Source organism: Nothobranchius furzeri, chromosome 1 (assembly GCF_043380555.1).
Source record: "Nothobranchius furzeri strain GRZ-AD chromosome 1, NfurGRZ-RIMD1, whole genome shotgun sequence".
Lineage (NCBI taxonomy): Eukaryota > Metazoa > Chordata > Actinopteri > Cyprinodontiformes > Nothobranchiidae > Nothobranchius > Nothobranchius furzeri.
Window position 1 is genome coordinate 98,447,130 of NC_091741.1, and position 71,593 is coordinate 98,518,722.

Below are 71,593 nucleotides of genomic sequence, written 5' to 3' on the forward strand. Positions count from 1 at the left end.
CTTTACCTGCATAGACAGTTTTGTTAGAAAATCAGTTTGGGACAAATGGATCAGACAGAACAAAATGTACTAAATAAATCCTGAATATTTGCAGCATGTGGAATTCTTTGCAGCATGTCTGATTTGTACATCCTCCTCACCAAATTCATCCTCCAGCTTAGCAAAGGCGTCTCTGGCTTCCCTCAGCTCCATCTCATTCAGCACGGACAGAGGAGACAGGAAACCCTGCTGGTTGTAGCTCTGCTGGAGTTCAGCCGTCTTTGTTAGAGCGTCTCACTGCTGAAGCCTCTGAAAGGTTTGGATAACTAATCAGACAAAGAAAAGATTAGTTTTGGAAACATTCATTCAGTCTTTATCTCATAAATGTAACAATAAATCCTGCCATGCCCAGTTTTCCCAACTGGTTTTTGAGAAAAGACCAATAAAACACTCACTACCTCCCTGAATTTAATTATAACGGAAAAGTCACTAAATTGTTTTAAATCTTTCCTGTCATTTAATTATAACACATGCACAAAATAAAAACTGTTGTTTCTTTTAAAAAGAAAACTTGATAAAACTATAGAAATGAGTATTTTCAGGTGCAAATCTAAACTTTTCTTCTAGGCTACAGTGACAGCAGAAAACAGCTGGTTCTGTCCGTACCTGTCTGCTCAGTCTTTTCTCGTGTTCTGAGTCTGGACTCAAACACACGAGGCTCAGATTTTATACTCGCCGGCATCCTCTGGAAACCCCCGCTCTTATGCCAGCTGGAGTCATGTCACATATTTCCAGTAAGACAGAATCGAAGAGGAGAATCCGTGCAGTGATGTATCTATTGTTACAACATTCTGGTGTGTGGAGCCTATTCAAACATTTTTGTTCTCTCAGGTAACGAGAAATCTTTTGTTTTAATCAGCTGTGTTCTTTCCGAGTGTTGACTTCCCGTCCTTTTTCTGTACCAGGAAGCAAGGGGCTTGTACGTTTGCTTTGGTCAGAAGAACTCAGGATGACATCATCAGTAACTTGTCTGAATGATGACAGCACACAGGGCAGAACAATAATCAGATGAGATTATTATCAGATGTTGCTCAGGAGAAAATAAAGTGTTTTTTATGGAGAAGTGAAAATAAAACAAAACAAATGTGAGAAAGACTAAAGTAACTGGGAAATGACTTTCTTCCTTTCCTGTCCAGAGCTTGGGTGTCCTCAAATCTTGGTTTTATGTAAATAAATTATCACTGAATATAAAATAAATGAATAATGATATTTGGTAATAAGAAGGTTAAAAAATGGGGACTTTAAATGAACAATTTCAAATACTAAAATTCAAAAGTGTCTGAAATACAATTTCTAGGCATTGTGATTGACTCTAATTTATCCTGGCAACATCATTTAAATTATATAAAAGGAAAAATTGCAAAACCTTTGGGTCTGTTATATAAAGTGAAAGACAGGCTAAACTATAAGGCCTCACGTTTAATATACTGCTCACTAATACAACCTTACATGTCATATTGTATAGAAATATGGGGTTCAACTTTTAAAACACATATAAATGAAATAAAAACTATACAAAAGAAAACTATTTGAGTTATAAACAAGAGCAATTATCATGCTCATACTGATCCATTGTTTTTAAAATCACAGATTATGAAAATAGAAGATCTAAATTATTATAAAATAATGCAATTTATGTTTAGAGCAAAATTAATGTTTCTGCCAGAAAATATGCAAATGTTTTTTTAAAGAGTGAAAGTAAATATGATTTAAGAGGTTTTTATTTATTTATTTAATTATTTTTTGCATAGCAAAGCTACCCTCTCTGTTGAGGGTAACTCTGAAGTGCCTTTTTTCCCTCTCCCCTTGACTCTATCCTCATTTAAACCCTCTTGATCTATAACGGTAGCGTGACTCGGGTTGTGAATGACCACAGTCACCAATTCTTGTCATATGTGTGCATGTTGTCACACTGTGGTGTGGGTGGCGGCGGACCATGTGTGGTGGAGCTGACCAGGAGGCAGGAATGCGGGCTCAGATAATGTAAAAAATGGATTTAATGGCAGAGGATGCAGCAGAAACAACAAGACAGAGCAATGATCCGACGAGGGACACTTGAAGACGGGAGGTATAAATACACGCAGTGGCGGCTGGCCAGTAGAGGGCGATAGGGCGCCGCCCTCCCAGTTTTTTCGTGTTTTTAATTTTTATTTAAAAAAATAATAAATAAAATTAACAATAATTACATATTCTAAGTTAATTGTGTGTTTTGTAACAAAAATAAATCATATATATATATATATATATATATATATATATATATATATATATATATATATATATATACAGTGTTGGGAACGTTACTTTAAAAAGTAATTAGTTATAGTTACTGATTACTTTGTCAAAAAAGTAACTCAGTTACTAACTGAGTTACAAGATCATAAAAGTAACTAATTACCAACAAAAGTAACTACTTAGTTACTTTTTTCATTAAAGAATGCAAGAATTACTACAATAGTAAAATATAAATGACTAATGACTGGAACATAATACAATGTATGTCCAACTGTTTTATATAAACCTGAATAATTTAAACAAATAAGAACTTAACAGGAGGAACTACTAATAGGAACATTACACTTATCTAGACTATTAAAAGGTCACTGTGTGATATTTAACAAAACCCCAATCAGCTAAAATTTAAAATTGCAAATAGAAACACCTGTAAAGGTTCCCGAGCCTTTAAATCTCAGTCTAGTTAAATTACAGAAATAAATGTAATTTTGCACAGTATTTTAATTTTTCCAGCTTCACATAATTGTGTGTTTTTACTAGCATTTCTGTTGCTGGTAATCTAGTAACGGTTAAATAAATAAATATCCTTTAAAATGACAATAGAAGAGGCACAAGCCTGATGGAGGACTTACATTTACTAACTTGGGTCAGACCCAACCACAGAAGAGCTGAAGCTGGGTGGTAAACACACACAGGTAGTTCTAATAACACCTGAGCTCCATGACGTCTGAGACTGATGCATCAGTGTTACAGCGGGACTAAAGACATGATCAGAAACAGGTTACAGCTGGATGATCTAGGAAGGTAGAAGATCAGGACGTCTGAGCGGTGAACAGGTGAGCAGACCTTCGGGACGTCCCGCTGTCATGCTAAGAAGGGCACGGCTGCAGACCCCCGCAGATTCGCTGCTGCAGCGACAAATCTGGGGGGGTTGGGGGGGTTTGGGGGGTCTGCAGCCGTAGATATTCATCATGTCTTCCTCGTTCTTCACGGGCCGTGACGCACTTGGATGAATACATCTACCTCTTTAGCTCCTGATCAGCTGATGACAGCTTCAACACACCGCGCTGCTTAACGCACGCATTTTCTTATCAGTAACAGAAACGACGTTTTGATAAAAGAAGACGTAATTAATTAGTTTGCTCGTTACAGAACGAAATATTTTTTATTAACGCGGTTATTTTAAACGGAGTTATTCCCGTTGTGTCTACAGAATGCAGCGACTGAGACCGTGAGGGTCTCCGCCCACCCGGTCAAGCATCATCGTGTTTGTAAGTGCGTTACCGACACCTCTCTCTCCCTGTGGCGGTCAGAAAGCCTCACACTGCTGCTCAACGTTCGACAAGCACATAGTAACGCACAACCTTCCGTCCCCAGTAACGGTAACGGCGTTGCAACGGCGGGAAAAGTAATTAATTAGATTATTCCGTTACCTATAAAAGAACGCCGTTAGAAACGCCGTTATACTTAAACGGCGTTACTCCCAACACTGTATATATATATATATATATATATATATATATATATATATTGGTCTCTGCCGGTCTCTGCCGATCTCTGCCGGTCTCTGCCGAGCGGTGGAGGCTGTGTGCTGTTTTTCAATCGCCCAAACAGGACGAGACCAGCTGTCCAATTGCTGACAAGAATATCAAAGGGTAGGAATGGGAATGTATCCAGTCAGCGTCGACGTTGTTTCAGAACGTTTCAGAAGCATGATGGGCGATGGAGCTACCGCCAAAGGTTTCGTTGGTGTTCGGTAGAACTCGGCAGAGTCGTTTTTGGTCGTGACGCAGATGTAACATGGACGCCGCCGGTGACTACAACCAACATGGATACCGGATCTCAGCAGCCACTGAATTCAGTTCAGTCCCTTCTCCAGTATCCGTTCGATAGGAGATCTATGGTGGAAAAACTTAATGTCAAAGAGCTTGGACCAGATCAGCCCGACGTAAAGATAAGACAGCAGGAGAAGGAGAGAGGTAAACTGTACAGACTAGGCTTCTCCCGAAATTGGTACACCAGGAAGGCTTGGCTAGCTGGATGCAATCACGCTAATGCGTTATTTTGCTTTCCGTGTTTGTTATTCAAAACGGCTGGGACAGATAAGGCATGGATGAGTCAGGAGTTACAGACATGAAGCATTTTTCTGAGAAGGTGAAGAAACGCGAGTCATCCCGGGCACACATGGACAACAACACGGTGAAGCTAGCCATGCTAGGCAGCAGAGCTAACGTTGCCATGCAGGGAACAACAGCAGCTGGGTGCAGAGGTAAGCTGTACATTACATTTCTGTGAACAAGACAATCAGAATCAGAAATCCTTGGTTGTTCCACAAACCGGGACATTTGTTTAATAACATGTTTAATGTGCAATAACTGTAAAAACTAATTTCAACACACATACTTATTATACATATTTAATCATGTAAATGTGTATTTCATGTAAATTTGTACATACATCAATCTGATTCCATTTTACTTGTTACACTTCTGCTGCAGCAAACAAATTTCCCAGCTTTTGGGACAGTTAAACATTTCTGATTCTCAATTAGATGTTTTTAATTCAAATGTAAAAACATCTGATTGAGAATCAGAAATGTTTTATTGTCCCAAAAACTGGGAAATATGACATTTGTAAGAGGATACTGATGACATTATTTCCTATGAAAGTGTTTCCTATGTACTTATCTGTTGTTTTTTTTATTTATCTACTTTAAAGAGGATTAAGACTTTCCTGAGGAACACCATGACACAGGATGGGCTGAATGCTCTTGCCATGCTCTCCATGGAAAAAAAGCTTGTCACAAACATTCCTGACTTCAATAAAAAGCTCATCGAGAGCTTTGCCACTCAGGACAGAAGGGCAAAATTTGAGGTATCACACACACACACAAATGCATCCACTTGATCTTTGTATAAAGTTGACCTTGGCACAACACTCCAGAAATATTTAACAGTGTAAATTTCTGGCATTTTGTCTAAGTGGTGTTTACTACCATTACTGTAACAGTGACCTGCTCATAATTTTTCGTGTTCACTCAAATGTTGAAATTAAACAAAATGTTTTTGTTACTTGCCTCTTGCATTGCCTATTTACCATTTATGGTCATGTTATTTTATGTGCAATTTAATGCAATATTTTTCAACCTTGGTCTGCAAGGCAGCGTGCCAATAGTCAGACACACCTGGATTAATCAGTTTGTCCAAATAATGTAATACAGGAAATACAAGAGCTGTGCTTAATTCAGGAAATAGTGAAGTTGTGCACAAAGCTCAGAAAGCACACGTTTGTTTAGAAATAATAAATAGCACAGCCCCACCAAAAATATTTTTCACCAGCCGCCACTGAATACACGGGGAACAATCAGGAACAAATGGGCAGGTTAACAAGGGGCAGGAGAGAGTAGGAGTCAGAGGGAGGTAGGAGCAGATCGTGACATATGTATGTATGTCTGATTTCAGAATTGTCTGTACTGAAACTCTAATTTCCCTCTGGGATTAATAAAGTATTTTTGAATTTGAATTGAATTAGAATTAGTATGTTTGTTTGTTGTACAAACAGCTAAAAAAGGTATAAAAAGGAGATGTATCTCTGTAATGGGAGTAAAATTTTGGAATGACGCTAAAATATAATTGATGTAGAATACCCCCCCGAATGAAGGATGACACTTTACTGATGAAATTTTGGATTTAATGACGATGACCCTCAATTTCACTGTAAGAGCTGGAGATGTGTACAAAAGAAAACATGTAAATTGATCCATACTCTTACATCAATTCAACTGTTATTAACAGTTTACAACAGTTTACAACATACACCATAAATTACAATTTCCTTAGCTTTATAAGATAAATCAATGCATTTGGATCCAACCATTTTATAACAAAAAATATTTAAAACATAAGTACATTAAGATACTAAATTTACCTTGTGCCTCTATCAAGGGGGCTGCTAATAGCAAAATCCATGTTAGATCTCCGTCAAAGCCGCTTTGGCCGTTTTATCGCTGTTAAGCTAGCTTGCATTAACTGTTAGAACAGGAAATAGACCCTTCAAAATAAAAGCATTTCATTCGAACCGGAAGTTAATAAAACGGATTATAAATAAAGGCAAGTTGTGCCAAATTAAAATACAAGCAAAAGAAGATGTCATTTTGGGGTTAGTTACAATTGAAATGAGCAACTTCCCTTTCAGTTTTTAAAATACTTATCAGTAAAAATATTTTTGAAGAGTATTAATTTGATGTTGGTGGATGGGATTGTGTTTTCTTTTTTCTTTTTGGTTATTGGCACATTGAGGGAAACAGAAAAATTGATTTGTAAGTAGGTTAGGCAATTCTATAAGCTTTTGCTTCTGCCTAAACCTGTTCAGTTATGAGATACTAAAAGATGTTTGCACCATTGCCAGATGCTATATTTTTTACTACAACTAGAAATCTACCGCGTCGTGTGGTACAGTCGGGATTTCCTTTTTTTTTCCTGATTGGTCATTTTTGAGCTTCCTAGTCCCGCCCCTCAAGTGATCTTCCAGCTAAAAGAAAAACTCAGCAGACTGGAGACTTTCTCCAAGATGTGTCTGCCACTCTTCAGAGCCATTCAGGATGGTGTCCAAAAGCACTTTGGTGAGATGATGGAAGACCCTGAGCTGACTGCTGCTGCAATCCTTCTTCCAAAGTTCAAGACCACCTGGACTGAGAGGCACGATATCATTGAAGCAGGTAACATTTTATAATTTAATATCATACCTTAATCTGTTTCTTATTCATTTCAATCCTGTCAACATATTTAAAGTTCAATTATACGAGTCTGTCGACACAAATTATAGTATTTGTAAGGCATGTATTACTAAAAACAATTCTTGTTGCATCTTCTATCAAAACTTAATTGCCAGATATATTAAATATGTGTTATGTATTTGTCATTCAACAGGTTTGATCAATATGAGAAGACACCTTGACCAGATGGCAGAGGCTGGGGCGGAGCAAGTCAAGCAACAGTCATCACATCTTACCCTCATCTTTGTTTAAAAGTGCTTTTCAGTCCATCGGTCCCAGCGTGCTCTCTATAATTAATGCTTCTCTGGTCTCTAGTCAGGTCCCTGCTTACTTTAAGAACGCTGTAATCCACCCGCTTCTTAAAAACCGAGTCTCGGCCCCTCTCTCCATAGCAGCTTCAGGCCCATCTCTAAACTTCCGTTCATCTCCAAGATCTTGGAAAAGGTTGTGGCTAAACAACTCACAGCTGCTCTTGATGAACATAACATCTATGATAGCTTCCAGTCAGGTTTTCGTAGAGCTCACTCTACTGAAACAGCTCTTCTTAGGGTCTCTAATGACCTTTACTCACCCACAGTGATGCAGGGAACTGTTCTGTTCTGGTCCTGTTGGACCTGACTGCAGCCTTTGACACTGTTGACCATCACCTGCTACTGGAGAGGCTGAGAGACTGGGTAGGCCTATCAGGATCTGCTGTCATTCAGGGAAAAGTCATGGGCTTGTGACTATAACCTAATTTATGTTACTAGTTTGCAGTGTAACTGCCTTTGTACTTCAAGATGCATATTTGTTCATTTAATTAAAAAAACGGCCACTTTGACATTTATACCCCACTGTCTTTTTTTAACTATTCAGAAGAGCCCGTTCTTGCACATTCAAAAAAGTAACTACGTAACTTTTACTCTGACTACATTTAAAATAGATACTTTTAACTTTTACTTGAGTACATTTTGAGGCAGGTAATTTTACTTGTAATTGAGTAAAATTTCATGAAAGTAATTATACTTGTACTTAAGTACAACATTTTAGTACTCTTTCCACCTCTGCTAACTAACTAACTAACTAACTAACTAACTAACTAACTAACTAACTAACTAGTATAATTTGATTCATTTGATTTAAAACATCTGTAGAACATTTGTAGCGACAGTGGAAGAGGTGTTGAGTGTCCGCCCCATAACCAGAGGGTTGCAGGTTCAACCCCCATCTGTTGCAGCCATTGTGTCTGCTTTCACCTTCAGGCAGCCACAGGAGGGCACTAGGGAGATGCTAATCACAGCTCCCTCTAGGAGCTGCTGTGGCAGGTGTGTTTTCCACACACCTGCACTCCATTTTACCAACTACAACCAGGAGGATAAAAGGAGAGGAGGCCATACCCACCTTCCTAATCTTCATTACTGGCCTCCTCATCTCCTGAGATCCTCCTGAGCTCCTGTTAACCTCCATCATTACCATCATCATCCTCAGCTACTGTGTGTCTCCTGTCCACCCTCCAGCATTATACCATAAGCTGCATCTCATTCTTCTACCCAGACTCCATTCAGAAGTTCCCTACGGTTCACCACCTGCTCTACAGTTACCCATCTCTGGCCCTCACCTACTCTAGCACCACTCCAGCTCCACCTCTTTTATGCTGATGAGCTGTTTATAATAAAGTTAAATACTAAGCATGTATTTAAGAAAATGACTAAATCTAATTGGGACTGAAAATGCAGAAATCACTTGTTTTGCTATTTACAACATTTAGTTTAGTTTTTACAAAAAAACAAGCAAATCTTTGACCCTTTGAACCAGAAAGAATCCTGATATTCCTGGACTAAAACTCCAGCGGGTCATGTCTGACCACCAGGACTCAACGTTATTGTTTCACTGGAACGTGTCAGTGGTTTTGGTTCAGAAAACCCCGCTGAGCAGGAAACACTTACACAAATCCTTTCAAGGCAAAGAAAACATAAAAGGTGATTAAACTCATCACTCGTGTAACCGTATGATGTCACTAAAATAATCATTTGTTGTCAGGTGTTAGTTGTTGTTGTTTAAATAATTTAAAACTGAGTTAGATACAAAAAATGAGTTAAAGATAATTAATAAAATATCTGTAGCCAAATTGTCACGTTCAAGTTTCCTCAAATGTTGCTGAGATACTTCAAAAGAAAATAATACTTTTTCTCTCTCTCTACCTCTGCTGCTCAGTCCTGCAGTATCAGATTGTCTCTTGACGTCTCACATTTCACCTTCTGAGTGCCTTAAGTTTGTCTTTTGTTCATTTCTTTTATTCCTAACGGAGACTCTCTTCTCTTTTGAATTCCAGTCGGGGTTCCTTCAACCTTTCTGTCCACAGTTAGAGGGAAAAAACTGCACGTGAAGAAATCCTTTTCTGTTTTTCTGAGCTTGAACTGGTAGTTAAACACATTGAACATGGCTGTCTAATGACCTATGATTCCTTATATTTTATTGGTAATTTATACATTTATTATTGAAATGTTTGAATCAGGACTGACACAGGTAGCATAGAAACAGTTCTCTCTGTACTAAAACAATAAAACATAAAACTATGTCTCTAAAACAGACCAGCTGCATGGATTTCCTTTTTCTTTTTGAGAAAAGAACCCAGATCCACCACTTGGTGGTGCACTTCACTGATTTAATCTCTTCACTTGGCAGCACTGAAACATCATCCTGAACCAGGGTGCAGCACACGATAAATATATAAACACACCAAAGTCAACCCTTCAAAGTGTGTCAGCACACAGAGGGCCTGTCTGGTTCAGTGAACTCAGCTCAGCTGAAAACCAGGACTTTATACCTGCTTAGAGTCTGCTCCAGCTTTAATATAGGGTGACCACATTTCCACTTCCAAAAAAGAGGACAGGAGATCTGTGCCTACTGATGACATCACACTATAGCAACACCACACAAACCACGTTGGGACCCTTTTTTCCCAGGTGAAGAGCTAAAATTATATCAGATTCTGCCAACAAAATGGCTCTAAAACATTCATGTGTAAATATTTTGCATATTTACTGCAAAATCTAATTTTTCTGCAGCTTAAGTGCTGCAACAATATTTTATTAATAAGAAATTATTATACCTTTTGTTTTACTACAGCATCTGTACGCTTCATGTGCACAGATTATTAAGGATGCTTGTTTCAGCTGTGAGATTAGACGATAGGATCAATGATAAAACAGTTTGTCATGGACTCCATGGAAACTTTCAGAGAATCCACAAATAGAGGCTTTCAGATGCTTTTGTTACTGACAGATGTTTGTGAGTTTAGAAAAGAAACCGATGACAGCGTGTCCGACAATTTTGTTTTTCGTCTGACAATATTAGGAGCTGTCAGTGATGTCTGAGATGCTTTTACAAACACTGTATAACTTCTGGGGAGCCCAGTTATAGGGGTGAGGGGTGTTCTGTTTTGCCTTGGCCCCCCAAAATGCCTTGAAACGGCCCTGGGTTTGTCTGAGTTTTGAAGGTGATCTGAATTTCATCAGATGTATAAATATTACTTGTGTATAACTTATTGTTTTATACAGGTAAAAACGTGTAGTGGAGATAAATCTATCTACATTTTACTTTTCAGCACTTTGCTTTGTTTTCTTGTTTTTATTGAACTATTTCCTGTCCTGTCTGTCTCTCATCTTCCTGCATCTCCTCTAAACTCTCCAGAAAAACTGCTGCCTGGATTCTTACGTTTTCACCTCATCAGTTACTTTTGAACTAAGCAGATCAAAGGGATCTCCTGACCGCAAAGCGTAGTGCGCGTTTCGATGCTGCCTCAGTGAGGTGAAATCACCGCAGCACACGATGAGTGGAGTGTGTCAGGAACGATTAAAAGACAGAATACCAGAGGGTTTAAACTGATGCGAATGATCATGTGTTAATAATAATGTTTTGTTGCGCCACTTTGTGAATGTATCGTGGGCCGGACGCAGCGTGCGCACCAACGATCAGCACTCTGCGTCCTCTCCGCTCAACAGAATCCCGCTACGCTGAGAGTCCATAAATATTGTAATAATGGTAGAAAATGGATCTTTCCCTGAAAGATATAGACCCCATAAGTCGATCCCTGCTCCTGGATGAAAAACAGGACACTTTATTCCATGTAGGAAACCCTGCCGGAAGCCCCGAACAGAGAGTGAAAAGTGGACATGTCCGGGGAAAAGAGGACGTATGGTCACCCTATTTAATACGTCATTCTGTGGAGCTTTTCTGATCTGATGGATCACCACAAAAGCCTGAGAGATGGTGGACAGAATCAGCCCAGACTCACAGTTGAAGTTCAGGGGAAGGGCAGAAACATGGAGACACAATATAAATTGTTATCACATTTTTGGCTGTTTCCCTTTGGTTATTCCTTTAACACAGTATTTTGTAAATGCAAAGGACTTCACATCTTTTTTAGCCCAAGTTTAACTGTTACTTGATGTTTTCTGTCCCTGGTGTGTTCTCAAAAGAAAAATGACTTTCATTCCTGAATCCAGCCATCGAGAGGAAGAAAGTAGCTTCTTTGGAAATATTTGATGGGAAACTTTAAGGCCAGCTCAGCTGATTTTATTTCTACATCCTAACCCTGTGGTCTTTGGGAGCCACGCTGCACCAACAGCTGAGAAAAGCTGTTTATACAAAATGTTTCCACTGATGTTTATGTGGTTATTTATATATGGTTGTTTTCCACTTATGTTTCTCACCGCTACTCCATTAACGAAAGCTGCCAGTGTTGGGGAGAGTCTGATCCCTCTGCGTCCGTACACAGAGCTGATGTGATCCGGAGCATACATGTGCTAAGAACAAACACAGAAACAACCCTACATTCACTCATCTGTTCTGGACATATTTGGGTTGGACCTGACTCAGACTTTCACTTTGCCTCACCTGGCAGAACTGAAGAGCCAGCTCAAACACATCTGTCCTGCTCCCTATCAGTCCGACCCCGATGCTGTCCAGCACCATCCTTTTGCTGCGATGGAGCACAACCGGAGACAAATGCTGAGGCTTTATTTCACTGATGAACTTCCCAAAACTGGCTGTGACCGTATCTTCTGGGGCTGGGTGCTTCTGGACTGCAGGAATGAAAAGATAAAAGTTGTTTAATAAAGGTTATTAATTAAGGTTATTATTATTATTTTTAATCAAAGTCAGCATATCTGTTTACCCTCCACTGCAGTGTTATGCAGTCTTCTGGCAGCCCGCACTGGTCTGATGGTTTTCTTTGGGACAAAACATAAATCAGAACAAAGCATTTCAGTTATTTTTCACATCTCAGGATGACTACAGGCTGATGAGTTCCTGCATTTACTTGTTCACGTCTTTAATCTAATGTTTGTGTTTGAAAGAGCCAGTGTAGAGGTGTAACAGGTGTTTACCAGCATGAGTGTTCTCCTCAACAATTAGCAAGAGTTATTTTATAGTTCCCTGCCTTGGCCGCACTACAAACCTCTACTTTTAGATATTTTTATGACTTCTTTATTTGAAAAGGACTTAAAACCATCACTTTTAGAGTCTGAAAACTGACTAAAAGCATAAATATGTCTGTAATCTTACCTGTAGCGTGGAGAACATGACTTCAAGTTTCTGTCACAATGATCTTGTTTCTTGTTTCTCTTGGATGCAGCAGCTGAGCAGTGAAGGATGCTGATGCTTTTGTGGCTGAAAATCCACCTGCCTTATATAGTCCAGGACTTACAATGACCGGAAACACCAAAGGAGCAGGAAGAACAGGTTCCTTTTGCAATCCTGCATCACATCAGAATGAGGCTTTTCCACCCGGGTCATTATCTGTGGTGTAACGTTCACCATCATCAATAGCCTTGAGGGGGAGGAAGGAGAAAGAAGGAGGAAAAGCCACTTTTGTGTAAAGTGAAAGGCAGTGATGTCACCTGTAAGTATGCTGCTGTGTGACAGAGTGGGGAATTCTCAGTAACTCCTCCTTTACACAAACAGATCATATTTAAGGCAAACCTTCGTCCCTCCTTCAGCACAACTCAGCTTTCCATCAGTCTGAACAACTTCAACAGGTAAAACTTTGTTCTTTCTTTTATTGCCGACAGGAGTAAATATTTTGTTTCTGCATGTCACCCATCAAAGATCCTTAAACCTGTAGCTAGATTATTATATACTCTGCTTTGTAGATTGAATCAGACCTAAATCTGCATAAAGGATGCTCCCTGACAAGAGTTTATTTATAAATATTAAAACTATTATTGCAATATCCTGTAGTTTTTCAACAATATGAAAATAACAGTAATGTTAGGGGTATTATTCTATTGATAAAATTGTTTTCATTTAGAATAAATTCTTCCTCTTCAGAGAGCCTGTTAGAGGAGCGTCGTAATAAATGACTTTTACATTAGTTACATGACAAGAGTGGCTCAGCCTACTTATGACAGGCAAGGACCGTTTTATGTTATATTATGTTATATTATATTATATTATATTATATTATATTATATTATATTATGCTCAATCTTTCATTGGTTCCTTTTAAAATTAATATATTAATGTTGTTGTTGACGATTACCATTTTAGACTTTTATCATAAGTTTGGATTGTCTACAGAAACACCATGGCAGCAGACGGGTTTCCTGCCAGTTTCTACGGAGAACCAGGAGTATTAGGAATGTTAACACTCCAGGCAGCCTATGGATTCACAGCTGGAAGCGTTGCTTTACTGGTCAATAATGCCTTCCTCATGCTGATTGGTAAGGTCTAGTATCTGCTTTCAGCGCTGGAATTCACAGTTTTTATTCATTCATAATTTTGTACTTTTGTTTCTTCTGTTAGCTGCTTATAGGAACGTGGTTCTGTTGTTTCTAACAACAATCATGGAGGTTGTTCTTGTCTGCTTCCTTCTCTCCACCCTGCACAGACTTCCATACCAACTTGAAAGTGAGTTAAAACCGCCTGTTATAAACTTTATGTATTTACGATACTGACTCTCATCAGAACAAATAATGTCTAACATCCAGAAACGATGCATTGCAGTTGCCATGCTTGCATTGGTATCCATCATTTGCTTTTATGGCACCTTGGCTTCACTGATGAACTGCATCTTCTCACAAAGAGTCATCCCAATGGGTCCTCCCATAATAAAGGTAATGACCGAAGTTTAGATTGGCCTACCTTTAAGAATCAGCGTGAATAATTAATAAAAATGTGTGTGTGTTTTGTTTTAGGAAAAAGTGAAACAGGAAGCTTGTGACGAGCCGTCCTGTCCGGTGGCTAGCTCGGGTCTCACCAGCGGTCTGTTGAAGATAGCTCGACTTCTCGAGGACGGGGGTGTGTGTGGTATTCCCACAGATACTGTGTACGCTCTGGCTGCTTCCTGCAAGAATCCTCAGGCGATAGAAAAAATCTACAACATTAAAGTAAGAAGATAGAGGAGGCTTGTTTAACAGCAATATACATTTTCATGAAGTCACCATCTTGTTGAATTGGACCTTTTGCAGGACAGACCTGCAGAGAAGCCTATATGCATTTGCATCTCCAGTGTGGAACAGCTGGTTGCAGCCAGGCCTCCTTTCAGCCCTCTGCTGTGGGAGTTCATGAGGAATGTGTATCCTGGAGGCATCAGCTGCATAGTCAGCAAAGGAGACTGGCTTTACAGACTAGGTCAGCAGTGTAGAGTGTTTGAATGTTGAGTGGCAGAATTCTGTATCAGTTTTCAGTTTTTACGTGAACTTTAACCTCATTTCTGTAGGAGTTGGACCTGCTTATGACCGTGTTGGTACCAGAGACAGCATCATGATCCGTGTCCCAGACCACACCGTGACCTGCCACCTATGTGACATCACTGGACCCCTGGCCATAACATCAGCCAATCCCAGTGGAGAATCAGACAGCACCCACCACAGCATGGTCATTAAGTAAGAGTCTCCTCAAAGAAGTTTAATGAAAACTAACAAACAACACATCTCTAAAACTTTTAGCACCATGCACTAATTACTGTTTCAAACTGCTTCTTTTGCTGCAGTCGCCTGGGACACAAGATCCAAGGAGTACTTTGTGATGGTGACTCGAATGAAGTAGTTGCTTCAACTGTGGTCAACTGCCTGAGGATTGATGAAGGTAAGGGGCCATGATTTCTTCCTACTGGGGCTGTTTAAGGTCAAGTTTCTAACTGAAGCTCTTCTAACCTTCGTTCAGGAGTCATCACCATTGTGAGAGAAGGCTGTGTCCCTGCTATCAAAGTCCAACAGATCTTTGACAGACTGAAGAACTCCATGATTTGAGTGTCTCTTAGCGAAGACTGTCTACCTGGCTGATCACGTTCAAGTCAACTTGTCTAACCCAAGCTGTGCTTTGCTTTTCATACTGACAAACAACAAAAGAGGGAAAAAGAAAACTAAAGATGTGTGTTTATATGGATGTAACTTTTGTGTCTTAGTGGATGCATAGATAGATGGCTAATTCAAAAGTCATCTTAAACTGCATGAACTCCACAATGTTTTGGACTATTTATATATTTATTGTTATATTTATTTTCAAAATATATCAACACAAACAATTTGAATCTGTAAATAAATAGTTATGCTTTTTAATTTATAATGTTTGAACTCATTGTAAAACAGAAAGAATGTCTTTGTGTGGTTTCTGCATTGAAGCTCTCTCATGCATTAATTTATTTGTGCAATAAAAACAACTAAAGTTTATTAAGGCTTGCATCTTTAAATAATTACTAAATGTTTTCTAGATGAATGCATTCTCTCCCTCAATACATCTTTATTCAGATATTCAGATAAAACAATAACAACAATGGTGTTTAAAAGCTTGACATAAATAGATATATTTTTGAACAATTACTAATTAAGCACTTGAAAGCGTCTAGTTATTTGTCAGAGGTCATTAGCAGCTCAAGAACTCTGAAACAATTCAACCATCTAATTTTATTATGAGCTCTTTAAATATGGGGATCCCTTGTTTAATCAATACATTTGCAGTGGTCTCTAGTAGTAATGAAGGCCTTGTAAGTCGTACTCTGGGGAAACAGAGCTCAGGAACAGTTTCAGGAAGTAGAAATGAGCCACATCAGAGTTGAGGATTGGCCTGAAGTAGCTAATGCTAACGGTTAGCTTAGACTGTTGGACAGATTGTCTGCTGTTTCCTGGACCCTAAACCAACAACAGCCTTCCCTGTCGTGAGTCAAGATAGACGAGTCCATGAATGCTACGTGACATTCTCTCTCTCTCTCTCTCTCTCTCTCTCTCTCTCTCTCTCTCTCTCTCTCTCTCTCTCTCTCTCTCTCTCTCTCTCTATATATATATATTTATATATATATATATATATATATATATATATATATATATATATATATATATATATATATATTTATATATATTTATATATATATACAGATGCTGGCCAGTAAATTAGAATATCATCAAAAGGTTGAAAATATTTCAGTAATTCCATTCAAAACGTGAAACTTGTACATTATATTCATGCAATGCACACAGACCAATGTATTTCCGATGTTTATTACAATTAAATTTGATATTTATAGGTGACAACCAATGAAAACATCAAATCTGGTATCTCAGAAAATTAGAATATTCTAAAGGCCAATGAAAAAATGTTTGTTTCTCTAATGTTGGCCAACTGAAAAGAATGAACATGAAAAGAATGTGCATGTATAGCACTCAATACTTAGTCGGGGCTCCTTTTGCCTCAATAACTGCAGTAATGCGGCGTGGCATGGACTCGATCAGTCTGTGGCACTGCTCAGGTGTTATGAGAGCCCAGGCTGCTCTGATAGTCGTCTTCAGCTCCTCTGCATTGTTGGGTCTAGCGTATTGCATCCTCCGCTTCACAATACCCCATAGTTTTTCTATGGGGTTAAGGTCAGGCGAGTTTGCTGGCCAATCAAGGACAGGGATACCATGGTCCTTGAACCAGGTGCTGGTGGTTTTGGCACTGTGTGCAGGTGCCAAGTCCTGTTGAAAGGTGAAGTCTGCATCCCCATAAAGTTGGTCAGCAGCAGGAAGCATGAAGTGCTCTAAAACTTCCTGGTAGACGGCTGCATTGACCCTGGACCTCAGGAAACAGAGTGGGCCAACACCGGCAGATGACATGGCACCCCACACCATCACTGACGGTGGAAACTTTACACTGGACCTCATGCAACGTGGATTCTGTGCTTCTCCGCTCTTCCTCCAGACTCTGGGTCCTTGATTTCCAAAGGAAATGCAGAACTTGCTTTCATCAGAAAACATAACTTTGGACCACTCAGCATCAGTCCAGTCCTTTTTGTCCTTGGCCCAGGCGAGACGCTTCTTGCGCTGTTTCTTGTTCAAGAGTGGCTTGACACACGGAATGCGACACCTGAATCCCATGTCTTTCATGAGTCTCCTCGTGATGGTTCTTGAAGCGCTGACTCCAGCTGCAGTCCACTCTTTGTGGATCTCCCCCACATTTTTGAATGGGTTTGTCGTCACAATTCTCTGCAGGGTGCGGTTATCCCTAGAGCTTGTACACTTTTTTCTACCACATTTTTTCCGTCCCTTCGCCTGTCTGTTAATGTGCTTGGACACAGAGCTCTGCGAACAGCCAGCTTCTTTAGCAATCACCTTTTGTGTCTTGCCCTCCTTGTGCAAGGTGTCAATGATTGTCTTTTGGACAGCTGTTAAGTCAGAAGTCTTCCCCATGATTGTGGTGCCTTCAAAACAAGACTGAGGGACCTTTTAAAGGCCTTTGCAGGTGTTTTGAGTAAATCAGCTGATTAGAGTGGCAGCAGGTGTGTTCTATATTCAGCCTTTTCAGAATATTCTAATTTTTTGAGATACCAAATTTGGAGTTTTCATTAGTTGTCACTTATGAATATCAAATTTAAATGTAATGAACATTGGAAATACATTGGTCTGTGTGCATTGCATGAATATAATGTACATGTTTCACGTTTTGAATGGAATTACTGAAATATTTTCAACCTTTTGATGATATTCTAATTTACTGGCCAGCACCTGTATATATAAATATATATAATCTTTTCTTTTCTTTCTTTGAATATATATATTCACTTCTTTTCCGGCAGTCACAGAGAACAGACGCTTCTCTTTTTGCTCCCTTATCTTTTTTCCCAAGGCTCTTTGTCTTGTCTACCCACAGAGCGCTTCTCTGCACCTCTTCTGAAAACCCCTATTTTTTAGGAATGAATTTGATAAATTGGTCACTCAACGCAATTGATAAGATTTTTTCATTAATGAGAACGGAGCAGGGGGCTCCCACTTGCCCGCAAAGGACACACCCGGCAGGATATATGATGGATTCCTGGAAATAGTGGAAGATCGTATGCCTCTCCCAGCCGTCCATTGAGGATGTCGTAGACTTGTGGATGTTTGGCCTGATGATCACTGGATTACTTCTGATTGGAGTGGAAGGATGTCTGGTTCCCTGGAAATTTGGGAAGACGGGAGCGATTGGAGGGCGACCCGCACCCACGGAGAGCACCGTCCTTGTGGAGACCTCACAGACTGGGATGCTACTTGATGTGAATCGCAAGCTGGACAATGTTCTAGCTGCGATACCGAAGTTAGTGCGCAAAATGGATGTCATCTCGGAGAGGGTCACTGGACGGTGTGGAGATGTTTAAAACCTAAATTGGCTTCACTGGAGGACTTGAATGATCAGTTACAGACTGAAGGCAGAGGGGAAAATTATCTCAGCCTGACCCAAACAAAGTCTTGTTATCCGAATCTGACGCCATGGCAGCCTTGAGATGCCAACAAAAAAAACCCCACGAAGGAATGCAGACAGATGCTGTGAAAACCCGACCTACCCCCCACCACCACCATCTACCACCATCTACTCGACTAGAGTTCGCCTGATTACCAAAGCTCGCTTCTCAGGTGACCCAGTTGGAATAGGCTGTTTAATCTATCTTGTTTCTTAGAAGACTTCTTTCTCTCTTCGATGCCATGACTATTATTGTCCCTAACAGACGTCCATCCATCCATTCATCCACTTTAACATTCACATTTACAATATTATGTACAAACAATTAAATATATTTGTAGTATACATTATCAACCGATACAGGAAATTACTCACTTGTAACTGATGTCTGTACTTTCCTCAGGTACCATAGTCTAGATAAGGAACAGCTGTTTGAAAAGAGACATAATGGTCTGTGAAAATTCCTTGTGGGGAAAATGTGGAATTTCTAGTTTCAGGTTGTTTGTTCTTCTGGCCTCGTGTTGCTGGGTCGTCTCAACCATATCTCAGACATCTCTTGTATTGTTGAATGAGTTGAATCGGCTTTCTGAGGGGGTGGTTGACTTGACAAAGATTTCTATGACAGCATTGTCCCTTGTTCTTCTGAGTCACTTCACAGCAGATGTGAAAAACATCCTGTATCCGTAGGACTTTCCAACCACTGGGAGGAATTGGTGAAACGAGACTCCATATTGAAAGATGATAAACATTTTTTAATAAGACACTGATTGGGTTAGACTTCATTTAAAAAACTTGCCTATGCAGCAAAACTGTTATGTAAGAATGTATTAGTAATCTGAATAGGCAATGTGTGAACTGATTGTGTTTTTCTATTAATTAGGCATTTCTAGATGTATTCAAAAATTATAAATAAAAGTCCCTGGAAGCTTCTTATAATTTTAAAGTTGAAGGGAACATTTCCACATGTTGCAGAGTTTTGAACAAATACTGAACATTACCGGTTGCTGGAGTCTGTTTGTTTAAAGAAAACTTTCGCTGTCACACGGAAAAGACAAAAGGGTTATTTTAACTATGCTTCTCATGTCAGTTCTCTTGTTCGCTCTTCCTTCTTCCACCTCAGGAACATTGCTAAGCTGAGTCCCATTCTGTCCTGCTCTGAACTTGAGACTGTTATCCACACCTTCATCTCCTCGCGCTTAGACTACGGCAACTCTCTTTTCACGTGTCTGAGCAGAACCTCCCTGAACCGTCTACAGGTGGTTCAGAATGCCTGTGCTCGGCTTCTGACCAAGTCCTCCAAGCACACCCACATCACCCCGCTTCTCCTCCAGCATCAACAGCTACCAGTCAACTTCAGGGTTCATTTCAAGATCCTAGGTCGTGTCTATAGGGCCTTACATGGACAAGCACCATCTTACATTGGTGATCTTCTCAGTCCCTACACCCCCAGCAGGTCCCTGAGGTCCAGTGATCAAAGCCTACTGGTTGTGCAGTGGAACAAGCTAAACACCAAAGGTGACAGATAATTTGCTGCTGTGGTCCCCAGACTCTGGAACTCTCTCCCTTTGAGCTTGAGATCAGTGGACTCAGTGGTCTCCTTGAAAAAGCAACTGAAAACTCACCTGTTCAGGGAGGTTTTGGTGTGACCTTCACCACCCTCTCCTTGTTCTGCTCTTTCTACCTATTCCACCTTCATCAGTATCCACTGATTTCCCTCTTTCTTTTTTACTCTCTCTCTCTGTCTTTACACTTTTTAATCAAAATTGTCTATTATTTGCTCATTTTAAATATACCTATAATAATTTTCTAAATTCTTTTTATATTTTACATTTTTTTTTGTTTTTTGAAGCGCCTCGTGATTTTTATCTTGAGAGGCGCTATAGAAAAGATCTTTTCTTCTTCTTTACTCATTCAGTAGAAAGACTGCAGGACAGTTTCACCTAAAACACTTTTAACTACTTAATATTTAATCTGTTATTGCAACTGGTAACTTAACAAGGAAAAGCGTTTCCAGGCTGAGGGATATTTGTTAGCAACTTCCTGTTGGAGGCTGACGTAAAACAAATCTTGTAAATGGAAATGCTCCTGTAATTATAGATCCTCTCAAAGTTTCAGTCAAAGACCAAACAGAATGAGAAAAGTGTTTCACACGTGTGTTAGCTAATGGTTTCCAAGAGGAGGAAAGTCTTTGTCAGTTCCGTAGATCTACTGAAAGGGAACCAGTTTTATTTTTCTGCAGCTGGTTTCCGAATGACACCGGTACTTGTGGGAAAGTGTTTACTGAAAACCGTAGGATTTCTGAAGTAGCAGTAAAAGAGCTGTGTTTGAGAACAGGGCCAGCCAGAAATCTCAGGGAGTCATTAAAACTTTATCATATTTGTATAAGTGGTGACACATCATACATCAAAGCACAGTAAAAAATGACCATGAAATTTACATAAAAAATGGTGTAAATACACAACAGAAAAGTACTGTAATCTGAAAAACACATTTTCTGTTGTAATCACAGTAAATGTTTGAAAAATCAAAAACAATATGTTTATGTAATATTTACATTAGCAAAATTCTGATTAGCCAAACTTGACCAAAACTCATAACATTGTGGTTTATTAAAACAAGAATTACTTCCCAATTAATTCAGTTTCTAGCTGACTCTTGAACTGGCCAATTCAGGAACAAGCATCTTCCAGACATCGCTTTTGATATACAGTCAAAGCCTCTTTGCACACTGTAGGCTGACACAGCCAGACGGCTCTTTTAAGAGCCAAACATCCGCTACACACAGACACAGGAGGAGGAGAGTGAGCATGCGCTGACGGCCGATCACCGGATACACGGCAGCATTTGAACCTGATGGCAGCTCGTTAACAAACATCCACAAACAATTAAGACACATTTTCGCCTAATTTATTTACTGACAATGCAAAAAATAATCTGGTAAGTATAACTCACTCAATCTGGAGGTAAGTGAAGAAAATTCAGAAAGTTTACTAAATTATATTGACGAAGTTTTTGAGTTATTCGTCATGGGTCCGAAGAAATCAGCAGCTGAGGCTGAAACACCTGCTGGGACCAAGAGGAGCCCTCCTCAGGACTCGTCTGAGGCCTCATATCCCCGGAAGGACGTATTAGAATTATTAGATTCTATAGATAAACGGCTTCTGGGATTTGAGGGGCGACTTCATCTGCTCGAGGTTCTTCACCAGGAGTTTCAGAACCTCCGAACATCTATGGAGTTCAGTCAGGAACAGGTTGAGCGGCTCGCTGCTGAGAACGCGTCTCTGCGGGAGTCCGTTTCTTCCCTGGAAGAGGGAATGACGCGGATCACCCAGGACAACAAAACTCTGAAGGAGACGGTTTTGGACCTTCAGGCCCGTAGCATGAGGGATAATCAGGTGTTCGCAGGTCTGCCGGAGCAGACGGGAGGGGCGGAGAACTGCGAGCATACAATCAAGAACTTTCTCCAGACCGAAATGAAGATACCCGAAGAAACGGTACAAAAGATCACATTTCACCGGGTACATCGCCTTGGATCTAGACGAGTGGACAGCAGAAGACCTCGTCCCATCGTGGCTAAATTTGAACATTTTAAGCAGAAGGAGCTTGTTAAAAGTCACGGAAGAGAGCTCAAAGGGAAAGATTTCAGTGTGAATGATCAGGTCCCGAAGGAAATTCTGGATCGGCGCAGAGTCCTCTTTCCGCTGCGTAAAAAGTTTATCCAGGATGGGAAGAGGGCTGTCATCTCGGTGGATAAGCATTATGTGGACAATAAGCTTTACAAGGAGCGAGGAGTGACAGACTGGCTGTATTAGCCCAACATCAGGTCAGACATTTATTATTCTTATCAGGATTCACTGGGTTTGATCACGTCAGGATTAAACAGCTGCTAAATCCGTTTTCTAGATGATAAGATCACCTGTTCATCACCACCTTACACCCCATCACCTCCTCTTTTTAGTTCTTTCTTCTTTTTTAACCTGTATCTGTACTTTCCCTTCCTCTTTACCCGCTTCTGTACCTTTACACCTGTATGGCACAACCACACAACTTTCCAACACTGCGTCAGACTCCACACACACACACACACACACACACACACACACACACACACACACACACACACACACACACACACACACACACACACACACACACACACACACACACACACACACACACACACACACACTGACAGGCAACAACATTAACATCCATTACTGTAACAGAACAATGGTTATGATGGGGCAGTGTGATACAAGAAGCTTCTCAGATCTCTGCTGGGAACTTTCCAGTAAACATATTTTTGCATCTATGTTTTTTTTCAGTTCCCTCCCTGCAATCCCAAAACATGTATTTTAGAGTAATTAGGAGTCTAATTTAATCTATGATCATGTCTCTGTGTCAGCTCTGTGTTGTCCTGTTGTTCAGGTGTTATTAGTCTCTCTCCTGGTTAATACTGGTATGAGCTCCGTGACTCTGAACTGGGCAAAGTAAGGACAGAAAATAGCTCTGAACATTTTTCATATTAAACTGGTCAGTGAGTCATTTGTAAGTTTCATAGTTAAACAGCCTGGAAGTGTACGCCACCACATTTAAAACAGCTTTTATTTTCAGTTAAAATTAGATCACATTTACAAAAGTAATAATAAAAAATTATACAATAAATAAAATATATTAATATAATGTATTTTGTAAAATGTATTTAACTTTCTGTAAAGTTTAGATACACCCTCAAATAACAGGTAAGTTCAGTCGATTTCAAATGAAGACTTTTTAAATTTTATTTAGTTTCAGTTGTTGGCTTTTTATGACATAATGAGTACTTTTTTATACATACATGTACATTTATTGAATCAAAGACAGATACATAAACAAATACTATTTTAAGTACATTAAACAGCTTTTAAATGTCACTGAGATCATCTAATATAAAGTATATGTGTTTCACTAGGCTCTGTGTGCTCATGGTAAAACACCAGCAGTCATGAATAAATACAAAGGTTAACAAAGAAATTATAATTTACTTGAACACATGAATGTAATGCCTCCTAATCCCCTGGAAAACGTTACATTTTACTTTCCACATCTAAGCATGTTCACGGCTTATTTACGTTATGAAACAAGATCCACTATAAATGTAAGAAAGTGCTTTTATGTTTGTAACAAAGCTACTTTTTCAACCATATAAAACAGCAGGGTTGTTCATATGTTTCAGAGACAATTCAGTTCATCATCATAGTTAGTAACTTAAATCAATGAGATGGTGATAAACACAGAAAAGACTTTGATGAACGACTGCTGCCAGCCACATGGTTGATCCTTCATGAGCTTTTGTTGGAGAAATGATTGAACTGGTCTTCTCCACAAGCCAACATTGTTGCATGAAACTTCCTGGGTCGATCAGGATCCTAGCAGCAGAACCAATCAGAAACATGATCATATAAAGAAGGTCAGACGTTCTAAAATACCCTGAAGAGATTAGTCTCTTCTCTCTTGTAGCTCTGCTGGAGTTCAGCCATCTTTGTTAGATCGTCTCACTGCTGAAGCCTCTGAAAGGTTTGGATAACTAATCAGACAAAGAAAAGATCAGTTTTGGAAACATTCATTCAGTCTTTATCTCATAAATGTAACAATAAATCCTGCCATGCCCAGTTTTCCCAATTGGTTTTTGAGAAAAGACCAATAAAACACTCACTACCTCCCTGAATTTAATTATAACGGAAAAGCCACTAAATTGTTTTAAAACTTTCCTGTCATTTAATTATAACACATGCACAAAATAAAAACTCTTGTTTCTTTTAAAAAGAAAACATGATAAAACTATAGAAATGAGTATTTTCAGGTGCAAATCTAAACTTTTCTTCTAGGCTACAGTGACAGCAGAAAACAGCTGGCTCTGTCCGTACCTGTCTGCTCAGTCTTTTCTCGTGTTCTGAGTCTGGACTCAAACACACGAGGCTCAGATTTTATACTCGCCGGCATCCTCTGGAAATGCCCGCTCTTATGCCAGCTGGAGTCATGTCACATATTTCCAGTAAGACAGAATCGAAGAGGAGAATCCGTGCAGTGATGTATCTATTGTTACAACATTCTGGTGTGTGGAGCCTATTCAAACATTTTTGTTCTCTCAGGTAACGAGAAATCTTTTGTTTTAATCAGCTGTGTTCTTTCCGAGTGTTGACTTCCCGCCCTTTTTCTGTACAAGGAAGCAAGGGGCTTGTACGTTTGCTTTGGTCAGAAGAACTCAGGATGACATCATCAGTAACTTGTCTGAATGATGACAGCACACAGGGCAGAACAATAATCAGATGAGATTATTATCAGATGTTGCTCAGGAGAAAATAAAGTGTTTTTTATGGAGAAGTGAAAATAAAACAAAACAAATGTGAGAAAGACTAAAGTAACTGGGAAATGACTTTCTTCCTTTCCTGTCCAGAGCTTGGGTGAACGTTCAAACCCTGCAGCTACGTCTTCACATGAGTGCCTTTAAACAGATGACTCAGACTTTACCAAGAGACCAAATATTAATGTTATGCTTTTCTTTTCAGAAGTGTTGTTAGACTTGAGTTCAACTCAAACCTGAAGGATTAACCAGTAATTTACAGGCAACAACAATCAGTAGAACACCAGTCAGATGGAACAGAACTTACAACCATAAATCTGACACAATTAGTTAGTTTGTTCAGGTAAAGATGTAAAAGAACTTTTAAAGAAGGCCGAAAAAGAGTTAAATGTCCTCAAATCTTGGTTTGATGTAAATAAATTATCACTGAATATAAAAAAATAAAATTTAAAATTCAAATTCAAATTTTATTTGTCACATACACATTCATACACAGTACGAAATGCAGTGAAATGCCTTACACAACTGCTCGTGACCTAAGAGTTGAAAATAAAAAAAAACTGTACTGTAGATAAAAAGGACGACACATGATGGACAGTAGTTCCAGATTTGGTGTGCAGGAGCGTGTCAAAGGAACAACGTTCGCACTGTTGCACCAATTGTTGTTCACCATTAAACACATGCCGCCTCCCCTTGACTTCCCTGAGTCCCGTGTCCTGTCCATGCAGTGAACCGAGAAGAACTCGGCCGGCTGGATGGCGTAGTCCGGCACCGCTGGGGTCAGCCATGTCTCAGTGAAGCAGAGGAGATTGCAGTCCCGAATGTCTCTCTGGAACTTTATCCTGGCCCTGAGGTCATCAAGCTTGTTCTCCAGTGACTGGACGTTGGCGAACAGGATGCTAGGCAGAGGTGTGCGGTGTGCACGGGCTCTCAGCCTGTTCCTGGTGCCGGCACGTTTCCCTCGAGGCCACCGCTTCACGTCGCGTCTGTTGTTCTCCCTCAAGATCTCACTCGGCCAGCTCAGATCTGGAGTCAAAAACCCCGAACTGTGAGTATATTGTACACCAATAGAAACAAGAGTGGCACTGTCATACCTAATGTACCCAATGGTGATTAATTTAACGATTTTAGAACGCAAAAACAAACTTTGAAAAAACCAAAACAAACAAAGAGGTGGTCGGAGCAATCGTGACGGCAGCCGACCTCACGGCGCCATCTTGGAGGCGTTGTGATTGACTCTAATTTATTCTGGCAACATCATTTAAATTATATAAAAGGAAAAATTGCAAAATCTTTGGGTCTATTGTATAAAGTGAAAGACAGGCTAAACTATAAGGCCTTACGTTTAATATACTGCTCACTAATACAACCTTACATGTCATATTGCATAGAAATATAGGGTTCAACTTTTAAGACATATAAATTAAATTAAAACTATACAAAAGAAAACTATTCGAGTTATAAACTAGAGCAATTATTATGCTCATAGTGATCCGTTGTTTTTAAAATCACAGATTATGAAAATAGAAGATCTAAATTATTATAAAATAATGCAATTCATGTTTAGAGCAAAATTATCATTTCTGCCAGAAAATATGCAAATGTTTTTTTGAAAAGAGTGAAAGTAAATATGATTTAAGAGGTATATGTATGTTTGTTGTACAAACAGCTAAAAAGGGTATCAGAAGGAGATGTATCTCTGTAATGGGAGTAAAATTTTGGAATGAAGCTAAAATAGAATTTAAATTAGCAACTTCACTTTCAGTTTTTAAAATACTTATCAGTAAAAATATTTTTGAAGAGTATTAATTTGATGTTGGTGGATGGGATTGTGTTTTCTTTTTATCTTTTTGGTTATTGGCACATTGAGGGAAACTGAAAAATTGATTTGTAAGTAGGTTAGGCAATTCTATAAGCTTTTGCTTCTACCTAAACCTGTTCAGTTATGAGATACTAAAATAGATACTATATACACATATATGAATGTATACGTTGTGGAGGAATGGAAATATATGTATCTATTTGTATGATATGTTACTGTTTACATTAATTATTTTTATGATGACTGAATAAAATATATCATTCATTCATTCATTGGAACAATTACTCACAGAAACATCTACTAAACCATGAAGACACAAATAAACGTACTTTAACTGAAGCAAGAAGGTAAAGGTCACAGTTCGCTAAAATGTTCGTTTTACCGCGGGCGTCGAAAAGCAATGCTCTGGCACATCGCGTCTGAAACAAACGCTTGGTCACCCGTAATCAGTTTTAGATGCTTTTGGGTGTGAGAACGTGTTGCAGATAACCTCAAGGCAGCTGTTAAAAGACATCTACACAAAAGAGATGAAGCTGTTTTGTTGAGATTTATGAGGAAAAAATTCCCAACAGGAAGTTGGGACTAACTAACTAACTAACTAACTAACTAACTAACTAACTAACTAACTAACTAACTAACTGATTAAAAACATCTGTAGAACATTTGTAGCGACAGTGGCAGAGGAGTTGAGTGTCCGCCCCATAACCAGAGGGTTGCAGGTTCAACTCCCATCTGTTGCAGCCATTGTGTCTGCTTTCACCTTCAGGCAGCCACAGGAGGGCACTAGGAAGATGCTAATCACAGCTCCCTCTAGGAGCTGCTGTGGCAGGTGTGTTTTCCACACACCTGCACTCCATTTTACCAACTACAACCAGGAGGATAAAAGGAGAGGAGGCCATACCCACCTTCCTAATCTTCATTACTGGCCTCCTCATCTCCTGAGATCCTCCTGTGCTCCAGTTAACCTCCATCATTACCATCATCATCCTCAGCTACTGTGTCTCCTGTCCACCCTCCAGCATTATACCATAAGCTGCATCTCATTCTTCTACCCAGACTCCATTCAGAAGTTCCCTACGGTTCACCACCTGCTCTACAGTTACCCATCTCTGGCCCTCACCTACTCTAGCACCACTGCAGCTCCACCTCTTTTATGCTGATGATCAAAGGGATCTCCTGACCGCAAAGCGTAGTGAGCGTTTCGATGCTGCATCAGTGAGGTGAAATCACCACAGCACACGATGAGTGGAGTGCGTCAGGAACGATTAAAAGACAGAATACCAGAGGATTTAAACAGATACGAATGATCATGTGTTAATAATAATGTTTTGTTGAGCCACTTTGTGAATGTATCGTGGGCCGGACGCAGCGCGCGCACCAACGATCAGCACTCTGTGTCCTCTCCGCTCAACAGAATCCCGCTACGCTGAGAGTCCATAAATATTGTAATAAAGGTAGAAACTGGATCTTTCCCTGAAAGATATAGACCCCATAAGTCGATCCCTGCTCCTGGATGAAAAACAGGACACTTTATTCCATGTAGGAAACCCTGCCGGACGTCCCAAACAGAGAGTGAAAAGTGGACATGTCCGGGGAAAAGAGGACGTCTGGTCACCCTATTTAATACGTCATTCTGTGGAGCTTTTCTGATCTGACGGATCACCACAAAAGCCTGAGAGATGGTGGACAGAATCAGCCCAGACTCACAGTTGAAGTTCAGGGGAAGGGCAGAAACATGGAGACACAATATAAATTGTTATCACATTTTTGGCTGTTTCCCTTTGGTTATTCCTTTAACACAGTATTTTGTAAATGCAAAGGACTTCACATCTTTTTAGGCCATGTTTAACTGTTACGAATCCTGGGCTCCTGCACCTTGAATGGCCCAGTCCTGCTCCCTCCATGCCATTCAGGACCTTGGACAGGTCCTCATCAGGCTGGCCTCCACCTCTGCCCGCCTTCGCTGTCCCAGCTGCATACAATCAACTAATGAAGACCGATGGTTTAAAGGACTGCAGCTTTCAGTTCTCGTGGAGAGACTCACAGCTTAACACCCTGTCTTTCTCTCCTTGGTGTGGATCTTTGTGGACTTACGGTTTCGATTTGGATGAAAAACTTTTATGATTGTGATAATTAGAATAGATAGTTCTTTTCGTTTAATCCTCAAATAATTATTAGCCGTTTTCGTTTAGTGATCCATTTTTTGTCTGCTCTAGTGCTTGAATGTCAGTTCATTTCAGCCTTAGAGCTCGCTTTAAGTGTTGCTAGTAGGAATAATATTTATCATAGTGTAGCGTTATGAATATGCCATTTCTGCCCTTAACAGCTGCCCTTTGACACAGTGACAGTGTGCATAAATTGCCAAGGTCGTGCGCTTGCTTCTGATGTTTACATTCCAGCAAAGAAGACAGAGGAAGGACGAAGAACGCTTTTCATTAGTTAATCAAAGAACTTTATTTTTAATAAAACTAATCAAAACAACTGTTGGTCAATAATAATCAGGTGACCGATCTGTGAAATCACAATGTTATGATTTATGTGTTTAATGAATAACAGGACATTGTTCACTCATCCAATCAGAACTTCCTTTCTGATACGTGGCAGAGTTCTGTGGTGTTTAGTTAATCTGTCTACTCCGATGCGCTGGGAACCATCAACAACTAAGCTTAATAAAACAGAACAACGCCATTTTAATTTAGTTCAACGGAGTTTCAACGCAGTTCTAACCAAGTACTCAACCAGCTCTCAAATCCTTCTGATGTCCATCATTGCTAAGTGCAGTACAGACTGGCCAGCTGTATTTTCTACTTTTAAGCTGAGAACTGTCAAGCTGGAAAATTCTGTTGTTTTATCAATAAGACGACGGTTCCTTCAGAATAAAAGCTGAACTCTCTGACCCAAAAAGGGGTGGTCTCTACGTGACGCTGAAAACCTGCCATTGTACCAGGAGACGATCCATAGACTGGTTTGTCGTGCTGCCGACGCTGTTTCACCAGTTCCAGCATCAAGGAGGGTCCGAGGACCTGGCATCTGGATATAACACGGAGGTCTCCGCACGGTACGTAGATCGGCATAGATAGGGTCTCATGTCTTCCTCCTGAAGTCCCTCATCGGTCAGTTAGGAGCGAACAACATCTCGCACTCAGACTCGCCTCCACCAGATGGAGATTCTGAACTGACACACACACCGTTTGTCTCAGGTGTTTTGAGTTTTCTCCATCGCCTTCGTTAGTTATATCCGAGTGTAATTGCGTTTTGACATTTTTCCAGTCAAGGACTGAGTAATTGTGTTAGCCCTGTGTTAATAAAAATACATTTTATTTACACTCCCCCTTTCTCCGCACCAGTATGTTACCCCTCTACCACAATGTCTAACAACATCAGGGTTTGTAACATTAACCCTGAAGTTTCCATTGATATTAACTAGGCCCTATAAAAATAAAAATGTTTTAAGTCTAGTCTTAAAAGTAGACAAGGTGTCTGCCTCACGGACAAAAGCTGGGAGCTGGTTCTACAGGAGAGGAGCCTGATGGCTAAAAGATCTGCCTCTCATCCTATTTTTAGATATTCTGGGAACCACCAGTAAACCTGCATACTGAGAGCAACGTGCTCGGTTAGGAACGTATGGAACAATCAGGTCACTGATGTATGATGGAGCTTTATATGTGAGAAGAAGGATCTCAAAATCTATTCTGAATTTAACAGGCAGCCAATGTAGGGAAGCTAACACAGGAGAGATATGATCTCTTTTCAATTCTCATCAGAACTCCTGCTGCAGCATTTTGGACAAGCTGAAGACTTTTAACTACATTCTGTGGACTTCCTGAGAGTAATGAATTACAGTAATCCAGTCTTGATGTAATAAATGCATGAATTAGTTTTTCAGCATCACTCCTGGAAAGGATGCATCTAATCTTAGCAATATTCCAAAGGTGAAAAAAGGAAATCCTACAAACCAGTTTAACGTGAGATTTGAATGACATGTCCTTGTTGACGACACCACACACACACACACACACACACACACACACACACACACACACACACACACACACACACACACACACACACACACACACAGGTGACTTTATGACCATGTGTTTTACATGTTTAAAACACTTTATTATGTACACATTTTGAGAAAAGGTTGCAGGAAACACATTTTCATAGATTAACAATATTAATATAAAAACAGGCATTAAACAATAAATATGACTCACACACACACGAGTCATGTTTTTATCTGAATTTTGTTACGATAAAAACAGAATTCAATACCAAAAGACAATCTTGAACAATAGAGGAAACATCAGCTTGAGGAAAACTCCAGAGGAAAAACATGACAGAATGTTTTTTTCCAGTCTACACTAAGCAGATCATTTCAGAACATTAATATAAAAATAATATTATTCTTATTTCTATGCTGAAGGATTGTTGGGTTATTGTTCAGTGTAATTGATCACTGCAGCTGTGAGAGAAGAGCTCCACAATCATCCAGCCTGTCCAGCTCCTCCACCACCTCCACCAGCCGCTCCACCTTCTCTGATGGCAGCACCACCTCTGCGTTGCTTCTGAACTTCTTCCTCAGGCTCTCAATTGTCAGCGGGTTGCGCCAGTGGCCGTAGAAGGTGTCACAGCGGCCCTTCAGGATGTCTCCTCCAACTAGAGTCACCTGGACTTCTCCGTACATGCGGTTGAAATTGGCGGGGTTGTCCTCAGGATGCTCCATGCGAACACGGCTCAGCAGGAAGTGCAGCTCTGGGCGGCTCATGGCGGGCGGGCTGAAGGACTGCACGGTCACCTCACCGTCCAGCAGAGCGCTGCAGGCGTTAAACTGGAAGGAGTGGCGTGCCTCGTGCTCTGACTCGGGAAAAGGCCTGTTGATGTATTTAGACTTGGGGACTCTGAGCAGGATGTCCTGGACCTGATGTGGGGACACCTGTCCTAGACCATGTCCCACAAGGAGCTCATGGACCGCAGCTGCAGCATCAGCTACCCAGTGCATCCCCAGATGGGCAGGAAAACGCTTAAAAGCCATGTCCTGCTCCTCTAACAGGAACACATGTCCACCATCATCAGGTGACTCTAAAGGCTGAGGAACATAATCTTCATAAAAGGCGCTGAAGCCCGCCACTCCTGCAACAGCATCCAAGACCAGAGGACTGGCCTCTAGGCCTCTGGAGGCCAGCAGAGCAGCTTCAAGCCCCAAACGAGAGGCGTTGCCGATGTGAAGGGGCTTGGACTGAGTGGCAGCATTAGCCATCGGAGCTCCAGCTAGAGAAGCTGCTATAGCCAAGGCATGACTGCACTGAGACGGATCCAGAGACAGGAGACGAGAACAGGCTGCTGCACTTCCCATAGGACCCACCACAGTGGGAGGATGGAACCTGTTCACACACACACACACACACGCACACACACACACACACACACACACACACACACACACACGCACGCACGCACGCACGCACGCACGCACGCACGCACACACACACACACACACACACACACACACAGTTCAGTTAGGACATTTATTCTGTTGTAACTGAAACAATCACTGATCTGCATCACCACTTAAGAACGTTTCTATTGGTTGAATCTTTAGAACAAGATGAATTGATTTAACTTGTTTCAGGTCACCTGAGTTTCTAAAACACCCACCAGATGAAGGGTTTGGTTTGTGCTAATTCTGTTAACGTTACACCAAGAGCCCCTGCTGTTCCTACAGTAAGCATCATTACACTGCCATCACTAAAACGGCCTCTTACACCTCAGTGCTGAGATCAGCACAGTCAAACAAGGACGTCTTTAAACGAACGTGTTCATGAAGATCGTGCTAAAACCAGACTTTCTGGTTCAAGCTTGACTTTTGCTGTGAGGCACTGACCTCTTGGGAATGCTGCGTGCTTCATTAGAGAACCTCATCAGACGGCCCTGGATCTCAATGCCGACATTGAAGGCCAGTAAGAAGTCCAGACCGCTTGGTTTGCTGTTAGCCGGCATCATGTCACTGAGAGCAAACAAAGCTGGGAGAACAGCTCCTGAGGGATGAGTGGCTGGATGCCACGTGTCGTCAAAGTCCATGGAATGAGTCTGGAAGCAACCAGAGTTTGTGTCTCATCATACTGAAGCTGAAAGGAGTCAGAATAATAACTTTTTCTGTGAGGGTCATAACTAGATCAGAACCCAGCTATGAACACCTTGCCTGTGCCGTGTCTGAATGATCCACTTCTTTATGTTTTTTTTTCTGAAGTGAACACTGACATGTTTTCTGTTCCTGGTGTGTTTTCAAAAGAAAAATGACTTTCATTCCTAAATCAGGCCATCGAGGGGGAAGAAAGTAGCTTCTTTGGAAATATTTGATGGGAAACTTTAAGGCCAGCTCAGCTGATTTTATTTCTATATCCTAACCCTGTGGTCTTTGGGAGCCACGCTGCACCAACAGCTGAGAAAAGCTGTTTATACAAAATGTTTCCACTGATGTTTATGTGGTTATTTATATATGGTTGTTTTCCACGTATGTTTCTCACCGCTACTCCATTAACGAAAGCTGCCAGTGTTGGGGAGAGTCTGATCCCTCTGCGTCCGTACACAGAGCTGATGTGATCCGGAGCATACATGTGCTAAGAACAAACACAGAAACAACCCTACATTCACTCATCTGTTCTGGACATATTTGGGTTGGACCTGACTCAGACTTTCACTTTGCCTCACCTGGCAGAACTGAAGAGCCAGCTCAAACACATCTGTCCTGCTCCCTATCAGTCCGACCCCGATGCTGTCCAGCACCATCCTTTTGCTGCGATGGAGCACAACCGGAGACAAATGCTGAGGCTTTATTTCACTGATGAACTTCCCAAAACTGGCTGTGACCGTATCTTCTGGGGCTGGGTGCTTCTGGACTGCAGGAATGAAAAGATAAAAGTTGATTAATAAAGGTTATTAATTAAGGTTATTATTATTATTATTTTTAATCAAAGTCAGCATATCTGTTTACCCTCCACTGCAGTGTTATGCAGTCTTCTGGCAGCCCGCACTGGTCTGATGGTTTTCTTTGGGACAAAACAAAAATCAGAACAAAGCATTTCAGTTATTTTTCACATCTCAGGATGACTACAGGCTGATGAGTTCCTGCATTAACTTGTTCACGTCTTTAATCTAATGTTTGTGTTTGAAAGAGCCAGTGTAGAGGTGTAACAGGTGTTTCCCAGCATGAGTGTTCTCCTCAACAATTAGCAGGAGTTATTTTATAGTTCCCTGCCTTGGCTGCACTACAAACCTCTACTTTTAGATATTTTTATGACTTCTTTATTTGAAAAGGACTTAAAACCATCACTTTTAGAGTCTGAAAACTGACTAAAAGCATAAATATGTCTGTAATCTTACCTGTAGCGTGGAGAACATGACTTCAACTTTCTGTCACAATGATCTTGTTTCTTGTTTCTCTTGGATGCAGCAGCTGAGCAGTGAAGGATGCTGATGCTTTTGTGGCTGAAAATCCACCTGCCTTATATAGTCCAGGACTTACAATGACCGGAAACACCAAAGGAGCAGGAAGGACAGGTTCCTTTTGCAATCCTGTATCACATCAGAATGAGGCTTTTCCACCCGGGTCATTATCTGTGGTGTAACGTTCACCATCATCAATAGCCTTGAGGGGGAGGAAGGAGAAAGAAGGAGGAAAAGCCACTTTTGTGTAAAGTGAAAGGCAGTGATGTCACCTGTAAGTATGATGCTGTGTGACAGAGTGGGGAATTCTCAGTAACTCCTCCTTTACACAAACAGATCATATTTAAGGCAAACCTTCGTCCCTCCTTCAGCACAACTCAGCTTTCCATCAGTCTGAACAACTTCAACAGGTAAAACTTTGTTCTTTCTTTTATTGCTGACAGGAGTAAATATTTTGTTTCTGCATGTCACCCATCAAAAATCCTTAAACCTGTAGCTAGATTATTATATACTCTGCTTTGTAGATTGAATCAGACCTAAATCTGCATAAAGGATGCTCCCTGACAAGAGCTTATTTATAAATATTAAAACTATTATTGCAATATCCTGTAGTTTTTCAACAATATGAAAATAACAGTAATGTTAGGGGTATTATTCTATTGATAAAATTGTTTTCATTTAGAATAAATTCTTCCTCTTCAGAGAGCCTGTTAGAGGAGCGTCGTAATAAATGACTTTTACATTAGTTACATGACAAGAGTGGCTCAGCCTACTTATGACAGGCAAGGACCGTTTTATGTTATATTATATTATATTATATTATATTATATTATATTATATTATATTATATTATATTATACAGTCATATTAAAATTCATATATAAATGTTGTTGTTGAGGATTACCGTTTTAGACTTTTATCATATGTTACCTGTACTGACTGGATTGTCTACAGAAACACCATGGCAGCCTCAGACGGTTTTCCTGCCAGTTTCTATGGAGAACCAGGAGTGTTAGGAATGTTATCCAATGGGATCAGCGCATTCCTTGTACTTCTACAGAACTTCAGCACAGCTCACACTGGCATTAAACCAGTTGGAGTGGAGAACATACTTGCAGGTAAAACTCTTGACATAAAAACAAATATCTATTCATATATAAACCTGTGAAGGTGGCTTACAGCAGTTTCTAACACTTCTTCCAGGTGTTCATCTCATCCTGATTGGTGGTTTGTGCCAGCTGGTGGCTGGACTGCTCTCCTTTAGAAAGTACGATCACCTGAGTGGCACTGCCTTCATCGGCTACTCTGCCCTTTGGGGTAGCTATGGGGCGACCAGAATCTACTATGGTGCTTTATTTAACAATCAGACTATACCACCAGTGTCAGAGCACATGTTCAATGGTTCAACCACCAACATCATGGTCAACACTTCTCTTCAAAACTCAACACAGTGCCACTTATGTGTGTCCATAGAAGAGTCAGCCATTGCTGGTCTGATCCCTTATATCCTTCTGTCCTTTATCCTGGCATTTTGCTCTGCCACGGTCAACTACATCATGCCTTTTGTTTTTGGAGCCATCACGGCCACTTTGATCTTTGAAGCAGCAGCTCTGGTGACAGGCCCTTGGGCTCTGGTGGTCTCTGGGGTTCTGGAGCTGCTCATTTTGATCTTTGCCATCTATGGTTCAGCTGCTCTACTCATCAAAGGGCTGACTCAACGTCTAGTTCTTAAAGGCTTTGGGACCCCCCTCTTTAATGTTCTCCTGCTAGGAACCACCAACTCAACAGGTGCTCAGAAACCTGGTCAAGAGAAGAAGAAGAACACAAAATATGCAGAGCCCATGGCCTTGGGTTTCTTCTGTGACTCTATTGCTCCCTTCATCGTTGCCTTCTACAGCTTTGGGTACATGAAATCGTTTGGTTTAGGAGTTGCATGGGTATCAATCATCTCAGTCGCCCAGCTGTTCTCCAGCTACTACGCTCATTTGCGCCAGGATAGCTACCACACTACAAAATTTGGGATTCATGCCATGTATTGGCTGATCAAGGCTTGGGATGAGTTTGTGGCATCTGCCCTGATTGTGGAGCACAGTCAAGTTGTTGCTGGTAGGGAAGCCATGGTGGGAGACTGGTTCTTTGTGGTGGCCGGCTTGGTGCTCTGTGTGGGAAGCCTGAACATGGACACTCTGGAGCTGATCCACAACTTGCTCTTTGTTCTGCTCACAGTCTCAACAATCCCCCAGATCCCCCTGCAGGGTTACTACATCTTCTTTGGTGTAGCCTGCTCTCTCTTCACTGCAGTCTCAGTCTACGGTACCTTCTCACGCCTCATAAACACCATCGCAGAGAAGTCTCTAATCCCTGTGGGACCACAGCCGGTCTCCTCCGAGCAGCTGAAGAGAGCTCTGATGTGTAGAAGATCTCAACAGGGAGAACAAAAAGAGCTGCCCAACAGTGACCAGGCCTCAGATGCTCTGTTTTATCTCACCAACGGGGTTGCAGCACTTTCAGCTCTTCAATCAGAAGTGTCAAGTGGGAACCCTTCATTCCTTCATCTGACTGTCCCCTGGGTCCTCATCTCTGGAGGCATCATTCAGACCTATGTCAGCAGGCTACAAGTCACCGGAGAGGGCCGGTTTGGATCAGTCATCTCATCCATCTACGTGGTTGTATGGGCAACATGGACGTGGTTTCGATTTGCAGGTATGTCAGCATAAAGTATGAGCAAAATACATTTTTCTGTCTGATTTGAACAAAATTCTCATCAGGAGTTATTGTTCTACAGGTTTTCAGCTTCAGCTCCCCGTCCTGGCAGCCTATGGATTCACAGCTGGAGGCGTTGCTTTACTGGTCATTAATGCCTTCCTCATGCTGATTGGTAAGGTCTAGTATCTGCTTTCAGCGCTGGAAATCACAGTTTTTATTCATTCATAATTTTGTACTTTTGTTTCTTCTATTAGCTGCTTATAGGAACGTGGTTCTGTTGTTTCTAACAACAATCATGGAGGTTGTTCTTGTCTGCTTCCTTCTCTCCACCCTGCATAGACTTCCATACCAACTTGAAAGTGAGTTAAAACCGCCTGTTATAAACTTTATGTATTTACGATTCTGACTCTCATCAGAACAAATAAAGTCTAACATCCAGAAACGATGTATTGCAGTTGCCATGCTTGCATTGGTATCCATCATTTGCTTTTATGGCACCTTGGCTTCACTGATGAACTGCATCTTCTCACAAAGAGTGATCCCAATGGGTCCTCCCATAATAAAGGTAATGACTGAAGTTTAGATTGACCTACCTTTAAGAATCAGCATGAATAATTAATAAAAATGTGTGTTTGTGTTGTTTTAGGAAAAAGTGAAACAGGAAGCTTGTGACGAGCCGTCCTGTCCGGTGGCTAGCTCGCGTCTCACCAGCGGTCTGTTGAAGATAGCTCGACTTCTCGAGGACGGGGGTGTGTGTGGTATTCCCACAGATACTGTGTACGCTCTGGCTGCTTCCTGCAAGAATCCTCAGGCGATAGAAAAAATCTACAACATTAAAGTAAGAAGATAGAGGAGGCTTGTTTAACAGCAATATACATTTTCATGAAGTCACCATCTTGTTGAATTGGACCTTTTGCAGGACAGACCTGCAGAGAAGCCTATATGCATTTGCATCTCCAGTGTGGAACAGCTGGTTGCAGCCAGGCCTCCTTTCAGCCCTCTGCTGTGGGAGTTCATGAGGAATGTGTATCCTGGAGGCATCAGCTGCATTGTCAGCAAAGGAGACTGGCTTTACAGACTAGGTCAGCAGTGTAGAGTGTTTGAATGTTGAGTGGCAGAATTCTGTATCAGTATTCAGTTTTTACGTGAACTTTAACCTCATTTCTGTAGGAGTTGGACCTGCTTATGACCGTGTTGGTACCAGAGACAGCATCATGATCCGTGTCCCAGACCACACCGTGACCTGCCACCTATGTGACATCACTGGACCCCTGGCCATAACATCAGCCAATCCCAGTGGAGAATCAGACAGCACCCACCACAGCATGGTCATTAAGTAAGAGTCTCCTCAAAGAAGTTTAATGCAAACTAACAAACAACACATCTCTAAAACTTTTAGCACCATGCACTAATTACTGTTTCAAACTGCTTCTTTTGCTGCAGTCGACTGGGACACAAGATCCAAGGAGTACTTTGTGATGGTGACTCGAATGAAGTAGTTGCTTCAACTGTGGTCAACTGCCTGAGGATTGATGAAGGTAAGGGGCCATGATTTCTTCCTACTGGGGCTGTTTAAGGTCAAGTTTCTAACTGAAGCTCTTCTAACCTTCGTTCAGGAGTCATCACAATTGTGAGAGAAGGCTGTGTCCCTGCTATCAAAGTCCAACAGATCTTTGACAGACTGAAGAACTCCATGATTTGAGTGTCTCTTAGCGAAGACTGTCTACCTGGCTGATCACCTTCAAGTCAACTTGTCTAACCCAAGCTGTGCTTTGCTTTTCATACTGACAAACAGCAAAAGAGGGAAAAGAAAACTAAAGATGTGTGTTTATATGGATGTAACTTTTGTGTCTTAGTGGATGCATAGATAGATAGCTAATTCAAAAGTCATCTTAAACTGCATGAACTCCACAATGTTTTGCATTATTTATTTATTTATTGTTATATTTATTTTCAAAATATATCAACAAAAACACTTTGAATGTGTACATAAGTTTTTATGTTTTTTTAATTTATAATGTTTGAACTCACTGTAAAACAGAAAGAATGTCTTTGTGTGGTTTCTGCATTGAAGCTCTCGTGCATTAATTTATTTGTGCAATAAAACAACTAAAGTTTATTAAGGCTTGCGTCTTTAAATAATTACTAAATGTTTTCTAGATGAATGCATTCTCTCCCTCAGTACATCTTTATTCAGATCTTCAGATAAAACAATAACAACAATGGTGTTTAAAAGCTTGACATAAATAGATATATTTTGAACAATTACTAATTAAGCACTTGACAGCATCTAGTTATTTGTCAGAGGTCATTAGCAGCTCAAGAACTCTGAAACAATTCAACCATCTAACTTTGTTATGAGCTCTTTAAATATGGGGATCCCTTGTTTAATCAATACATTTGCAGTGGTCTCTAGTAGTAATGAAGGCCTTGTAAGTCGTACTCTGGGGAAACAGAGCTCAGGAACAGTTTCAGGAAGTAGAAATGAGCCACATCAGAGTTGAGGATTGGCCTGAAGTAGCTAATGCTAACGGCTAGCTTAGACTGTTGGATACCCTAAACCAACAACAGCCTTCCCTGTCGTGAGTCAAGATAGACGAGTCCATGAATGCTACGTGACATTATCTCTCTCTCTGTCTCTCTCTCTCTCTCTCTCTCTCTCTCTCTCTCTCTCTCTCTCTCTCTCTCTCTCTCTCTCTCTCTATATATATATATATATATATTTATTTATATACATATATATATATGTATTTATATACACTGTATATGGATGTGTATATATATATATATACATATATATATATAATCTTTTCTTTTCTTTCTTTGAATATATATATTCACTTCTTTTCCGGCACTCGCAGAGAACAGACGCTTCTCTTTTTGCTCCCTTATCTTTTTTCCCAAGGCTCTTTGTCCTGTCTACCCACAGAGCGCTTCTCTGCACTTCTTCTGAAAAAGCCTTTTTTTTTTTTTTTTTTTTTTTTTTTTTACCGTGTCCTGTCTGGCTGTGAAGCAAGCAGAATTGATGTCTGAATGCTGGTGACAAGCCTTAAAGATTTATTCTCAGGTGGAGCATCAAAGCATTTGCTTTTAATGTCACGCCTGATACTTAAAACTTTATTGTTATTGTTGTTGAATGCTTTGTAATTCCGACCAGACACGGAGACAGAGGTGAAAGAGAGAGGAAAAGAAAAGGTGGGGAGAGAGAGAGAGGGGGGACGGGGGGGGGGGGGGGGGGGGGGGGTTCCACAAAAACAAACCATAATGAACAAGAGTCTGCTTCCAGACCTGCAGAAAAAAGATAAAAAAAAAACAAAGGGACACAAAAAAGGGACACAACAACAATACAAAAAGATCTACCTATCACTGCGTCAACTTGATGAAAAGAAAATATATATATTTATATATAATCAACATTGCTTAACTGAAGAATCACGATAATAAATCACAACACATTAAGTGCCCACCATAGTCTTAAGACCTGTGTTTAACGTGCCCAAGCCCATACTTTTGAGAGCACCATGTGAGCGCCTGTGTGTGTGCACACGCTTGTTTATTTAAGGTTTTTCTATAGGAGCGCCCAACAGAGAGTGTGAGGGACCACAGATCTGCCCCCCAAAGATGCGCAGGAGACGGGGGGAGCTCCAAGTCCCAGAGATCCAGGCGCTGCCCCAGAATGCAGGAACCCCAAGGAGACTGCAACCAGGAAGGCCCCCGCCGCCCTTGAGAGGCACAGACGATCGCCCCGGGGGGCCACAACCAGCAGCCGGCAGAGTCCCCGGAGATATCAGCGGTAAGCCCACAGGCCCGCCCGCAGCCTCCCACCCCCTAGCCGGCCGAGCCCGGGACCCAGCGACCCGGGACCCAGCGACCCGGGACCCAGCGACCCGGGACCCAGGGGCGACCACCCCCGCCAGGGACCCAGCAGAGCCCAGGGACCCAGACCCCACCAGGCAGCCACCGGGATCTAACAGGCAGATGCCAAAATCTTAAACCCCCAGACCCGGTTGCCCCGAACACTCAGGCAGACCAAGGCACAAGCCCCCACACCAGGTGTGGCAGGGGGAGGGGGGACAGAGATCTATATCATCAAGAGAAGTTCCAGGAGAGGGGAGGACCCAAAGGCCCCACCTGACATATACAGTCATACACAAACAGAGTCAGACGCTCCCTCCCTCATGCTCACACATGCACATACAACCCAAGACTTACAAAAATGCACGCCGGACACCCACTCATGCTCCCCATACACACCCTATTCACTCTGGTCCCGGTACTGCTGCACATTGGGTACAACCATCACCGGTAACCAGAGTTTGACCCTTTCTGCTGGGGTGCTGATGAGCAGGCTCCCCCGCCCAACACTGAGCACAGCAACCCACCACCCCAGACCCCAACCAGATGGCCAGATCTCCCTCCTAGCCTCCAACCCCAGGAAGCCTAGCAACAACAGAGGTGGCTAAGACCCCTAGTCTCCCTCCGCCTGCTCCAATATAGTGTTTGTTTGATCATGAGGTGTTTTCCATGGCTGTGGTGAGTGGGCAGTGCGGGCATCATCCAGCATATGCCAGCTGATGCCACCGCACCACCCCACTTACACCCTCAGCCATCAGTGTCTAAGTGCGGTTTAAAATTGGAAGTGGGCACCGGCACTCGGGAGGAGGCTGAAATATCCCCCTGCCAAATGCTGTTGAATGTGCTCACTCCCAAGGCCCTAAGTGTGTGTTTGTGTGGAATGTCGTCAGTGGAAGTGTATAAGGTGCAAATAAAATTGGGGGGCAGGTTTCCACAGGAATGCGGAAATGGGGTCCATACCCGCACTCCCTGACTTGCCCACCCCCCAAGGTCCTATGTGTATGTTTGTGTGATGATGTGAGGGAGCAGGAGGAGAGAAATATGCGGGGATGGGGAGGAATGGCTGGTTGGGCTTAGCCCTCCAGGGAGCCAGCTCCCCTACTGGCCCCAATAGGCACCTCTGTTGTGAAACTGCCACCCAGGGCATGGAGACCCCAGCCCATCCTGCCAGGGCCCAAAGCAGCAGCATTACAGAGCCTCACGGAGTCCGAGGGCACCAACCCAGCCCCACCCCAGCAGAATATCTATGCCCACCCCTGCATTTGCACAACTTCCAGAATATATAAGACATGGGACATCCAGGTAAGGTTGGGTCCTCCCCCTCCTGGACCTCCCCCTCCCCTGTGATGGAACGGCAGAGGAGCCAAGGCCTACCTGAGGCCCCCGAACCCGGGCCAGGCACTGCTGGGTGTCCCTGCCTTCTTCCCGGCAGCATACATGTCAGGACCCGACCCCCAAGGCCCCGCCCAGATCCCCACACGGGGCCGGCCACCCCAAAACCCCGAGCCCCCAGGCCCCCACCTAGACCTACCCAGGGGCATTGCAGTCGCCAGGCAGTGACCCATGGCCGCCGCCAAGATCCCCAAGAGGCCCTACTCACAAACGCCAGCAGTCCACCCCCCGAGGCAACCCAAGCACCTCCAGAGGGGGGCAACGGCCCCCCAGTCCCAGACACCCCCAGTGAACCCACCTCCAGGGAACATCCGGATACTCCAAACTCAGACCCCCCCCCCCCCCCCCCCCACACCATCCTGCAGGACAACATCAACGGCCCCCCACCATTGCTATGTGATGGAACCGATCAAAGGAGCCCAGAGAGATTCATCTGAAGTGGAAGCAGAGGCTATATCAAGTGCAATATGATCTAACAAAAGATTTCTATACTGGTTAATGCAGAGACTTTCTCTATTTTTCCAATTCAAGAGGATAGTTTTCTTAGCGATGCATATGGCAGTCAGAACCACGTGAACCAAAGATGTTGCAATTGGGACATTGTCCAGCTTCCCCAGTAAACAAAGAGAGGGGGAAGTTGGGATATGACATTTCAGACATTTTGACAGATCCTCACATACTCTATGTATGTGAGGAAAACCCTATTTTTTAGGAATGAATTTGATAAATTGGTCATTCAACGCAATTGATAAGATTTTTTCAACAATGAGAACGGAGCAGGGGGCTCCCACTTGCCCGCAAAGGACACACCCGGCAGGATATATGATGGATTCCTGGAAATAGTGGAAGATCGTATGCCTTTCCCAGCCGTCCATTGAGGACGTCGTAGACGTGTGGATGTTTGGCCTTATGATCACTGGATTTCTTCTGATTGGAGTGGAACGATGTCTGGTTTTCTGGAAATTTGGGAAGAGGGGAGCGATTGGAGGGCGACCCGCACCCACGGAGAGCACCGTCCTTGTGGAGACCTCACAAACTGGGATGCTACTTGAGGTGAATCGCAAGCTGGACAATGTTCTAGCTGCGATACCGAAGTTAGTGTGCAAAATGGATGTCATCTCGGAGAGGGTCACTGGACGGTGTGGAGATGTTTAAAACCTAAATTGGCTTCACTGGAGGACTTGAATGATCAGTTACAGACTGAAGGCAGAGGGGAAAATTATCTCAGCCTGACCAAAACAAAGTCTTGTTATCAGAATCTGACGCCATGGCAGTCTTGAGATGCCAACAACAAACCCCCCACGAAGGAATGCAGACAGATGCTGTGAAAACCCGACCTACCCCCCACCACCACCATCTACCACCATCTACTCGACTAGAGTTCGTCTGATTACCAAAGCTCGCTTCTCAGGTGACTCAGTTGGAATAGGCTGTTTAATCTCTCTTGTTTCTTAGAAGACTTCTCTCTCTCTTCGATGCCATGACTATTATTGTCCCTAACAGACATCCATCCATCCATTCATCCACTTTAACGTTCACATTTACAATATTATGTACAAACAATTAAATATATTTGTAGTATACATTATCAGCCGATACAGGAAATTACTCACTTGTAACTGATGCCTGTACTTTCTTCAGGTACCATAGTCTAGATAAGGAACAGCCGTTTGAAAAGAGACATAATGGTCCGTGAAGCTTTTTTGCGGGGAAAATGTGGAATTTCTAGTTTCAGGTTGTTTGTTCTTCTGGCCTCGTGTTGCTGGGTCGTCTCAACCATATCTCAGACATCTCTTGTATTGTTGAATGAGTTGAATCGGCTTTCTGAGGGGGTGGTTGACTTGACAAAGATTTCTATGACAGCATTGTCCCTTGTTCTTCTGAGTCACTTCACAGCAGATGTGAAAAACATCCTCATCTGTAGAACTTTCCAACCACTGGGAGGAATTGGTGAAACGAGACTCCACATTGAAAGATGATAAACATTTTTTAATAAGACACTGATTTGGTTAGACTTCATTTAAAAAACTTGCCTAGGCAGCAAAACTGTTATGTAAGAATGTATTAGTAATCTGAATAGGCAATGTGTGAACTGATTGTGTTTTTCTATTAATTAGGCATTTCTAGATGTATTCAAAAATTATACATAAAAGTCCCTGGAAGTGTCACGGTCTGGGTTTTTTTTCACACACTAATTGGTGTAGAGTCTCATCTCTCCTCTGCAGGTGGGCGTGCCTGGAAGTTGGGAGGCTGCAGGTAATCTGCTGATTAGCTGGCCAGGGATATTTAAGCTCCTGAGAGACGCCTTCACTTCGCTGGATGATTAACTCAACTTGGGTATTTCTCCTAACAGCCAAATCCAAACTAAGCTTTGATTTTGAGAATTTCTGGGTTATGGATTTTTGATTTTTGAGATCTCTGTGTTTTTGACTGCTTGTTTTGCCTCCTGCAGATATCACCTATCAGTTCACCTCGTTTGCTGCTACCAACCCTGTTTCTTCACTGTCCACTCGTCTCTCAGCGTCCTCCTCTGGTCTTCCCACTCCAGGCTGCCCACCCTCCCTCCTGGATCACCATTACCCTTCATGCTCAGCTCCCTCCTCATTTGGACTCCAAGCTCATCAGCCTCCAGTAAGCCTCCTGCCCTCCCCAGACCGGTCCCTCCTCCCTCTCTCACGAGGTCTCACCTCCAACCTGTAAGTTCCATCAGATCCAACATTCAGATTTCCGAGTGCCAGACCTAACTCTCCCTGTTCCTCCAGGATTCTCCACACCCGAACCTCGCTTCTCTGCCGAATACTGCTAGACTTCCTAGCAGCTCCTTCTGTTCTCCTTTTATAATAAATTATTGTTTGCGATCTTCTTTGACTCTGTGGACTGATTCTGTATGTCGTGGGTTAGGCATCTACCACACAACATGACAGGAAGCTTCTTATAATTTTAAAGTTGAAGGGAACATTTCCACATGTTTGAGAGTTTTGAACAAATACTGAACATTACCTGTTGCTGGAGTCTGTTTGTTTAAAGAAAACCTTCGCTGTCACACGGAAAAGACAAAAGGGTTATTTTAACTATGCTTCTCATGTCAGTTCACTTGTTCGCTCTTCCTTCTTCCATCTCAGGAACATTGCTAAGCTGAGTCCCATTCTGTCCTGCTCTGAACTTGAGACAGTTATCCACACCTTCATCTCCTCACGCTTAGACTACGGCAACTCTCTTTTCACGTGTCTGAGCAGAACCTCCCTGAACCGTCTACAGGTGGTTCAGAATGCCTGTGCTCGGCTTCTGACCAAGTCCTCCAAGCACACCCACACCACCCCGCTTCTCCTCCAGCATCACCGGCTACCAGTCAACTTCAGGGTTCATTTCAAGATCCTAGGTCTGGTCTATAGGTCCTTACATGGACAAGCACCATCTTACAGTGGTGATCTTCTCAGTCCCTACACCCCCAGCAGGTCCCTGAGGTCCAGTGATCAAAGCCTACTGGTTGTGCAGTTTACCAGGCTAAAGACCAAAGGTGACAGATCATTTGCTGCTGTGGTCCCCAGACTCTGGAACTCTCTCCCCTTGAGCTTGAGATCAGTGGACTCAGTGGTCTCTTGAAAAAGCAACTGAAAACTCACCTGTTCAGGGAGGTTTTGGTGTGACCTTCATCACCCTCTCCTTGTTCTGCTCTTTCTACCTATTCCACCTTCATCAGTATCCACTGATTTCCCTCTTTCTTTTTTACTCTCTCTCTCTGTCTTTACACTTTTTAATCAAAATTGTCTATTATTTGCTCATTTTAAATATACCTATAATAATTTTCTAAATTCTTTTTATATTTTACATTTTTTTTGTTTTTTGAAGCGCCTCGTGATTTTTATCTTGAGAGGCGCTATAGAAAAGATCTTTTCTTCTTCTTTACTCATCCGGTAGAAAGACTGCAGGACAGTTTCACCTAAACACTTTTAACTACTTAATATTTAATCTGTTATTGCAACTGGTAACTTAACAAGGAGAAGCGTTTCCAGGCTGAGGGATATTTGTTAGCAACTTCCTGTTGGAGGCTGGCGTAAAACAAATCTTGTAAATGGAAATGCTCCTGTAATTATAGATCCTCTCAAAGTTTCAGTCAAAGACCAAACAGAATGAGAAAAGTGTTTCACACGTGTGTTAGCTAATGGTTTCCAAGAGGAGGAAAGTCTTTGTCAGTTCCATAGATCTACTGAAAGGGAACCAGTTTTATTTTTCTGCAGCTGGTTTCCGAATGACACCGGTACTTGTGGGAAAGTGTTTACTGAAAACCGTAGGATTTCTGAAGTAGCAGTAAAAGAGCTGTGATTGAGAACAGGGCCAACCAGAAATCTCAGGGAGTCATTAAAACTTTATCATATTTGTATAAGTGGTGGCACATCATACATCACTGCACAGTAAAAAATGACCATGACATTTACATAAAAATGGTGTAAATACACAACAGAAAAGTACTGTAATCTGAAAAACACATTTTCTGTTGTAATCACAGTAGATGTTTGAAAAATCAAAAACAATATGTTTATGTAATATTTACATTAGCAAAATTCTGATTTGCCAAACTTGACCAAAACTCATAACATTGTGATTTATTAAAACAAGAATTACTTCCCAATTCATTCAGTTTCTAGCTGACTCTCGAACCGGCCAATTCAGGAACAAGCATCTTCCAGACAACACTTTTGACATACAGTCAAAGCCTCTTTGCACACTGTAGGCTGACACAGCCAGACGGCTCTTTTAAGAGCCAAACATCCGCTACACACAGACACAGGAGGAGGAGAGTGAGCATGCGCTGACGGACGGTCACCGGATACACGGCAGCGTTTGAAGCTGATGGCAGCTCGTTAACAAACATCCACAAACAATTAAGACACATTTTGGCCAAATTTATTTACTGACAATGCAAAAAATAATCTGGTAAGTATAACTCACTCAATCTGGAGGTAAGTGAAGAAAATTCAGAAAGTTTACTAAATTATATTGACAAAGTTTTTGAGTTATTCGTCATGGGTCCGAAGAAATCAGCTGCTGAGGCTGAAACACCTGCTGGGACCAAGAGGAGCCGTCCTCAGGACTCGCCTGAGGCCTCATCTCCCCGGAAGGACGTATTAGAATTATTAGATTCTATAGATGAACGGCTTCTGGGATTTGAGGGGCAACTTCATCTGCTCGAGGTTCTTCACCAGGAGTTTCAGAACCTCCGAACATCTCTGGAGTTCAGTCAGGAACAGGTTGAGCGGCTTGCTGCTCAGAACGCGTCTCTGCGGGAGTCCGTTTCTTCCCTGGAAGAGGGAATGACGCGGATCACCCAGGACAACAAAACTCTGAAGGAGATGGTTTTGGACCTTCAGGCCCGTAGCATGAGGGATAATCTGGTGTTCGCAGGTCTGCCGGAGCAGACAGGTGGGGCGGAGAACTGCGAGCATACAATCAAGAACTTTCTCCAGACCGAAATGAAGATACCCGAAGAAACGGTACAAAAGATCACATTTCACCGGGTACATCGTGTCAGGTTCGTTGGCAGATCTGAGCGTGACTGAGAGTTCTGTTGCCCAGACGCGGAGAGATGGAGATAACCGGCGTGGTTATTTCCTGTAGGTGTAGCTTGAGGGTTTAGAGGGCTGGTAAGCCTGGAGACTCGATACAAAGTCTGGTGAGAACGATGACTGAGCAATGAATGAAACGCCGGCACTTCCTTAAGTAGTGTCGGCGTGATGACGTCAGTCGCCACGTTAGTGGCAGGAATGAATGGAATGCAGTCAGCTGGAGGAGTTCGTGACAGGACCCCCCCACTCTAGGGACGGCACCCGAAGTCCCAGGACGGCGGGCCCAGAAGTCTGTTAGCAGGGCAGGGTCGACAAACGAGCTCGTGGGCTCCCAAGAGCGTTCCTCAGGCCCGTACCACTCCCAGTCCACGAGGTACTGCCAACCTCGTCCCCGGCGGCGGGCATCCAGAATCCTGCGGACCGTGTAGGTGCGATCCGCCTCAACACCGCGGGGCGGAGGCACCCGGACCGGTGGAGGGTGGAGAGGAGAGGAGATCACCGGCTTAAGCTGGGAGACGTGAAAGACCGGGTGGATTCGGAGAGTAGCCGGGAGGCGTAGACGGCAGGTGACTGGATTGTTGACCTTGAGGACAGGGAACGGACCCAGGAAGCGAGGAGTGAGCTTCCGGGAGCAAGCCGGCATCCTCAGGTTAGCGGAGGAGAGCCACACCTGGTCGCCAGACCGGAAGACGGGGCCAGACCGGTGGCGGCGGCGATGCTGACGGGCATACTCCGTGTTGGCCCGGGTGATGGCCGCACGGGCCCGGATCCAGGCGAGCCGACAGCGGCGGACCAGCGTCTGGGCAGCAGGGACCTCCACCTCGGGCACCTGATGATCAAACAGAGGAGGCTGATAACCGTAACAGGTCTCGAAGGGAGACAGACTCGTGGCAGAGGAGGTCTGGAGGTTGTGTGACAGCTCCGCCCACAGGAGGAAGCGGGGCCAGGTGCTCGGCTGGGACGAAGCGAAGCAGCGCAGGTAGCGTCCAAGCTGCTGGTTAGCTCTCTCTCTGTCTGACCGTTTGTCTGCGGCTCCGGTGGGGCGGCATCTGGTGCGAAACGCCGAGAGAGAGCGTCCGCCTTGAGGTTCTTGGAGCCGGGCCGGTAGGCGATATGGAAGTGGTACGGCTCGAAAAAGAGGGCCCACCGAGCCTGACGTGGGTTGAGCTGGCGGGCAGTCTGTAGATGAATGAGATTCTGGTGGTCGGTCCAGATCAGAAAGGGATCGGTGGTCCCCAGGAGCCACTGCCTCCATTCCTCCAGCGCCCATTTTATTGCCAGCAGCTCTCTGTCGCCGATTCCGTAGTTCTGCTGTGTGGGGGAAAACTTCCGGGAGAAGTAGGCACATGGGTGGAGCTTAGAGTCTGGACCCCGTTGCGAGAGAACGGCCCCCGCTCCCACATCTGAGGCGTCCACCTCTACGACGAAGGGCCGGGTCTGGTCCGGGTGGAGGAGGATGGGTTCCTTAGTGAAACGTCCGACCAGCTCATGGAAAGCACGGACAGCCTCTGGAGTAAGGCGAAAAGGGCGAGGCTGATTGGTGGTTTTGGTGAGTGAGGTCAGTGGTGCTGCGAGGGAGCTGAATTTGCGTATAAACCTCCGGTAAAAGTTCAAGAAACCCAGGAAGCTTTGCAGCTGCTTCAGGGTCGTGGGTAGAGGCCAATGAGCTACGGCCTGAACCTTCTGGGGGTCCATCTTCAGTCCCTGGGAGGAGATGGTAAAACCCAGGAAGGAGGTGGACTCCTGGTGAAACGCACACTTCTCCAGTTTGCAGTAAAGTCCATGGTCCAGGAGGCGGGACAGAACCGCTCGAACATGACGGATGTGCTCTTCGGCCGTGCGGGAGTAGATGAGGATGTCATCTAGATAGACAAAGACCCAGCGGCCCAACATGTCTCTCAGCACATCTGTAATGAACCGCTGGAAGACGGCGGGGCTGTTGCAGAGTCCAAAAGGCATCACCAAATATTCATTGTGGCCAGTGGGCGTGATAAAAGCGGTCTTCCACTCCTCACCTTCCTTAATACGGATGAGGTTATAGGCGCTGCGCAGATCCAGTTTAGTAAACACTGCGGCTTGTGTGATGGCGTCCAGAGCGGTGCCCATGAGAGGGAGAGGGTGACGGTCCCTGATCGTTATTTTGTTTAACCCTCGATAGTCTATGCAGGGCCGGAGATCCCCCTCCTTCTTCTTTACAAAGAAAAACCCCGCGGCCCCGGGGGATGTTGAGGGTCGGATTAATCCCTTCTGCAGGGCATCAGTTATATAATTGTCCATAGCCCGGGTTTCCGCGGGAGAGAGGGAGAACAGGCGACCCCGAGGGGGGGGGGGGGGGTGCCGGGCTGGAGCCTGATCTCCAGGTCGTAGGGTCGGTGAGTAGGTAACCTGGTAGTGGGTTCTTTAGCGAAGACCTGAGCGAGGTCGTGGTATTGAGGAGGGATGAGCGTCAGGTCTACGTCTGTGGGAGTGGCTGCTCCAGTCCGAGGTGCAGGGGAGTCCCGGTGGTTATGGCAACCCGTGCCCCAGGCCAGGACTTTACTGGTGGACCGGGAGATGTGAGGCTCATGGCGGCAGAACCAGGAATGACCCAGGATGAGTGGCGTAGCCAGAGCCTGGATAACCAGGAAGTGGAGGGTCTTCCGGTGTTGGTCAATAGTCATGTGGAGACCCTGAGTTCGGTGGGTGAGAGGGTACGGCATGATGGGCCGGCCGTCCACAGAGGTCACGGGAATGGGTCGGTCGAGGGCGGTGAGGGGTATCTTGAGCCGAGTAACCAGTCCGTGATCGATAAAACACTCCGCAGCCCCAGTGTCTAAAAGTGCCTCCAGTCTGGTCGGGCCTTGGTCCAGGTGGAGGGAGACCGGGAGAGTGGTTCGGTGTGGAGCCGGAAAGGTGGAGACTCCGGGCGGGACAGCTCCTACTCCGACCCGGAGGGACCTTTTCCCGGTCGTTTTGGGCACGTGCCACGGTGGTGACCCAAATCCCCACAGTAAGCGCATCTTCCCTCCTGGTAGCGCCGTGCCCGTTCCTCAGGGGGAAGATGTCCCAGCTGCATCGGCTCCTCCGTCAGTTGGTGAGCCGGCCGGCGGGGTGACGTCCTGGTGTGTACGGGGGCTGACACGGTGCTCGGCCGATTCAGGATGCAGCGGTCCAGTTGGAGAGCCAGATCCACTGCCAGGTCCAGGGAGGTTGGGACCTCGTGCCCGATCATGCCCTCCCGGATTCTCGGTGACAGTCCCTCCAGGTAAACGGCCTTTAGGGCGGCGTCATCCCACCTCAACCGAGCTGCTGTCGCCCGGAAGCGAGAGGTGTACTGAGCCGCCGTCTGGGAGCCCTGGCGAAGCTGAAGCAGCCGCGTCTCGTCCGAGACCTCGCTGCTGGGGTGCACAAAAGTCTTTTTCATCTCCTTTACAAAAGTCTCATAGTCATTGCAGGCAGGAGATTTCTGATTGTAAAGAGCCGCCGCCCATTCACCGGCTCGACCTGTCAGCAGTGAGGTCAGCAGGGCGACACGAGAGCAGGATGTGGGGTAACGTGCCACTTGGCACTCGAAAGTCATGGCCAGGGTCGCCAACATGCCCTCCGGGGATCCCCTGGTTCCGTCCCACTTCTCTGGAAGGCTGAGGCGTGGTTCCATCCTGTCAGGAACAGCTGCGGTCTGATGTTGCAGAGCGGTGGTCAGCTGGAGTACTAGCTCGGTGAGTGACTCGATCTTAGTTGCTTGGCGATCAGCTATGGCACGGAGCTGGTTCATTTCTGCCGTATGCTGATCCAAGGTTGCGCGCTGTTGAGCCACTTCGGCACGCAGACGCGCGAACTCCGCTGGGTCAACTTTAGGCTCAGTCATCCTGTCAGGTTCGTTGGCAGATCTGAGCGTGACTGAGAGTTCTGTTGCCCAGACGCGGAGAGACGGAGATAACCGGCGTGGTTATTTCCTGTAGGTGTAGCTTGAGGGTTTAGAGGGCTGGTAAGCCTGGAGACTCGATACAAAGTCTGGTGAGAACGATGACTGAGCAATGAATGAAACGCCGGCACTTCCTTAAGTAGTGTCGGCGTGATGACGTCAGTCGCCACGTTAGTGGCAGGAATGAATGGAATGCAGTCAGCTGGAGGAGTTCGTGACACATCGCCTTGGAGCTAGACGAGTGGACAGCAGAAGACCTCGTCCCATTGTGGCTAAATTTGAACATTTTAAGCAGAAGGATCTTGTTAAAAGTCACGGAAGAGAGCTCAAAGGGAAAGATTTCACCGTGAATGATCAGGTCCCGAAGGAAGTTCTGGATCGGCGCAGTCCTCTTTCCGCTGCGTAAAAAGTTTATCCAGGATGGGAAGAGGGCTGTCATCTCGGTGGATAAGCTTTATGTGGACAATAAACTTTACAAGGAGCGAGGAGTGACAGACTGGCTGTATTAGCCCAACATCAGGTCAGACATTTATTATTCTTATCAGGATTCACTGGGTTTGATCACGTCAGGATTTAACAGCTGCTAAATCCGTTTTCTAGATGATAAGATCACCTGTTCATCACCACCTTACACCCCATCACCTCCTCTTTTTAGTTCTTGCTTCTTTTTTAACCTGTATCTGTACTTTCCCTTCCTCTTTACCTGCTTCTGTACCTTTAAACCTGTATGGCACAACCACACGACTTTCCAACACTGCGTCAGACTCGACACACACACACACACACACACACACACACACACGCGCGCGCACACACACACACACACACACACACACACACACACACACACACACACACACACACACATGGATATATTAAATTCACAGCACAATATCATAATTTATTCGTCAAATAATACAACCACAAACACTGTTGGATCTTTATTATTATTATTATTATTATTATTTACTTTTCTGTTATTTATTAACATACTATTTATACATTTATATACTTATTCCATCTTATTCACATGAAGGCGTCATATTTTAGCTACTCACACACACATTTATGGGTGCACTAAGGTTTGTCTCATGGAACTTACATGGGGCTGGCTCTAGAGAGAAGAGATAAAATTTTTTTGATCAGTTAAAGAGAGTGCAAGCAGACGTAATATTGTTACAAGAGACTCATAGATCTGCCACATCCACAGATGAACTTAAGACACCTGAGTTTCCCAGCATGTTCTCTGCCTGCTATAACACTAGGCAAAGAGGTGTAGCTATTTTAATACACAAAAACATCAATTTCACAGTATTGGACACAGTTTCTGATCCAGAGGGTAGATTTATAATGTTAAAAATATCCATACAGAACCAACGCTTATGTTTCGTCAGCATATACTGTCCAAATATTGATGACCTTCCATTCTTTCATAATTTTTTCTCTGTACTCTCCGAACACTTGGACTGTCCACTTATACTTGGAGGTGATTTTAATTTTTGGATGAATTCCTTAACAGACATGATCAGTACAGCTGGGACTCAGCGCAATTGGCAATCCACTAACATAGTTAAAAAGTACATGAGTGATTATGGGCTTTGTGATGCATGGCGATCTCTTCATCCTAACCATAGAGAGTATACTTAGAGAGTATATAATCTCTTTCTCATCACACAGGAAAAAAACTTATTCAGGAGTTAGAGGAAATCATCAAGTCTTTAGAGGCATCCACAGAAGAAGAGTCAATGAGCAAATTACGTGAAGCTAAATCAGAACTTCATGAAATTATTGACAAAAAGACACAATTTTTAGCACAAAGACTACGAATAGAAAACTTTGAACATAGTAATTATTCAGGTAAATTCTTAGCTAGCCAATTAAAAATAAATAAAGAGAAAACTACCATATCTGCTGTTAAAGACTCAACCGGGAATATAGTTAATGACCCTGAAAGAATAAACAAAACTTTCAGAGACTTTTACCAAACTTTGTACTCACCACAGATAAACCCATCAGATAAAGAGATCAATGAGTTCCTTGACAGGAGAACACTTCCTAAATTATCAGACAGCCAAGTTACAGTCCTGGACTCGCCACTGACATTAGCGGAGCTCCAGGAAGCCCTTAAATCCATGACTAATAGGAAAGCTCCAGGTCCAGACGGGTTCCCAGTAGAATTCTACAAAGAATTCTGGATCATTCTGGCTCCAACATTTTTCAGAATGGTGAGGGAAATCGAAGAGAGCGGCAGATTACAGCCAAACATGAATTCAGCCAATATTAGTCTCTTGTTAAAACCAGGCAAAGACCCAGCATTTCCAACCAGCTATCGGCCAATTTCTCTTATTAATGTTGATCTCAAAATAATTTGTAAAGCCCTGGCCAAAAGATTAGAGAAGGTAACCCCCTTCATAATACACCCTGACCAAACTGGTTTCATTAAGGGTAGACAGTCATCCACAAACTCACGTAGATTACTTAATTTGATAGATTTCTCTTACAGTAGAAACATAGAAACTAGTATATTATCTCTATATGCAGAAAAAGCTTTTGATAGAGTTAACTGGAAGTTCTTATTTGCAACTTTACATAAATTTGGCTTTGGGAACTTCTTCATAAACTGGCTACAAACTTTATACAGTTCACCAACAGCATGTGTCAGGACGAACGACCAAATATCAGCTAGCTTCTCTCTTCAGAGGGGGACCAGGCAGGGATGCCTACTCTTCCCCTCACTATTTGCTATCTTTATCGAACCACTAGCAGCAGCAATTAGGCAAACAACAGATATTAAAGGGATAAAGTGTAAGAAAATAGAACATAAGATCAGTCTTTATGCAAATGATGTTTTACTCTTTCTCGAGAATTCTCAATCCTCTTTCTCCCAAGCAATAGAACTGATAAACTCTTTTTCAAGAATTTCAGATTACTCTATAAACTGGTTAAAATCCACAGTTCTACCAATTAATTTCTCTTTTGTCAATTTGCTTAATACACAATTGGAGTCAGGGAATATCACATACCTGGGAATTAATATCTCTCCCAAGTTAGCAGATCTAACCAAACTAAACTACATCCCAATTTTAAGGAAAGTGGAAGATGATCTTGCAAGATGGAAATCCTTACCAATATCACTCATGGGGAGAGTTGCTACAATTAAAATGATGGTCTTACCCAGAATAAATGACTTATTCTCGATGATCCCAAACAAACCACCAGCTGACTGGTTTAAATCTCTGGACTCCTCAATTACCAAATTCCTTTGGCAGGATAAACCTCCACGAATTAGCTTAAAAACACTTCAGAAGACCAAAGACAGAGGAGGACTGGATTTACCCAACTTTTATTATTATTTCTTAGCCAACAGGCTGCAATATATACCAAGATGGTTGCAAGATAACCCACTAGATGAGTCCTGGTTAGATATAGAACAGACACTTTGCAATACGATAGAGCTTTCAGACTTACTATTTATTAGCTCAAGCATAAGAAAACATGAAAGCTTCAAAAGTATTAGTATCAGCACCTCTCTGACAGCATGGTGGGAGTATCTTAAAATGACCGAGTCTTCACTAGTACCATGCAGACGCACACCTATCTGGAATAATCCTGACATTTTGCAAAACAACAAAATGATGAACCTTCCGGACTGGAAAAATAAAGGAATCCTATACCTGGAACACATATATGAAGGATTGGACTTCATCCCATTTAATCAAATAGTCTCACAATTTGGAAGAATAGCTTTTTAGAATATCACCAAATTAAATCTGTAGTCAAACGATAAAATTGCAATCCCTATTGAAAAATGGGAGGTGGATCTATCAGTTAGCTTTGACCAGGACTTCTGGTCCCAAACTTGTTTAAAAAATTTTAAAATGATCAGACACCCTAATTTACAATTAATTCAGTACAAAATTCTACACAGAGTACACTATACAGGTCATCGGATGTTCAAGATGGGGTTTGTGTCGTCTGACACCTGTACACGCTGCACAAACAACATTCCTGACAATTACATTCATGCACTGTGGTCCTGCCCACCTGTCCAGGAATTTTGGGGTAGAGTATGTGAGGATCTGTCAAAATGTCTGAAATGTCATATCCCAACTTCCCCCTCTCTTTGTTTACTGGGAAACCTGGACGATGTCCCGATTGAAACATCTTTGGTTCACGTGGTTCTGACTGTCATATGCATCGCTAAGAAAACTATCCTCTTGAATTGGAAAAATAGAGAAACTCTCTGCTTTAACCAGAATAAAAATCTTTTGTTAGATCATATTGCACTTGATATAGCCTCTGATTCCACTTCAGATGAATCTCTCTGGGCTCCTTTGATCGGTTCCATCACATAGCGAGGGTGGGGGGCCGTTGATGTTGTCCTGCCATATGGTGTGGGTGGGGGGGTGTGGGGTCTGAGTTTGGAGTATCCGGATGTTCCGTGGGGGTGGGTTCACTGGGGGTGTCTGGGACTGGGCGGCCGTTGCCCCCCTCTGGAGGTGCTTGGGTTGCCTCGGGGGGGGGTGGACTACTGGCGGTTGTGAGTGGGGCCCCTTGGGGATCTTGGCGGCGGCATTGGGTCACTGCCTGGCGGCTGCAATGCCCCTGGGCGGGTCTGGGTGGGGGCCTGGGGGCTCGGGGTTTGGGGGTGGCCGGCCCCGTGTGGGGATCTGGGCGGGGCCTTGGGGGTCGGGTCCTGACATGTATGCTGCCGGGAAGAAGGCAGGAACACGCAGCAGTGCCTGGCCCGGGTTCGGGGGCCTCAGGTAGACCTTGGCTCCTCTGCCGTTCCATCACAGGGGAGCGGGAGGTCCAGGAGGGGGAGGACCCAACCTTACCTGGATGTCCCATGTCTTATATATTCTGGAAGTTGTGCAAATGCAGGGACGGGCATAGATATTCTGCTGGGGTGGGGCTGGGTTGGTGCCCTCGGACTCTGTGAGGCTCTGTAATGCTGCTGCTTTGGGCCCTGGCAGGATGGGCTGGGGTCTCCATGCCCTGGGTGGCAGTTTGACAACAGAGGTGCCTATTGGGGCCAGTAGGGGAGCTGGATCCCTGGAGGGCTAAGCCCAACCAGCCATTCCTCCCCATCACTGCATATTTCTCTCCTCCTGCTCCCTCACATCATCACACAAACATACACATAGGATCTAGGGGGGTGGGCAAGTCAGGGAGTGCGGGTATGGACCCCATTTCCGCATTCCTGTGGCAACCTGCCCCCCAATTTTATTTGCACCTTATATGCTTCCACTGACGACATTCCACACAAACACACACTTAGGGCCTTGGGAGTGAGCACATTCAACGGCATTTGGCAGGGGGATATTTCAGCCTCCTCCCGGGTGCCAGTGCCCACTTCCAATTTTAAACCGCACTTAGACACTGATGGCTGAAGGTGTGAGTGGGGTGGTGCGGTGGCATCAGCGGGCATAGCCTGGATGATGCCCGCACTGCCCACTCACCACAGCCATGGAATACGCCTCATGATTACACAACACTATATTGGAGCAGGCGGAGGGAGACTAGGGGTCTTTGCCACCTCTGTTGTTGCTAGGCTTCCTGTGGCTGGAGGCTAGGAGGGGGATCTGGCCATCTGGTTGGGGTCTGGGGTGGTGGGTTGCTGTGTTAAGTGTTGGGCGGGGGAGCCTGCTCATCAGCACCCCAGCAGAAAGGGTCAAACTCTGGTTACCGGTGATGGTTGTACCCAATGTGCAGCAGTACTGGGACCAGAGTGAATAGGGTGTGTATGGGGAGCCTGAGTGGGTGTCCGGCATGCATTTTTGTAAGTCTTGGGTTGTATGTGCATGTGTGAGCATGAGGGAGGGAGTGTGTGACTGTGTTTGTGTATGACTGTATATGTCAGGTGGGGCCTTTGACTCCTCTCCTCTCCTGGAACTTCTCTTGATGATATAGATCTTTGTCCCCCCTCCCCCTGCCACACCTGGTGTGAGGGGTTGTGCCTTGGTCTGCCTGAGTGTTCGTGGCAACCGGGTCTGGGGGTTTAAGATTTTGGCATCTGCCTGATAGATCCCGCTGGCTGCCTGGTGGGGTCTGGGTCCCTGGGCTCTGCTGGGTCCCCGGCGGGGGTGGTCGCCCCTGGGTCCCGGGTCGCTGGGTCCCGGGCTCGGCCGGCTAGGGGATGGGAGGCTGCGGGCGGGCCTGTGGACTTGCCGCTGATATCTCCCGGGACTCTGCCGGCTGCTGGTTGTGGTCCCCCGGGGCGATCCTCTGTGCCTCTCGAGGGGGGCGGGGGCCTTTCTGGTTGCAGTCTCCTTGGGGTTCCTGTGTTCTAGTGCAGCGCCTGGATCTCTGGAACTTGGAGCTCTCCCCGTCTCCTGCGCATCTTTGGGGGGCAGATCTGGGGTCCCTCACACTCTGTTGGACGCTCCTATAGAGAAACCTTAAATAAACAAGCGCGTGTACACACACAGGTGCTCACATGGTGCTCTCAAAAGTATGGGCTTGGGCACGTTCAACACAGGTCTTAAGACTATGGTGGGCACTTATTGCACTGTGATTTATTATCGTGATTCTTCAGATAAGCAATGTTGATTATATATTTCTTCATCAAGTTGACGCAGGGATAGCTTGATCCTGTTGTATTGTTGTTGTGTCCCATTTTTTTTTGTCCTTTTGCTTTTTTTTGTCTTTTTCTGCAGGTCTAGAAGCAGACTCTTGTTCATTGTTTATTTTTGTGGACCCCCCCCCCCCCCCCCCACCACCACCACCACCACCACCACCTTTTCTTTTCCTTTCTCTTTCACCTCTGTCTCCGTGTCTGGTCGGAATTACCAAGCATTCAACAACAGTAACAATAAAGTTTTAAGTATCAGGCGTGACATTAAAAGCAAACGCTTTGATGCACCACCTGAGAGTAAATCTGTAAGGCTTGTCACCAGCCTTCAGACATCAATTCTGCTTGCTTCACAGCCAGACAGGACACGGTAAAAAAAAAAAAAAAAGAAAAGAAAAAAAAAAAGACCTCTGGGCTTGAGTTTCCCCAACCTGGTTACTAAAGCCTTAAACACACCCTGCCCTGCAGGAATCTTGGTACTGGAAACCATGTTGAATGCAGTGATGAACAGCATTCCAACCGTAGCTACAAATATAGCACCCTGCACTCCCTGAGTACCTCATTGGAAGAAGCCTTTGGGCTGTGCTGCAATGGAAATACAATAGGCTACAAGAATAACTGGTAGAGGCCCACCAGCAGGCTCTTTTGACAGCTGAACAGGGCCAGAGTGGAGAAAAGCACCGCAAAGACAACAGGAAAGGGAACCGGAGAGAAAGGCTGGATGGAGTACCAGGACAACAAAGTACTGTGAGCCCTCTGCAAACCTCAGCAGGGCTGTAAAACCATAGAAAGTAGCAGCCAGTATGTCCAAAGATCGATAAAAGAGGACACACAGGCTTAGCTGGAAGACTCCAGCTGTCCACAGCATGGGGACAAGTCCAACAGAGAGTGTAGGGACAACACGTAACAGGGGACAGGCCAACACAGAGGCAGACAACAAGTTTATCACCAAACCTACACTTGCTACATCACTGCACCTCTGGTTCTGGTCTCTTTTCAGCTCAGCTTTCAGCTTCAGGGCAACTCCTGGGGGTCTCACTGTACCCTGAGTGATTGTGGACAGAAGACGTCCAAATCCAAAGTGAACACACACCAGACAGACAAGAAGGTAGTTTGCAGCAGTGGCAGACTTTCCAAACCCTGCAGCACACAGGTCAGCGATTTGATGGGCAGAAGCTAAAGAAATGCCGACGGCTATGAGGAACAGAACCTGTTTCTTCACAAAGAGTGCAACACTGCCTATGATGAACAAGGCTAGAGTAAACGCTGCCAGACCAGGAACCAGTGAGGCTTTCAGGTCTGTGGGCTGCAGCACCCCCTGTCCTACCAGAATGTAGATCAGACCTGAGGCACACCACAGAGCAGAGACGGTGAGACACAGAGTGGAAAACAGCTGGGCGTGGGACAGGCTGTGACGGACACCTAGGAGGGAGAGACAGTCCAGTTAGCAGGCTGGAAACAGGAAGTAAATCACATTGGTCAGCAGAAACTCCTTCAAAAAAAACCTGCATAAGCTACAAGGACTGTGATGATGAGGAGCAAAACCCCCAGGGCAGTGTGGGGGATGAAGTCTTTTAGAGGAGAGCTGGCAGAGCCGTTCACCAACAGCAGGAGAGAGCCTAACAACACAGACATTATTGTGTGGGTTAGGGTTGGTTCAGCTGTTGAAAAACAATCAGAAAATAGGCTAAAAAAAGGCATCAGATGATTCTAGACTTAATCATGCAGTACACTAAAGACCCGTTTGCTGTGATTTGTTGGTAACAGAATAAAATATAGGTGGAAGACCGGAGAAAGCCAGAGGAAGAGTCGCCTGGCTGCTTGTGTTTGTCTGATCTGATTTGCACATATCTGTGCCATGTCTCATTTTTGGCTCCATTAGTGTTTTACGGGTTTTAGTTTGAACTATTTTAGATGGGAGAAAGCCATAATGCTTTTTGGCTTTTAAAACAGACGAGGGACCAGAGTGCTGGCTCCCTCTCAGCTCCAAACATTTGTGAGTATGGTCAGTAGACCTCTGTGACATGTGTGGGAGCTTTTTAGATGTCTGTTTTAATGAAAATCTCCATTTTAATCATGTATAACCACCTGCCTTTTTAACACTGTTATTTAGCTTTTAGACACTCCACGGTCAGAGATCAGCGGTACTTAGCTACATGCTAACCCAAAGCTAACAGAGTTTTCCCGGGCATTTTTAGCAAGAAAAACTCCAAAGTGAAGGCACCTCTGGCCTGCTTAGTAATGAAATCATAACTAGGTAAGCTGACCGAGGATATCGGGCTAACACTCACAGTTCAGTGCAAACTAGATCTATGAAGCCTAAAACCAGGCTATAAACACATTTATTTCTGCTGTGAAACTGGCATTATTAACATGGGATTTGCTCACTTCTGGTGCACACACACACACACACACACACACACACACACACACGCACACACACACACACACACACACACACACACACACACACACACACACACACACACACACACACACACACACTGAAAGGTGACAACTTTAACATCCATTACTGTAACAGAACAATGGTTATGATGGGGCAGTGTGATACAAGAAGCTGCTCAAATCTCTGCTGGGAACTTTCCAGTAAACATATTTTTGCATCTATGTTTTTTTTTTCAGTTCCCTCCCTGCAATCCCAAAACATCTATTTTAGAGTAATTAGGAGTCTAATTTAATCTATGATCATGTCTCTGTGTCAGCTCTGTGTTATCCTGTTGTTCAGGTGTTATTAGTCTCTCTCCTGGTTAAAACTGGTATGAGCTCCGGGACTCTGAACTGGGCAAAGTAAGGACAGAAAATAGCTCTGAACATTTTTCACATTAAACTGGTCAGTGAGCTATTTGTAAGTTTCATAGTTAAACAGCCTGGAAGTGTACGCCACCACATTTAAAACAGCTTCTATTTTCAGTTAAAATTAGATCACATTTAGAAAAGTAATAATAAAAAATTATACAATAAATAAAAAATAATAATAAAATGTATTTTGTGAAATTGATGTAACTTTCTGTAAAGTTTAGATACACCTTCAAATAACAGGTAAGTTCAGTCCATTTCAAATGAAGACTTTTTAAATTTTATTTAGTTTAAGTTGTTGGCTTTTCATGACTTGAGTACTTTTTTATACATACATGTATTTTTTTATTGAGTTAAAGACAGATACAGAAACAAATACTATTTTAAGTACATTAAACAGCTTTTAAATGTCACTGAGATCATCTAATATAAAGTATATGTGTTTCACTAGGCTCTGTGTGCTCATGGTAAAACACCAGCAGTCATGAATAAATACAGAGGTTAACAAAGAAATTATAATTTACTTGAACACATGAATGTAATGCCTCTTAATCCCCTGGAAAACGTTACATTTTACTTTCCACATCTAAGCATGTTCACGGCTTATTTACGTTATGAAACAAGATCCACTATAAATGTAAGAAAGTGCTTTTATGTTTGTAACAAAGCTACTTTTTCAACCACATAAAACAGCAGGGTTGTTTATATGTTTCAGAGACAAATCAGTTCATCATCATAGTTAGTAACTTAAATCATTGAGATGGTGATAAACACAGAAAAGACTTTGATGAACGACTGCTGCCAGCCACATGGTTGATCCTTCATGAGCTTTTGTTGGAGTAATGATTGAACTGGTCTTCTCCACAAGCCAACATTGTTGCATGAAACTTCCTGGGTCGATCAGGATCCTAGCAGCAGAACCAGTCAGAAACATGATTATATAAAGAAGGTCAGACGTTCTAAAATACCCTGAAGAGATTAGTCTCACCTGAATGGGGTTTGCACAGGTGGGAACATAACGGATCACAAAGCCACAGCGCCTCCTCCGGGACGTGTTGGGATCACTTGCATGGACAAGAAATCCATCATGAATCTGTGGGGAAAAAAAGTGATTACGAATCAAGTTGTAATTGTCTTTAGAACTATTTTAGATTACAGCAAAAACAACTCACAGACATCTGTCCAGCTTTCAGAGGATGACATCATCAGAAACTTGTCTGAATGATGACAGCACACAGGGCAGAACAATAATCAGATGAGATTATTATCAGATGTTGCTCAGGAGAAAATAAAGTGGTTTTTATGGAGAAGTGAAAATAAGACAAAACAAATGTGAGAAAGACTAAAGTAACTGGGAAATGACTTTCTTCCTTTCCTGTCCAGAGCTTGGGTGAACGTTCAAACCCTGCAGCTACGTCTTCACATGAGTGCCTTTAAACAGATGACTCAGACTTTACCAAGAGACCAAATATTAATGTTATGCTTTTCTTTTCAGAAGTGTTGTTAGACTTGAGTTCAACTCAAACCTGAAGGATTAACCAGTAATTTACAGGCAACAACAATCAGTAGAACACCAGTCAGATGGAACAGAACTTACAAAAATAAATCTGACACAATTAGTTAGTTTGTTCAGGTAAAGATGTAAAATAACTTTTAAAGAAGGCCGAAAAAGAGTTAAATGTCCTCAAATCTTGGTTTGATGTAAATGAATTATCATTGAATAAAAAAAAATGATATTTGGAAATAAGAAGGTAAAAAATGGGGACTTTAAATTAACATTTTCAAATACTGAAATTGAAAGAGTGTCTGAAATAAAATTTCTAGGCGTTGTGATTGACTCTAATTTATCCTGACAACATCATTTAAATTATATAAAAGGAAAAATTGCAAAATATTTGGGTCTGTTATATAAAGTGAAAGACAGGCAAAACTATAAGGCCTCACGTTTAATATACTGCTCACTAATACAACCTTACATGTCATATTGTATAGAAATATGGGGTTCAACTTTTAAAACACATATAAATGAAATAAAAACGATTCAAAAGAAAACTATTCGAGTTATAAACAAGAGCAATTATTATGCTCATACTGATTTGTTGTTTTTAAAATCACGGATTATGAAAATAGAAGATCTAAATTATTATAAAATAATGCAATTTATGTTTAGAGCAAAATTAATGTTTCTGCCAGAAAATATGCAAATGTTTTTTGAAAAGAGTGAAAGTAAATATGATTTAAGAGGTATATGTATGTTTGTTGTACAAAAAGCTAATACATTTATTATTGAAATGTTTGAATCAGGACTGACACAGGTAGCATAGAAACAGTTCTCTCTGTACTAAAACAATAAAACATAAAAGTATGTCTCTAAAACAGACCAGCTGCATGGATTTCCTTTTTCTTTTTGAGAAAAGAACCCAGATCCACCACTTGGTGGTGCACTTCACTGATTTAATCTCTTCACTTGGCAGCACTGAAACATCATCCTGAACCAGGGTGCAGCACACGATAAATACATAAACACACCAAAGTCAACCCTTCAAAGTGTGTCAGCACACAGAGGGCCTGTCTGGTTCAGTGAACTCAGCTCAGCTGAAAACCAGGACTTTATACCTGCTTAGAGTCTGCTCCAGCTTTAATATAGGGTGACCACATTTCCACTTCCAAAAAAGAGGACAGGAGATCTGTGCCTACTGATGACATCACACTATGGCAACGCCACACAAACCACGTTGGGACCCTTTTTTCCCAGGTAAAGAGCTAAAATTAATATCAGATTCTGCCAACAAAATGGCTCTAAAACAATTAATGTGTAAATATTTTGCATATTTACTGCAAAATCTCATTTTTCTGCTGCTTAAGTGCTGCAACAACAGTTTATTAATAAGAAATTATAATACCTTTTTTTTTACTACAACATCTGTACGCTTCATGTGCACAGATTATTAAGGATGCTTGTTTCAGCTGTGAGATTAGACGATAGGATCAATGATAAAACAGTTTGTCATGGACTCCATGGAAACTTTCAGAGAATCCACAAATAGAGGCTTTCAGATGCTTTTGTTACTGACAGATGTTTGTGAGCAGGGCCGTTGCTAGCGATTTTGGTGCCCTAAGCACAAAGTCTTCGTGGTGCCCCCCCCCACCCCCACCGCAGAAAAAACAACACAATAACACAGTATGTGCAAGCGCTTCTCCTTAAATTCTCTTTAATTCTCTTGTATGCACAAACTGCTTATTATTTCCAAAAAGTAGGATTGATATTTACATAATATAACATACACACAGGAACTCCATATTGTTATTATTTAGAACTATGTAACAGGTCCACACACCACAAGCACCGGTTGTGGCACATGTGTTTCTCCAATGTATTTTTCAGATCCAGGACCCACTCTGCCTTCAGAGGTGCTGGCTGTGGGCTGTGCTCGGTCTGTAGGTGTGCTTTACTTCGTAATTCCTGGTCAGGGCTGGGTGATGTTGTAGAAGGTTCAGACGTGATGGCTGACAACTGATCTTGAGCTCTTGAACTGCTGTTGGGTGGCTGATCTGAACTTTTGGCATGAGCTCCTCCTTGAATGTACTTGTTCATTGAGCCTGCATTCAAACACAAAAAGATAATTTGTCATATTCATTTTATAATAAGATAAGTTTTAAACCATGGTAAAAAAATACTGCAATAGATAATTTATAGGTTTATATTGGCTTATAAATCACTGGCATGTGACATGACTAAATTCAAAACTAACCTTTTTTAAGAACTAGAGAGGCATAATATACACGTTTATACACAACTAGAAAATTCTGAATATGATGGGAGGAGGTTAGCATAATGGACTTTTTTCTTCAAATTATACCATCAGCAGCTGGTGTTCCCCTTGGCCTGTAAATGTTTATGAGATATATATTAAGAGAGCAAATACCTAATTTGAAAATAGGTTTGTCTAATTTTTCATATTAAATCTCAGTTACATAGCCTATAGGCCACATGGGCTGTTTAATAATGATATAAATCATGTCCAAAATTAACTCATGATTAATCACAAACAGCTGCTTATTTAAAAATAAAATGTCTTTACCTTGACAGTGTTTTTGTCCTTCCTGTTTTTGTGATATTTAAGTATTTGGGTGGACAAATATGATTCATTTGTTTATTTCTGTTTCAAAACAGCACCGATGGGCCTATCTGACCTCACAGAGGAAACTTTATTTTACTTGAGAAAGATGTTTTAAGATTAACTTATTAAAACACATTTTCTAACTCTTCAAGGTCTATTTTTTAGATTAATAACCTTTAACACTGTTCAGACTTATTTGTTGATACAAGTCACATGAACAGGCTGAATAAAAGGATATTTCCCTTTGTTGCATTTAACTATTTCTTCTTCTTTAAAGAAGTGCTGATTCAGAAGAGAATAACTGCATTTAGGAAGATGATGACTTGCTACGTTTTTTTCCTCCAGCAGTAAAAAATCTCTAAAGCTTCTCTGTTTCTCTCCCTCTCAGCCTCTCTCACTCAGCTACTAATGAACGCCCGGTAGGTGGACGGGAGGCTGCGGGACAGAGTGGCGCATTATACTTTTAACAGACTGGAGAAGCAGAGTACGAAATCTGCCCAAACCATGCAGATAGAGTCAAAATGTTAAATGTGCGGAAGCAGAGTGCAAAAAACACCGAATAAAAGTCCTGAAAAGCAGCATGCTTACCAAACTAGGCAAAATTTGACCAAAAACAGATTAACAGCAGTAACAAGTCCGAATTTAAGCTAGGTCAAACGACCCTCTGAACTTGATCACACGTGTTTAGAATTAGAAATGGATAAAAAAGCAAGAATTTCCATTAAAATACTTGTCTTACCTGCAATCAAAGAAACAGCATTATCCCGCTGTTTTTTCTTTTGTCTCTTTACTGCCCCGGACTCCTGCAGCCTTTTCGGAGCCATGACTGTGCCCGCTGCATCCTCCGCAGGTGTACTGCTGGGGTGTGGGGTGGGGTGGGGGGACGGTGTGACACGGTCCATCTCCTTTACTTTTTGTATTGTTTTCTCTCTATAAACATGCTGTTAACTTGCTTTGCACATCTTCTAATTGAAATCTGTCTTTATCATATATATTATTTTTTCATAAGCTTGCGTTTGGTGCGCCTCCCCCCGCGTGGTGCCCTAAGCGCTGTGCGTGGTGTGCGTGTGTGGAGCGCCGGCGCTGTTTGTGAGTTTAGAAAAGAAACAGATGACAGCGTGTCCGACAATTTTGTTTTTCGTCTGACAATATTAGAAGCTGTCAGTGATGTCTGAGATGCTTTTACAAACACTGTATAACTTCTGGGGAGCCCAGTTATAGGGGTGAGGGGTGTTCTGTTTTGCCTTGGCCCCCCAAAATGCCTTGAAACGGCCCTGGGTTTGTCTGAGTTTTGAAGGTGATCTGAATTGTATCAGATGTATAAATATTACATGTGTGTAACTTATAGTTTTGTACAGGTAAAAACGTGTTGTGGGGATAAACCTACCTACATTTTACTTTTCAACACTTTGCTTTGTTTTCTTGTTTTTATTGAACTATTTCCTGTCCTGTCTGTTTCCCATCTTCCTGCATCTCCTCTAAACTCTCCAGAAAAACTGCTGCCTGGATTCTTACTTTTTCACCTCATCAGTTACTTTTGAACTAAACAGATCAAAGGGATCTCCTGACCGCAAAGCGTAGTGCGTGTTTCGATGCTGCCTCAGTGAGGTGAAATCACCGCAGCACACGATGAGTGGAGTGCGTCAGGAATGATTAAAAGACAGAATACCAGAGGATTTAAACAGATACGAATGATCATGTGTTAATAATAATGTTTTGTTGTGCCACTTTGTGAATGTATCGTGGGCCGGACGCAGCGCGCGCACCAACGATCAGCACTCTGCGTCCTCTCCGCTCAACAGAATCCCGCTACGCTGAGAGTCCATAAATATTGTAATAATGGTAGAAACTGGATCTTTCCCTGAAAGATATAGACCCCATAAGTCGATCCCTGCTCCTGGATGAAAAACAGGACACTTTATTCCATGTAGGAAACCCTACCGGACGTCCCGGACAGAGAGTGAAAAGTGGACATGTCCGGGGAAAAGAGGACGTATGGTCACCCTATTTAATACGTCATTCTGTGGAGCTTTTCTGATCTGATGGATCACCACAAAAGCCTGAGAGATGGTGGACAGAATCAGCCCAGACTCACAGTTGAAGTTCAGGGGAAGGGCAGAAACATGGAGACACAATATAAATTGTTTTCACATTTTTGGCTGTTTCCCTTTGGTTATTCCTTTAACACAGTATTTTGCAAATGCAAAGGACTTCACATCTTTTTTAGGCCATGTTTAACTGTTATGAATCCTGGGCTCCTGCACCTTGAATGGCCCAGTCCTGCTCCCGCCATGCCATTCAGGACCTTGGACGGGTCCTCGTCAGGCTGGCCTCCACCTCTGCCCGCCTTCGCTGTTCCACCTGCATACAATCAACTAATGAAGACCGATGGTTTAAAGGACTGCAGCTTTCAGCTCTCGTGGAGAGACTCACAGCTTAACACCCTGTCTTTCTCTCCTCGGTGTGGATCTTTGTGGACTTACGGTTTCGAATTGGATAAAGAACTTTTATGACTGTGATAATTAGAATAGATAGTTCTTTTCATTTAATCCTCGAATAATTATTAGCTGTTTTCGTTTAGTGATCCATGTTTCGTCTGCTCTAGTGCTTGAATTTCAGTTCTTTTCAGCCTTAGAGCTCTCTTTAAGTTTTGCTAGTAGTAATAATATTTATCATAGTTATAGCCATCGAGATTTGTTTTAGTTAGTTAGCTCCGGCATGTTTTTTCTTTAGTACCGATATTCTCGTGTTTTCTTCCCTGAGACAGTTTGTCTCAGTTGTTTTGAGTTTTCTCCATCGCCTTCGTTAGTTATATCCGAGTGTAATTGTTTTTTGACATTTTTCCAGTCAAGGACTGAGTAATTGTGTTAGCCCTGTGTTAATAAAAATACATTTTATTTACACTCACCCTTTCTCCGCACCAGTTTTTATGTTACCCCTCTACCACAATGTCTAACAACATCAGGGTTTTTAACATCAACCCTGAAGTTTCCATTGATATTAACTAGGCCCTATCAAAATAAAAATGTTTTAAGTCTAGTCTTAAAAGTAGACAAGAAGTCTGCCTCAAGGACTAAAGCTGGGAGCTGGTTAACGACAGGAGAGGAGCCTGATGGCTAAAAGATCTGCCTCCCATCCTATTTTTAGATATTCTGGGAACCACCAGTAAACCTGCAGTCTGAGGGAGAAGTGCTCGGTTAGGAACGTATGGAACAATCAGGTCACTGATGTATGACGGAGCTTGATTATTAAGAGCTTTATATGTGAGAAGGAGGATCTTAAAATCTATTCTGAATTAAACAGGCAGCCAATGTAGGGAAGCTAACACAGGAGAGTTATGATCTCTCTTTTTAAATCTCATCAGAACTCCTGCTGCAGCATTTTGGACAAGCTGAATACTTTTAACTACATTCTGTGGACTTCCTGAGAGTAATGAATTACAAGAATCCAGTCTTGATGAAATAAATGCATGAACTAGTTTTTCAGCATCACTCCTGGAAAGGATGCTTCTAATCTTAGCAATATTCCAAAGGTGGAAAAAGGAAATCCTACAAACCAATTTAACGTGAGATTTGAATGACATGCCCTTGTCGAAGAGACCACACACACACACACACACACACACACACACACACACACACACACACACACACACACACACACACACACACACACACACACACACACACACAGGTGACTTTATGACCATGTGTTTTACATGTTTGAAACACTTTATTATGTACACATTTTGAGAAAAGGTTGCAGGAAACACATTTTCATAGATTAACAATATTAATATAAAAACAGGCATTAAACAAGAAATATGACTCACACACACACGAGTCATGTTTTTATCTGAATTTTGTTACGATAAAAACAGAATTCAATACCAAAAGACAATCTTGAAGAATAGAGGAAACATCAGCTTGAGGAAAATTCCAGAGGAAAAACATGACAATGTGTTTATTTCCAGTCTACACTAAGCAGATCATTTCAGAACATTAATATAAAAATAATATTATTCTTATTTCTATGCTGAAGGATTGTTGCCTTATTGTTCAGTGTTATTGATCACTGCAGCTGTGAGAGAAGAGCTCCACAATCATCCAGCCTGTCCAGCTCCTCCACCACCTCCACCAGCCGCTCCACCTTCTCTGATGGCAGCACCACCTCTGCGTTGCTTCTGAACTTCTTCCTCAGGCTCTCGTTTGTCAGCGGGTTGCGCCAGTGGCCGTAGAAGGTGTCACAGCGGCCCTTCAGGATGTCTCCTCCAACTAGAGTCACCTGGACTTCTCCGTACATGCGGTTGAAATTGGCGGGGTTGTCCTCAGGATGCTCCATGCGAACACGGCTCAGCAGGAAGTGCAGCTCTGGGCGGCTCATGGCGGGCGGGCTGAAGGACTGCACGGTCACCTCACCGTCCAGCAGAGCGCTGCAGGCGTTAAACTGGAAGGAGTGGCGTGCCTCGTGCTCTGACTCGGGAAAAGGCCTGTTGATGTATTTAGACTGGGGGACTCTGAGCAGGATGTCCTGGACCTGATGTGGGGACACCTGTCCTAGACCATGTCCCACAAGGAGCTCATGGACTGCAGCTGCAGCATCAGCTACCCAGTGCATCCCCAGATGGGCAGGAAAACGCTTAAAAGCCATGTCCTGCTCCTCTAACAGGAACACATGTCCACCATCATCAGGTGACTCTAATGGCTGAGGAACATAATCTTCATAAAAGGCGCTGAAGCCGGCCACTCCTGCAACAGCATCCAAGACCAGAGGACTGGCCTCTAGGCCTCTGGAGGCCAGCAGAGCAGCTTCAAGCCCCAAACGAGAGGCGTTGCCGATGTGAAGGGGCTTGGACTGAGTGGCAGCATTAGCCATCGGAGCTCCAGCTAGAGAAGCTGCTATAGCCAAGGCATGACTGCACTGAGACGGATCCAGAGACAGGAGACGAGAACAGGCTGCTGCACTTCCCATAGGACCCACCACAGTGGGAGGATGGAACCTGTTCACACACACACACACACACACACACACACACACACACACACACACACACACACACACACACACACACACACACACACACACACACACACACACACACACACACACACACACACACACAGACACACACACACACACACACAGTTCAGTTAGGACATTTATTCTGTTGTAACTGAAACAATCACTGATCTGCATCACCACATAAGAACGTTTCTATTGGTTGAATCTTTAGAACAAGATGAATTGATTTAACTCGTTTCAGGTCACCTGAGTTTCTAAAACACCCACCAGATGAAGGGTTTGGTTTGTGCTAATTCTGTTAACGTTACACCAAGAGCCCCTGCTGTTCCTACAGTAAGCATCATTACACTGACATCACTAAAACGGCCTCTTACACCTCAGTGCTGAGATCAGCACAGTCAAACAAGGACGTCTTTAAACGAACGTGTTCATGAAGATCGTGCTAAAACCAGACTTTCTGGTTCAAGCTTGACTTGTGCTGTGAGGCACTGACCTCTTGGGAATGCAGCGTGCTTCATTAGAGAACCTCATCAGACGGCCCTGGATCTCAATGCCGACATTGAAGGCCAGTAAGAAGTCCAGACCGCTTGGTTTGCTGTTAGCCGGCATCATGTCACTGAGAGCAAACAAAGCTGGGAGAACAGCTCCTGAGGGATGAGTGGCTGGATGCCACGTGTCGTCAAAGTCCATGGAATGAGTCTGGAAGCAACCAGAGTTTGTGTCTCATCATACTGAAGCTGAAAGGAGTCAGAATAATAACTTTTTCTGTGAGGGTCATAACTAGATCAGAACCCAGCTATTTCTGTATCCTAACCCTGTGGTCTTTGGGAGCCACGCTGCACCAACAGCTGAGAAAAGCTGTTTATACAAAATGTTTCCACTGATGTTTATGTGGTTATTTATATATGGTTGTTTTCCACTTATGTTTCTCACCGCTACTCCATTAACGAAAGCTGCCAGTGTTGGGGAGAGTCTGATCCCTCTGCGTCCGTACACAGAGCTGATGTGATCCGGAGCATACATGTGCTAAGAACAAACACAGAAACAACCCTACATTCACTCATCTGTTCTGGACACATTTGGGTTGGACCTGACTCAGACTTTCACTTTGCCTCACCTGGCAGAACTGAAGAGCCAGCTCAAACACATCTGTCCTGCTCCCTATCAGTCCGACCCCGATGCTGTCCAGCACCATCCTTTTGCTGCGATGGAGCACAACTGGAGACAAATGCTGAGGCTTTATTTCACTGATGAACTTCCCAAAACTGGCTGTGACCGTATCTTCTGGGGCTGGGTGCTTCTG

General features: G+C 43.1%; 5 protein-coding genes across 5 annotated transcripts in view; 2 read left to right on the plus strand and 3 right to left on the minus strand.

Moving 5' to 3' along the window:
• LOC129160687 (L-threonyl-[L-threonyl-carrier protein] 4-chlorinase-like) overlaps positions 1–738 on the minus strand; it is a 1,903-nt gene extending 1,165 nt beyond the window's left edge. Inside the window, exons 1-3 of the mRNA XM_070555563.1 lie at positions 646–738; positions 141–305; positions 1–6 (exon numbers count right to left, since the gene is read on the minus strand). The exon at positions 1–6 is cut by the window's left edge and continues 247 nt beyond it. Of these exons, the coding sequence (XP_070411664.1) occupies positions 1–6; positions 141–192 (58 nt within the window). The 5' untranslated portion in view covers positions 193–305; positions 646–738. The remainder of the gene's footprint in view (positions 7–140; positions 306–645) is intronic.
• Positions 739–13,833: 13,095 nt separating this feature from the next.
• Positions 13,834–15,355, plus strand: LOC139070351 (threonylcarbamoyl-AMP synthase-like). The gene is made up of 6 exons (XM_070552435.1): positions 13,834–13,939; positions 14,036–14,145; positions 14,227–14,418; positions 14,500–14,662; positions 14,751–14,916; positions 15,024–15,355. Exons 1-6 carry the CDS (start codon positions 13,876–13,878, stop codon positions 15,130–15,132), a joined length of 804 nt encoding a protein of 267 aa, XP_070408536.1. The 5' UTR covers positions 13,834–13,875; the 3' UTR covers positions 15,133–15,355.
• A 15,892-nt stretch (positions 15,356–31,247) lies between these two features.
• LOC129156265 (cis-aconitate decarboxylase-like) lies at positions 31,248–34,290 on the minus strand. Its single transcript, XM_070555859.1, has 6 exons — positions 34,273–34,290; positions 33,884–33,938; positions 33,601–33,788; positions 33,417–33,509; positions 32,774–32,979; positions 31,248–32,273 (listed from the first exon to the last, which is right to left on the minus strand). The coding sequence occupies exons 1-6, from the start codon at positions 34,288–34,290 to the stop codon at positions 31,346–31,348; spliced, it is 1,488 nt and encodes a 495-aa protein (XP_070411960.1). The 3' UTR covers positions 31,248–31,345.
• A 310-nt stretch (positions 34,291–34,600) lies between these two features.
• LOC139072255 (uncharacterized) lies at positions 34,601–37,379 on the plus strand. Its single transcript, XM_070555873.1, has 5 exons — positions 34,601–34,609; positions 34,672–34,745; positions 35,290–35,453; positions 35,539–37,038; positions 37,121–37,379. The coding sequence occupies exons 1-5, from the start codon at positions 34,601–34,603 to the stop codon at positions 37,222–37,224; spliced, it is 1,851 nt and encodes a 616-aa protein (XP_070411974.1). The 3' UTR covers positions 37,225–37,379.
• A 31,772-nt stretch (positions 37,380–69,151) lies between these two features.
• LOC139071268 (cis-aconitate decarboxylase-like) overlaps positions 69,152–71,593 on the minus strand; it is a 2,841-nt gene continuing 399 nt past the window's right edge. Inside the window, exons 2-5 of the mRNA XM_070553857.1 lie at positions 71,408–71,593; positions 71,224–71,316; positions 70,784–70,989; positions 69,152–70,267 (exon numbers count right to left, since the gene is read on the minus strand). The exon at positions 71,408–71,593 is cut by the window's right edge and continues 2 nt beyond it. Coding sequence (XP_070409958.1) covers positions 69,340–70,267; positions 70,784–70,989; positions 71,224–71,316; positions 71,408–71,593 — 1,413 coding nt within the window. The 3' untranslated portion in view covers positions 69,152–69,339. The remainder of the gene's footprint in view (positions 70,268–70,783; positions 70,990–71,223; positions 71,317–71,407) is intronic.

Excerpts from the sequence above, each read along its gene's own strand:
- LOC129156265 (XM_070555859.1), bottom strand. Across the intron at positions 33,789-33,883 it reads GCATAACACTGCAGTGGAGG|TCCAGAAGCACCCAGCCCCA; the intron begins GTAAACAGATAT and ends TCATTCCTGCAG. Across the intron at positions 32,980-33,416 it reads CTTTCGTTAATGGAGTAGCG|ACTCATTCCATGGACTTTGA; the intron begins GTGAGAAACATA and ends GGTTGCTTCCAG.
- LOC139070351 (XM_070552435.1), top strand. The coding sequence starts at position 13,876 with ATGGAGGTTGTTCTTGTCTGCTTCCTTCTCTCCACCCTGCACAGACTT. Across the intron at positions 13,940-14,035 it reads ACTTCCATACCAACTTGAAA|TTGCCATGCTTGCATTGGTA; the intron begins GTGAGTTAAAAC and ends GATGCATTGCAG. Across the intron at positions 14,663-14,750 it reads AGACTGGCTTTACAGACTAG|GAGTTGGACCTGCTTATGAC; the intron begins GTCAGCAGTGTA and ends TCATTTCTGTAG.
- LOC139072255 (XM_070555873.1), top strand. Across the intron at positions 34,746-35,289 it reads AGTCTGAACAACTTCAACAG|AAACACCATGGCAGCCTCAG; the intron begins GTAAAACTTTGT and ends GATTGTCTACAG. Across the intron at positions 37,039-37,120 it reads GACGTGGTTTCGATTTGCAG|GTTTTCAGCTTCAGCTCCCC; the intron begins GTATGTCAGCAT and ends ATTGTTCTACAG.